A 72,089-nucleotide genomic window follows, 5' to 3' on the forward strand; every position below is an offset into this window, starting at 1 on the left:
CATCTGGTATAGGGAAAAACCATGGAGGAATAGGAGGGACTGAAACCGTTGAGCAGTACTGTAACTTATGTAACCCTATATTCTCAGCTTTCGCATCTCCAATCCACCCAAAAATTCTGTAATTGGACTTACTATGTTCCCAGCAGTCTTTTAAAATAGCTTAGCTGGGTGGCTATCAACTTGTCCCTTCACATTAACCCAGTACGCTAACATCAGTTGTACCCTTCTGATCCTCAAAGGCATCTCTCCCATTTCCACTTGCATAGAAGACACTGGAGATGTTTTAAAAGAACCACTACATATCCTTAGAGCTTGAGCTTGCATGACATCCAATGCTTTGATATTAGACTCTGCTGATGACATATATGCTATACTTCCATAATCAAAAACAGCTCTCATTAGTGCCCAATATATATTTTGCAAAGATGACCTGCTTGCACCCCATGCTTGTCCTGATAGACAGCGTAGGATATTAACCATCTTTTTACATTTATTAACCATTTTTTCCAGATGAGTCTTCCATGTCAATTTTTCATCAAACCACATCCCAAGAAACCTTATAATCCTCATTTGCTCAAGAGGCTGACTGTACAATTTAAAGATACAGGAGTAATCTTATGCTTTTTTGAAAAACATATGACGTGTGTTTTAGACACAGATAATTTAAATCCCCATTTATTTCATTTTTCCACTTCATTAATTGCATCTTGCATTTTTGATTTAACATACGATTCATTACGGCCTCTAAACCATAATGCTCCGTCATCAGCATACAGGGATTTCCCAATTTTCTGGTCAATATTTGAGAATATGTCATTAATCATAATATTGAATAACAATGGGCTACATACACTACCCTGTGGAGTTCCATTCTCAACGGTGTATACCTCAGAGAATTCTGCTCGTACCTGTATTTTCCTATTAAACAAACTAGACGGGTCAGATGGGTTTTTCCCTGGCTTTAAAATAGGTACTATAATTGCATGTTTTCACACTGATGGAAGCTGACCAATTTCCCAAATTTTATTTAAAAATTTTAGTACTATTTCAAGTGTCTCATCTGTCATATTTGCTACCATTTTGTAACATACTGTCACGACTCCACGAAACCCCTTGCTCACCTCATCACAGCAACCACAACAGCAATCATCAATCAGATCCAATTCCCCTGTTTTCTAATTGGTTCCATGATCCACTTACCCTCATCTGCGTTCCAATTATCCTCCACACCTGAAGGCCACTCCCCAGCTGAACTGAATCCTCGTTAGCCAAGCTATTTAAGTTGGACCCAAACTTGCATTCTTTGTCTGGTCTCGTTGGAAGACGCCTTGTTTCTCTGTTGCTCCAGAGCTATCTTTGTTTGTATGCGTTTTTGTTTGCTGAAATCTCCTTGGTTTTGAATGTCCAAGTTTGCGGAGAGAATTAAAGACCTTCAACTTCACGATACTTAGGGACTGTACGATATTTACCTGGGGGGGAGGGCCGGTCGTGGGAGGGAGGGCCTAAGATAATTTTTTAAGCCTTAGGGGAAGGCCCAGAAGAATTTTTTTGGCCTGGGGAGGGCCGAGGAAAATCATTTTTTCCTGATCCATGATATTTTTTTCCCCTGATCAATGATCCGTTTTCGATATTTTAAAAGGTTTGTAGGCCAAAACATGATTCACGTCTCTTTGACAGAGTGGGCGAGTCCAAAAAGTCGCAACCCTACCTGAATCTCCCACAACTCCCCTCGTAAGCTTGCAGGTCACCCGCGGTTATGAGTCATAAACAAAATATTTTAATGATATTCGGGTCATTTGCGGGCGGGTCAGTTAAAATTAATTAAATATATATTTTCTACAAATAGGCCTACTTAAAATATCACGAGAAGGCTAGCATCAATACAGTAAAGCATCAATACAGTAAGTCAACAGTAAAGAAGCTGAAGACGCGAGTTAAAATAATAAAGACACCCCTTCAGGAAAAGCGATATAGGCTATGGGAAATATTGGGAAAAGTTCTTAAAGAAGATGACAGTAGTACAAGTTATGGTCTATGTAGGCCTACTTCTTGCGAAGCCATTTAAAGTATGACAGCCGAAACGGGCAGCCTGCAGGAATAAATCTTATGGCACAGACTACACGGCCATATCTACCGGTATGTATAGGTTCGCGCATGCATAAAAGTTACCTTAGTTCGTTGTGTTTGTGACTTTAAACAGTGGATGTGCTTTAGTAAAGCTTTGTGCTTCATTCAGCATTTTAAACCAGTTCTTACGCTAACGTTTTGACCAGCAATGTATCTCTCTTGCCTACCTTGCCTCCCCATTTCTATTTTCGAAAGAAGTATGTCCATGGCCAAATCTTATCCTAGTGTTCTAATCCTTGGTGGTTGCGTGAGTGCTTGCACTCTTATTCTCATTCTCTCTCCTGCGCAAACATATCCTGCATGTCTGCGTGTAGTTCTACTGCATAAAGTTTCGCAAATAAATTAGTTTGTTTTACAGAAATGGACCACTGCATGCAGGCTATAACCAAAAGCACACATTTTGTAAATAAGTGGGTCGGATCGCGGGTCGGGTATAATTTTGTCCTAATTAATATTCACGGTCCGAGTTGCGGTCGGGTTGATTAAAATATCGGGCGACCGCGGGCCGCTTGTGACCAAACCCGCGCAACACTGGTTTGTACCGTGTATGTGTATGTGTGCTTATGACATTTGCTTGCCTTTTTAACCTTGTAAACGTCATTTTTTTACCAGTTTTATTTGATTCACGTAGGGGGGAGGGCCTAGGAGAATTTTTTTAACCCGATCGTCTGGCGACCGGCCCTCCCCCCCCGCTAAATATCATACAGTCCCTTACCTGCCTTTGATCTCCTCCTGTGTCTAACGTAACACATACCATGTCTTTTCCTGGAGTAGTTTGTTTTGCATTAAGGACTGCTTTTTTCAACTCAAACATATTTAAAGGTACGTCTAATGGATTTCCTGAATGTCCTTTCTTTTCTAAAACAACTGGGAAATGTTCCTTTCCTTCTGTTCACTTGTGCTTCCTTAGTGAGGTTCTCAGAACTATGTACTTTCCTAAATGTCTAAAGGCTAAAACTTCAGCCTTTTCTAAATTAGTAACTGCCCCTTTATCACCATTTTTAAATACTTCCTTTTAACTCCTCCCATCCTCCTTATCATTCCCCATATATCCGATAACTTCACATCCCTTCCTGTATTACAGAATTCCCTCCAAAAGTTGCGCTTTTGTGTCTTAATTGTCTTTCTAACTACTGCCTGCTTTCTTTTATACTCTACCCAGATAGCAAACATACACTGGGACGGAACTGGGCCACACCTACCACAACGTCCGGCACGGATCTGAATAATGGACCTGATCCGGCGTCCAAACGCACATCGGTCCAAAATTGGTTTGGATCCGTTTGACGGATCTGCGGCAGATATGGACTTGTACTGGTCCAGGTCCGTGTGATCTTCCGAGTTACGGATGTGGTATCGATCCGCGGTACATATCTGTTTCGGATATGGACCAGCACTTGTCCTCTGTCTGATCATCCGCTACAGATGTGGCACGGACCTGCTTATCAGATCCCTGTCTACGGATGCGATACGGATCTGCTTACCAGACCACTGCCAGCTTCTATTTTGCCTTATCCTTGGCATTCATTTTTTAATATCTAGGCATTAAGTTATAGCATTAACTTGCTTTACAAAGTTACACGGTTGCCTGGATGTAGGCTACAATGGGATCAGGAAATGAAACAAAAGAAGCCAAGATAAATGTTTGAATTTATTAGGCCTACATGAACAACTTCATGAAACATGACAAAAGCAATTGATTAATTCCAATATATTTTATTGCCTACATAAACATAAAAAAACAGCTCCACATGCTGTACACCGAAAAAAAAAAAACGTGCGTGTCTTTGGAGGGCAGGGGGGGGGTAAATTGGGCCGTTGTTACTAGGCTACTGGAAGTGTTGCAGTTGCTGTTGGACTGCGGCTTCCGCCGTCAAACAGGCAGTGGAGTTTGGTCGCTGCCGCGGCGTCAAACAGGCAGTGGAGTTTGGTCGCTGCCGCGGCGCCGGCCGGTGTCTTTCCTGTTCCCGCCGCTGTCTCTCCATCCTCTCCTGTTCCCGCCGCTGTCTCTCCATCCTCTCCTGGCGGCCTCCAAACCTATCATGGGCCAGGGAGAACCATCGGATGGCATGATGGCATATTTCATCATCTGTAGCCTGTGCCGTTGTAGCACAATTGCGCACTGCTCCTGGAAAACAGACACAGACAATGTTGTTGTAGGGCCACATATAAAGATGAGTTTGATATGACAAATGCGAGATCTGGACCAGACCAGAGCTGCAGCACTCAATGAGGACATAGTTCAGGAGTGCCATTGCATCAGTGGCAACCTGTTAATCTAAATTAAGAAATATATTTAATTCCTTGCCATAAACAGTATTCATGTTTACTGCTAATTTACTGATGTCAAGTAATTTAGTGTGGGGCAGACAATAGTTCAACAGTAGGTATGGAGTAGAAAATAAAGAGATCTAGGCTAAATCTGTCAAGATTTGCCACCATGGCAAACAGTCTTGCAGCGATCTCATAGTTGAACACTAACCGCTTGATTGCATACTGTCTTTTAGCTACCCATATGGGCCGTTCTGACACTGTGATATGGCAATCTGGTGAAGAGAACATTTCAGATTTTTTTCGTGTGTGCTAATAACTGCTTGTGTAGCCTATATTAAGGAACTTTGCTAGTATGTTTGCTTTGTCAAAATGCTTGGTGACTATATTCATTTTGTCGTTAATAACAATTACGCTACATAAATAAATAAATAAACGTCTAGTCATGAAATGTTACTTAAACATTAGGTTACGTTAACAAATAAATCTAGGATAGCATTCGCCTATGCATTAATGTAGCCTAACACCTTTATTTATTTTTCTTCTCATGAACACAATTAATATCATTAAGTAATGACATTGTCCTTTTGCAATTTTTAACAAACTGACCTAGCTCCGTGGCCTAGACGATATCAAACACGAAAATCAAGTATTGCACTGAATCTTTCGGAATATCAGTTAGAATAAAATAAGGTCTACTGAGTGGAAACTATTGCTTTTGATGGCAGTGAAGTGACAGATCTCATTCCGACAGTGAACCACAGCATGCGCGATGTGATAAAATATAGGCATCCCAATAATTAGCAACATGGCCCATTACAGTGTTTAAGTGAGAACTTGAAGCTCTCAAAATAACCACACAAGGCCTACACAAGAGACACCTGGCCTGATAATGTTTCAACTTCTCAACAAATTCAAGCCTCTAAAAACTCGCCACCGGTTCTGCTCCCACCTACTCGAATGTCCTCATACAGGCATATGCTACAACCCTTGCCCTCCTCAGACGAATGACGTCTAGCTCTGCCATCAGTACGCTCAGGCCAAAACTTTTGTCATCTGTTGTTCCTCGTTAGTGGAACGCGCTACCAGTTCCTACTAGAGCAGGGACATCCCTCTATATCTTCAAAAAACTCCTGAAGACCCAGTTATTCAGAGAATATATCCTCTTGTAGTACTCACATTAGCCTTCCTATAGCACTTGACTAGAACTGACAATTGACTGTATAAAAAACAGCACTCACTGATGCACTTTTTCTTACTGTAGGCTACTCTACATCTTTCAATTGTTTTACATTGTTCTGGAATTGTTGAGAGACCTGTTTTAAACTCTTTAAACCGTTTGCCATGTTGTACGTCGCTTTGGCTAAAAATGCATCAGCCTAATGTAATAAACAAGTTGACCCATTTGCAATTGCAAGAAGGATTTATAATGTTCCATTGGTCTGCAATGTTGTTTGGCTTTGCCCTTTGCCCCTAACTGTTTTCACGGCTGCCGCTGATAACCAGTGTAAAACATAAACACTAGGCCTACTTGCTAAATAAGTGAAGTTAAGGATGAGAAGGGAGATTTGTGAAATAAAGTACATACAATATATATAACTGATGTAGTTACAGGGAGTCAACAGATGCTTCTACTCTAATCTGTTTGGATAAGTGTCCAATGAGTTGGACATTACGTGAACACATGTCAATTCACCATGGCCAGTGATTGTGATGGAAAACATCGGAGTAATACTTACTGGTTAAGATGACTTTGGATGCCATCTTCTTAAAGGCCATTTTCTCATTCACACCCTTCCAGTTAATCCTGCGAGCCACAGAGCAGGAAAATATTGATGCCAAGATGTTCCATGTCACCCTCTTCACATCAACCCCTCCAACAGAGGAGAAGGAGGTCACCTATGTGGACATGAGGGTGAAAAAATTATAGAATAAACATGACAATTGTGTTGCTCCCCCCCCCCCTGAAATTAGCAGTCAGTACCTAAGTTCTCTTCCATCTATGTTGTGACATAGTAAGTGTGCTGTTTTGAAGTTGCAACCTAGAATAAGTTAGAATAACAAGTTCTAACTTCACTCTGGCTACATTGAGAATTGATCTGGAGCCCATCAGTTGTTTTTAAAACATCCAAAAATAAATGGCAACAGACAGTGAAGAGGCAACACCTATCTCCATGATTGGTGCAAGTTGGTTTCAATGGCTGTGTCCTGAAGGTCCGTCATGGCAAATTCAATGACTGATAATGACAATGTCAGATTTGTTACGTTCTTGATTGACCTGCTGCTTGATATTTTCCAGCAGCAACAGGCCATGCAGCTGTGCCTCTGAAAGATTGGTGAGAGAGAAGAAATTCACAATTCAAATACTGCTTCTCTGCATATTTATTTGCAAATTTTACAGTCTGATCATGTCCTATTAACTTTATATTTCCAATAACAAGTAGGCCCATAAAAATTGACCATCTACTTATTACATGTTGCAGCCTGTGTGTGTCTATTTTGAAACAGGAATTCCAACAGAAGTGGATGTGAAGGCTGTTATGTGTCAGGTGTACAGTAGTGTTCACCATTTTAATTTTGTCTTACCTGTGCAGGTTATCGGGCCAGTGTCGTGTCCCACCCTAAAAGTTCACCTGAAGAGGAAGGTGCTCCCTTGTTCTCTAGCATAATTTGCTAATTGAGAAATTGTGAATAAATAGTGATTTGCCAGTTAAAATCAAATAAGATTACACTATTCAACAATGTTCACCCTAGGTTTGTCCAGCATTCACTTGAAAGATTCATCAGCAATTTTGTCGTGTTATCAATTTAATTAATTTTCCATTAAGTTTCCATGTGCTTGTACTGTATACTGGAATACACAACACGTTGTGTGTGTGTCAAGCATTGTGTATTGTGCATTGTTGTTTGTAGTACACTTATTTTGCACATTGAGAACTTACCATTACATGTTGGTAGAAATTGGGGTGTCAGATCTGGTTCACTGAACAACAGTGGGCTCACAGATGGTCTTCCCGGGGGAGTTGCATTCAACGAGCCATTTCCTAACAGCTGGTGGACTTTGAGGGAAAGTGTGAAGAGGACAGGTAGTGATGACAGGAGACAGGAACAAGACTTACAAAAGGACATCACCACAGTACTTATGCATGTATGCTTTTTATTATTTGCACTAGAATTGCTTTATAAATTTCCTACCGGTGAATGGCCTGGAAGCTGACCCCTTACGAACATTCCAGCTGATGTCCGTGTAAGTTGGTTCAGACCTGTTCTGACAAGGGGCTGCTTATGGAAGGTATGGCATTATATTAACACATGGCAATGAATCTACATATGGATATGACAAATAGACACTGTATAGTGACTTGGTTGGTTATGTGAAATGTACTTACAGGGGATGGGGGGTGGTCGTACAGAGGGTAAAGGCATATCCACATTTGTGGGATTTACGGCATTAGTGATGGCGGGGTTCATAGGCCCTGTTGTTGGCATTTCTGCATGTTGTGTGTCTGTCTGTGTCTAGGTATCTAGTGAAGACAGGGGAAATGTGAGATAGCACAACTACTCCATGGGCTGGCTTGTATTTATAGTAATAAATGGCTTGTAGTATGCATGTGAAAACCATGACCCGCAATGCGCATACCTTCCGTCTCCTCTTCCTTGACATGTCTTCATCCTCCGACTGGAGGCCTGCTGTTCCACTTTGCAGATAATTCTTAAGATGACGCGTGGCTTCAGTGAAGTCATCTAGTTTGATGACAGAATACAGCAATTACACATTGACAGGTACCAAAATATTCATGCAGTCACCCAAAACCTTGCTTGTCAGAGATGAGTATGGTGACCATAACCACATTATTTCTCCCTTTGGGTAGGGAGCAGAGGATAGTGCAGTGGAATAGCTTTGGAATGTTCCTCACCTCTTTCAAATATGATGCGGGCATTGAACAATTCCCACCCGGGACCCGGCACTTCACATCTCCTGATGGCTTTCTGTGTTTTTTGGTCTGAGCCGTAGCTTGGCCACACACACTTTCCGTCTTTGTACCAATGACATGGCACTATGTTTGTTGTGCCTTCATCTGTGAAGACGACTCCACAATATTTCTAACATAACATGTAGTAAAAAAAAGACTTGATATCAATAACTGGAAACAAAAACTGAAAACGATTAAAAGCTCTGTCCATGGGCCTAATCTTTTGTGTGGAACAAGGGGATGATCACTTGTTTCCCCTTGTAAGGCAAAGCCAGACATTTTTGCCTCACATTAGCCATTGTTGTAAATTTCGTTTCACATTCCAGCTCAGATGTGGTCATTATGTGAAGGAACTTAGAATCAAAAGGATATTTTAAAAATGAACAGCTGTTCTGGTGTTGTCTGTAGGCAACGTAAACCTCATTGTGGCTCTTGATGATGTTGCTGATTTTACAGACATTCCCACTGATTAAAAACGTGCAGTCATTGGACTTTGTACTGACAGTGAAGTTCTCCACTGTCATCTCGTCATATTGACGGCAAACCCCACTGCCAGTAGGCACAGGGCCTCGACTGTGCTCTCTTTTCAGCTGTGAGCTGGCTTTTGGCTCATGGGAAGACTGAGACTGTTCCGATAGTCGTCTTATGATTTGAGCCAGTGGACAGGAGGGTTTGCGCACCATGCTTTTCAGTTGTGATAGATAGTTTTCATATGGGAAAGAGGAGATCTTGTCCAAACTGCCAAAGACTTTTGCATCCTGTGCTAAATGCGTCAAGCCATGGACGTTGTAAACAATCTGATCTTTCCCATATATGGCACTGAAGTGAGTGACAAACGCATGTAGGAGGCTGTTGGCGTAGTCACTGTATGTGACACAGAGACGAGGAGAGATCAGGATACACATAGCTGTCGACAACAGGAGGAAGTTGGAGTAGGCCACAGGGTTCAGCACATCCCGCAACACCACTGGTCCAGTGTATAAAAGAAATTGCCGATACTCTGTAGCCTTCCACCTATCCACTTCCTTCAGAGACCTTGGCTTTCGTGCAAATTCCCTTGGAATGTGCTGTTTCAAATGCACAAGGTTCTCTGAGATCGATCCTGATCACATCTCTGGAGGGAAGACGGACTGCTAATGGGCCTTTGAGCCACAGATGGAGGAGACGCCTGACCACACCCAAGCACACCAGGTGCATATAGTCAAGTGGGACCTGTGAAACCAGTCCAACATTTAAACCTACAAAGGCATGAGGACCCATGTGGTGGTCCTCATCCTCCTGCCTTGCAAAAGCCTCATCAGTTCTCGGAATACTATACAGAAGGGGGTATGTCATGCGATTATTTATATACACCCCAGTCTGTATACATTTGTCACATCCATGGTAACCATTGAATGCTTTTGTGTTTTTGACAAATGAACGGGCAGGTGTGTCACATATGATTGAATGAAGTCGCATGGTGAACCACTTCCCCTCAATGCTGAACCCTTCCTGGAGTATAGACAGCTCACACGCAAAATCTGTTAAAAAGTCTTTAGAGGGGGCAGGTTTATGTGTGCCAGAAAACAGCCCTATTACTACTGGCTCCTTCATCGGAACACTAACTAGCATACCCAGAATCGGCCATAACTGTATGCTAGAGCTCTTGAATAGTGGAAGGCCATCAATGCTGATCTGAAGTGGTAAACAGCAACCATCAACCAGCTTGTCCTTCCACTGACACAGTGTGTTTCTAAAGGCTTCAACAATGCCAAAGTAATGATATAGACCATTACAGAGCCCTTTGACAGAATATACTGTTCTAGTATGTAAAAGCGTTCTGGCATCCTTAGGCAGATCTGAATGGTACACAGTTAAGATGGCCAAGAGGGCAGTGAGGGCAATATGCCAAATGCCATAAGTCAATGCCCAGTTGGAAAGGCAACTTGTGAGGTTTTCAGATTCCTCACAGTCAGACATTTCGCCCAGATTGTCACCCTCATCGTCATCATGATCATTATCATAATAACCCCTTTCCCCTGACACAGACCCTACAGCTGCTTCGGGATCCAATAAAACAGTTTCTCCCATGTTTATATCTGCAGGTGCAACAACATCCTCAAGGTGTTTGGGAGGAGGTGTCACCTCACATATACCCTCACCAATGTCCCTTAACATTTTGTTCAGATCCACCCTGGCTCTCCTCCTCAATGCTGAATTGGAAACAGGTTTCTTGCATCTATTCATGTTTAAACTATTACTAGATTGAGTGTATATATAGAAGATTTTGAAATTGAAATTGAGGAGTGGAAATAATGTCACCCATCTGTGTTATACCTTCATCTGACAAGTACCAGGCATCATGTTTGCAGTATCTGCAAAAGAAATGGAACATGTGTTAGTGTACGATTCATAAAGCAACATTGGGAATATGGCTGGCAATCAAATTGAGTTTTCAGTGGTGTTTACTAATTGTATTTATTTATTGCCATTTACAACACTGAAGTCTTTGGTCTGAAAAGTCGTATTATTTATGTATGTCTACAATGTTTACGTATTTTGGGTAGTTATGTCAGCTGAATAATTCAGTTTTAAGGTTTTGTGATTGAAACACTATGAGCCCCAAATTGCCTAATTTGTCAACGCCATGTTTGTCTGGTTAGAAAATGGAGTTTTGAATGTCAAATGTAAGACACAGTTTCAAAATGAATTTGTATGTATATTTTGGGCATTTCAATAAGTTATGCTCATTATTTGACATGAATCTTTCAGCTCTCTGAGTCCACGTAGTGCACTTACAGTGCCTGACAAAAGTCTTGTCACCCCTTTACAAATGTTGGTGTTTAAGCAAAATACACACACTTCTGTAGTTTATTTGAAAAAACAAACAAACCAGGACAGTTTCAATAGCATAACACAACTGAAAAAACAATTGATGTCCCCACATTCATCCCAAAATATCACTAAAATGCTGCGAGAAGTGTAATACTGTCAAACTGACACGGGCAAAAGTCTCGTCACCCTTCACAAAAAGTGTATTTTGCACTCATAACAGCAGACTTTTCATTGTTAAAATCCAGTGCTAAGGTTATGGGTAGTCAGACATGAGCCGTGGAAGCATTCTGAGAAATATCAGTCCATTTCTAATGGACATATAGACTCAAGTTTACTCACTTTACATGTCTATTGGTGTCTATGGACAGTATGATGTTTTATCAAAGGATGTCCAAATATTTGATTGACTTTTATATGCAGCTGATTATCGGTGCCAGAGGAAATAAAATAGGCCTAGAGCATCACTTGGCCATAGATGTTCACTTTAAACATGGTGCATCTTCATCCACCAGACATAACCACTGGTAAGGAGGCCCAAAAAGTTCTAGATTTGCTCCGTTGCTCCATAGAATTAACTGCCAAACCTATTGCCACTCATTTATATGGTTTTGATTTGGTATTCTTCTTTGGTTTTGTTCATGCTTGAGGAAGAATGAGGAATATTCTGCACCATGTTTAAAGTGAAGCATGACCATGGCCAGGTGATGCTCTAGGGCTATTTTGCTTCCTCTGGCACTGATAATAATAATGATAATTATAAACTTGAGTCTATGGTCCATTAGAAATGGACTGATATTTCTCAGGAATGCTTTCACAGCTAACCTCTGACTGGCTATAACTTTAGCACTGGATTATAACAATGAAAAGTGTGCTTTTATCAGTGCAAAATACAGTTTTTGTGAAGGGTGACAAAACTTTTGACCGACAGTATAACACTACCTGCAGCATTTTGGTGAGCGGTGACAAGACTTTTGTCAGGCATGGTTCAATTTATTTAATGACATTCAGTCTGTTGTTCATGGACTTGATTGGTAGAGCTATAATTTGTACCAATTTTGTGTCATCTACATCATGGCCATGGTTTGCCATATCCGTGTGTATAATGATGTAGGTTTTCTCCATATGTCCCACAAAATAGCGTTTAGTTAGACATAAATAATTTGACTGGAAACGTGTTTAGCTGTTTTGATATCAAAAGTTACAGTTGAGTAAGGCCTGCTTGGAATTGGGACATGTGTTGTTAAACAGGTGTAAAAGTGAAGGTAGAGGTCTGAGCAGACAGATTTCTCAGTCCCGCGGCCACCCGCTCTATATTCTGTCCCGCTCCCGCCCGCATCTGTAACATTAGGTCCGCTCCTGCCCACATAGAGCTTTCAAAACTTGTCCTGCGCCGCATTCTTTTGTGTCGTGACCCTGCAGACCACTACGTGCAGGAGAGTTTTCATTGTTAACGTGTCTACTAGCCCGCGCAGTGTCGACATGCAGCGAACTATTTGGATGTGTCAATGACGTTGCTGAATGGAATGCCTTTACAGAGAACATCAAATGGTACGTCATAGGTTTCTTTTAGTTCTGAAGTCCAGTCAGGGATGGTAAGTGTGACCTCTTAGGCTACCTGCTGGAAACTATGCTACAAACAGCAGTAGGCCATATTGGCACTGTTGTGTTTAATGTAGCCTATTGTGCGGTCATAGGCTAGGCCTACATTGTAGTCTAAGGCCTATGCAGTTGTGCTTAGGTTAATGTGTAGATATTTTCCTATATGATTATGGTAGGCCTATTATGCTATAACCGTTCTATAACCGTTCTGTTTATTGGTGTCAGTGGTTAGCAGGTCGAAAGCCTAGGCTACTAGTGGTTGGTAGCTGTCCGTGGTTCTATTCAAAGGCCGGTGCATGTGGTGAGACTGTACAGTGCGCGCGCGCGGTTCTGTGTGTGTGTGTGTGGGGGGGGGGGGGGGGGGGGTGTTTGGACTATTAAACTTATGTCAGAGTAGCCTACTTTCTGGTGAATCAGCTGGTGTAGCCATATTAAGTAGCTTCAGGGATAAAGTCCCCAAAGCTGTCCTATAGGCCTACGGAATTTATGGACGAGGGGGATGCGAAAAACTCCCGACGCGCAGCGGAGGGTATTCCCCTGCCAGAGTCCATTCATTCCTATTTATAACGGGACACCTTGAAGGCCATTGTCCCGCTTATCACCTGGTTGCCACTATGTCATACGCATGCCTTTTTAGTACACAAAAGAACCAGCAAATCATAAAAGAGCAGTTCTTCTCTCCGGAGATAAGCTGCAGTAGGCTATAATTCTGATGTGTTAGTTGAATGGGACAATGGGCTAAAATGTCATAGGGGCCTACTTTAACAGGTGACTTTAATGGTTTGTTTGCTTATTGAATTTAGGCTACAACAGTGACAGACGTTTCAGACTCATTAAATGTAATGCTGTGTAGGCTGGATATATGAAGAGAAATAACATCGGCTTGCAATCAATGAAAGTCGGCTAATAGCCTAAGCCATTAATTGTTAGCAGCTGTAATAAATGACCTTCTCCCACATTACCCACGCATAGGCCAGCTTAAGTAGCATAGTCTAATTCGGTGTTTAGTGCATAGTTTCTCCATTTATTAGGCTACAAAAAACACATACAAATAATATTCTTAAGAAGCAGCACGACCTTCTGGAATGTAGACACGTTAGAGAACAGGTGTCATAGGTTTATGGTAGGGCTGTTTAATTGCCTATAAGTACTGGTAGGCCTAACCACTCCTTTAGTGCTACAATAGGCTACGCCACCTTTCAATTACTTTGTTGAAACTGATTAAAAAACGTTTAATTTAATAAACGGCCGAAGAGGAAGAAAGTGTTTGCCTTGTGCTAGGCCTTGGCCTACATGCGGTTAAACAGCCTTTTACGCTTTTGGCGACGGCGAGCTTTGTACAATTATCTACACACGCTGCAACCTAGTTGCCAACTTGCCACCTTTCTATTTATATTGCTTTCTGTTGAAGTTGGTCACAACAACTTTGTGATTAAAGTTGACATGTCTTATTTAATTAACTGCTTAAGAGGAAGACAGTGTTTGCCGTTTAGGCTTACCAATTAGGCTAAATGAATAAACATTTTACAAATGAATGATTCTAAGAAAAACATTACGCTAGGCCATTATAAACCTTCACACAAATAGGCCTACCTTTTCTCACTCACTGACTTACACTTATTACACACACTGTCTAAGAGAATACTTTTATTAAATGCCTACAGTTTTCTAGCTAAATTGCCTATTATTAAAAAGTCGCTCCAACTATGCCTAAACTGAAGTTGGCGTTGCAACCACAGTAGCCTTACCTTAGTAGCTCAAATAACTTAAACAAAATTTCAGCATAATTTCATCAAAAGCAAATGTGTAATGTACTTACGTGGGTTGGTCATGTCCACAGAGTGAATAATTCTCCGCCGGTGATGTTCGATGAGACAGCTTGGAGTAGTGCACTTGATGTGTGTAGGTATAAGCATACCGATACAATTGTGAAGTTTTTTTTTCCATTGGTTTATTTAATTAAACACACAACACGACTGATGTATAAATGCATTGGACATAATGTGCGCATGCAGCCTATGTGTCTCAATGTAATATTTGCCATAACAATTCAATGAATAGGTATAGGCTGGTAAATGACACCCCTATGAAATGTTTCATTTTGTTTCATTCTAAGCGCGCGTGCGGCTGACATCCGCATTACGGACCTAAGAGGCCTAGGCCTACAGCTGCTATATATTTCTGACTGATTGTGTGCTTGCTGTTTCCCGAACATGCTCATAACGTGAACTTGCCTGCACTGTTCTATAGTTCCTAAGGGGAACTGTCCACGTTAACAGTTCTGAAGTACAACGATGTGAGCCAAACACAATCTCTGATAGCAAATGAGATCACGCATGTCTATTCGTTGTCTGTTGCTGAGCAACACGACAAGGCATATGCCTAAAGCTTAAGGTATATGTTTAGCCCATTGAATAACTTGATACAGAAGACAGCCCCTTGTGCTGAATGATGCATGACATATGACTCAACAGTCACCGGTAGCCTATCAGTGAAATCAAGGTCTCTCTGCCACTCCTTGTCTGTAGGCTATAGGCCTACTGGTCGGGCTTTCACTAGGTGGCATTCTGAAACGTCCTTTCAGTCGGGGAGTATTATCGGTCGTTTCAGTTTGGGATCTTGCAACTGGAAGTATCGCTTGTTTACTGAAAGTCTACAGACAGTGTAATGTAGCCTGGACTATTGAAGGGATCAGTTTATTGGACATTTTTTGTAGGCCTATACTTCGTTTTGAATAGCCACTGCTCCCATGTTTGTTGGTGTGTTGCAGCGGAATCATTAATGACGAAAGTAGAGGCATTCTTTATTGAGGTTAGACATGATAATCATCCAAACAACTTGCATCTCGACTTTCTACCGTCCTGTGCACTGATTTAAAGCTCCGTTTCCTCTGTCGCTGGTCCTGCGCTGAGAGGGGGAGTGGCCAGCGGAGAGCGGCAAAGTGTGCTTTACCGAGATTTACCGATGTCTGCATTTCTTTTTCAAACAATGTCAACATTGACACTGCACTTACTCGTGCTTGTAGCAAGACACCTGCCAAGTGTGAAATTAATCTGACAAACGGCTAGACATAGCCTACACAGCTCAGACAGACTTTCCTGTCATTCATGGATAGATTTAACAATTACTTTTGCATGTTTTATGTAAGGGATAGGGCCTAATGTAGACCTATAGAACGCCTATAGAAGACTTTCCTGACATTCGTGGATAGATTTAACAATTACTTTTGCATATTTTATGTAAGGGATAGGGCCTAATGTAGACCTATAGAACGCCGGTCATTATTGGCAAAATAAATCCCGACAGGGTGAACCGGACCTGACGCGCCAGCGGAGGTCTTGCTTTGCCCTGAAGAGACGTAGGCTATTTAACTTAATGACCGGCGTTCAACACATTATCCCGCTAACTATCACCGGCAAAGTCGCGCGTCGGGGTTCTGTTCTCCCTGTCGGGACCTATTTTTTAGTCTATGGTCGGGACTTACTTCACATTAAGCTACACTCTTGCCCATAAGACCTATATAGGGCTATGAAAGCAGTCGGACAAACAGTGTGGGAGACATGCAAATAACAGATTAACACACAGCGCAGGCGTTCCAAAAATCAATTGGCACTATCGGCTGAGATCCGTGTAACTGGTGTGGGCCAAACCAGCACACCAAGCCTGGTTGAGTGGTGGTAAACGGAACTGGGCCTTATCCGAAAGTCGGCACAAAAACTCCTTACATGTTAAGCTGAAACACATCTCTGGTGTGGAGCAGGCCCACAGTCAGAAACCGGATGTAAGCTACAGACGGATCTAAAGGCTTTTGTGCGGATCCGGCCCAAAGGAAATTGCTATCTGGGTATCAAAGCATCCTGAGAATGATATTTCTTAACATATTTAAAAGCTTTATTTCTTGCTTTAACTGCTTTACTGCACTCATCATTCCACCATGGTACATTCTTACATTTCCTATTTCCTTTACTTTTAGGTATTGTTTCCTCAGCTGACAATATCATTTCATTTACTAATGCATTATTAAACTCATTTATTTCTATTTCTTTAATCTTATTAAGTTTAAGACATTTTACTGCACATATAATCTGAAAATATTCCCAATTCGCATTCTCTATTTTCCACCTTGGAATATTTTTAATCCTGTCTTGACACATCCCTGATCCCACTTTAACTAGAATAGGGAAGTGATCACTACCTATTGTTGTTTCCTTATCTACATTCCATGTACTAATACCTGCTATTGCACTAGACACAAAAGTTAAATCAAGTACTGATTCAGTATTATTTGTACTGTTAAACCGTGTTCCCTCACCATTGTTAAGACATACCAAACATTTGTCATCAATATATTCTTCTAACTAAACCATTTGCATCTGTACTGTTGCTTCCCCATAACGTATTGTGAGCATTAAAATCCCCACACCATATTACCTCACTAATTGGTGATCCCACAATATTTTCCAAGATACTACCCTCTATTTTTCCACAAGGATTATAATAATTTATTACATCTATAGAACCTTTACTAGTCCATATCCTTATCGTAATTGATTCATTCTTATAATTTACAGTTATAATTTCATAGCTTAAACCATTGTGTATGAATGTTACTAATCCTCCCCCTCTACCATTCCCTCTATCTCTTCTAACTGCTGAGTATCCCTTAATAATAAAATCTAACTCTGGTTTCAACCATGTTTCTTGTACACATATTATATTACGCTTCTCTTTTAGCTCATCTAAATATTTCTTAAATTCTTGGCCATTTGCTATCAAACTTCTAGCATTCCATTGTAGTATGCCTACATTTACCACCATTTAATCTACACCAGCATTGTGCTGGGTAGACTGATTGTCTGTACTTAAGTTATCCCTAACTGATTCCCAAACCATTTACCTTTTAACCTGTTATCCCCAAGTATTTTTCAGCTGCTTTCACAATAATTTTGATCCTTTCGGTACGACTCGTGGTCTGTGCGGAATAATTGATCATTTCAACCATAAAAATCACAAAGTCATGTTTGCTGACAACTAAATTGTCCTTCCCAGTCTTTCCATCCTCTTCATTTATTGTGTAATTTCCAATACCCTCATTTTGTTTTTGTATTACATCCACTCTGGGGACCAGCTTTACTGCTTCAGAGTAACTAATGCCTTCGGTTACTGTGGTGGATTTCTATGACTTAACGGATGCATGTATGGTTTTTATAAACTTTGATATTACTGCAATTATTATGAGACTTCAAGGCCTGTACACATCTTAAACAGACCAGACCAGCAGTCAAGGAGTGGGGTGAAGGAGTTCACAGTGACACCTGGCTAGATGGTCGAGGTGAAGGAGTTCACAGTGAACTAGATGGCCGAGAGCGAGAGGATGATGTAATTGGATGATGTAATGGTGGTAACAGCAAGGCCAAGTAACAGGTGGCAAGATAAGAAGCCCTGTTACAACTGGACTTTATGCATGATGAGACAATGGGTTCCACCAATAGTCGTAACCTTGGTGGATGCTGATAGGCCAACAGGTGTCTTTCGAGGGAGGCGAGAAGGCCCAACTTCAAGGTTAAGGAGTATAAAAGATAGGCCGCAGCCATATTGATTTCAGATCTCATCGGGGGCGCCAGCTGATGACATCTCACATCACCCTATTGCTTGACACCTGGTCTGGACATCGTTTAGGCTGGACTATCACTGCAATACGGTGAATAAAGATCAACAGTCTTCAGAGATCTCCTGTCTGCATTGTCTCCTTCGGACGCTTTGTTCCAGAGTGCTAATTAGTAAGTAGTTAAGTGATAAATTGTTCATTGGATTCGGAAGTGGACCGGTTTTTCCATGACATTACCTTAATTCGTTGTACCTCTTTGGCTCTTTTACTAAATTCACAGCCCTGATATGCTGCACTGTGCTCCCCTCCACAGTTACAGCATTGATTGCGAACTTTGTCACATTTATCATAATCATGATCTCCTCCACACTTACTACACCTCTTCTTACCTTTGCACACAGCCGCGATATGCCCAAACCGTTGACACTTATAACATCGAAGTGGTGGAGGGATGTACAATTTAACCACATAACTCATAAATCCAAACCTTATCTGGCAATGTTTCCCCCTCAAACGTTAGCATGACTGATAGGCTGCCGCAAATATCTCCAAATCTCTTCGTTTTGAGTCTTTTAGCTTCACATACTTTAACGTGCTTAATGTTTGTTATTATAGCATCTGTCTGTACATTTACCGGAATGCCAGTAATGACTCCTCTGACTAACTTTCTGTCATTAGCCTTTGAACATTGCACTAGTTTACCATGAATTTTATTCATCTTAACTGCTTTTTTGAGTTGTTCTTCGCTTTTACAAAACACCAGTAATTGTCCATTTCTTAATATTTTTGCACTCCTTACCTCTCCAATTTCTTTACTTAGACCTTTTGTAAGTTGTATCGGATTCCATTCTCTGAACGTAGTACCTTCTTGTCCCAATACCTTATATTGTTCCCCACCATCCTTTAAACAAGCACTTTCACCACAATCAGATGTATTATTCTTTTTCTTTTTACTTTGATTAGTATTCCACTCTTCGTTAACCTCGCTGTCTTCCAACTCTCCAGTGCTCCCCAACTCTCCTGTCTCACTTCCTACTCCGTCACTTCCTTCCTCCATCTCCTGACCATTCACAGCCCAGCTGTTGCCATCCACCCGACACAGAGTCAGTTTCCGTTTGCGCTGACGTCCACCTGCCATCCTGACCAGGAGTCCTGTGCTTACAACTAACTGTAAGTTCCTGCAAGGAACCTCGCGAAGACGAGTCTGTAGGAGAAAAGGCACTGTGCATCACCCTAATAATACCATACCAACAGTGAAGTTGGAGGTGGAGGTATCATGGTGTGGGGCTGTTTTTCATCTCATGGTACTGGCAGACTTCATACAGTCAAAGGAATGAAGAATGGAGCCATTTATTTCCGGGAGAATCTTGCCATCCACCAGGTTGATTAAGTTGAGATGTGGGTAGACCTTTCAGCAGGACTATGATTCAAGGCATACAGCAAAGGAAATTCTCAATTGGTTTTAGAGAAAGGAAATCAAGGTCCTGACTTAAATCCAATCGAAGATTTCTGGAAGGTACTAAAAATCAGGATTCACAAGCTTTCTTCATCTGCTTAGAACAATGGGCCAAAATCACACCTGAATACTGCGACTGAGCAGTTTCATCATACAGTAATTGTCTTGAAGCTGTCGTGACAAATAAAGGCTTTTCCACAGTATTCAAGAAATGTCAGTAGTCGTGTTCAATACTTTTTTCCTGTGTCATCCCACTTTATTACACATAACTTTATTTATGGACTTTAATGTAATTGGACTTTAAAGTTATTGGATTACTTTAAAGGAAAATTCTGGTATTTAGCACTTTGAGTCCCTTTTCTGGTTTGTTTTGGATGAACTAGAGTGGTGGACACCGAAATTTTGACGATTGGTCCTGTCTCGACTTTTCTGACTCATTTTGAATCGCTTTGACTAGTCAGAGTGGCTGTCTACAGGCATGCTCAAACATATCCTAAAACAACCCTTAATGTTCGTTTTCAAAACTGCAACTCACCGAGTGGTTAGTGGTGTTTGTTGACGTTCCAAAACAAGTAGCGTAGCGAAATACAGTTTCTGTCATGTTTTATTTGGCATTTTGTAAAATCCCATTGATTTCTGTTGGAAGACTCATTGCACGTTGATATTACTGCGCCACAGTCTATGCTTCAGGCTCAAATATTAAGCGGAAGTTTATACGCGGTTGTGAGGTGTTCCACATAGTTCCACAATAGCAAATAAGATGGCTGGAAATCATACATTGCGCCGATATATTTTATTTTAATAATCAACGAATCTGTGTGGATCCAAAGTTAATACTAATGTCCAGAGGTGGGACAAAGTAACTGTTTGGCAAGTCAGAAGGAAGTCTCCAGTCTTAACACTGAAGTCCGAGTCAAGTCAAGACAGAGATGTCCCAAGCAAGGCCAAGTCCAGGTCGAGTCCAAGCCGAGTCCAAGTCCAAGTCCTTATTTTCTTCGAGTCTTAAACAAGTCACTGTTGTATTATGCATATTAATATGTCATCAATCACGCTTTATATAAACGCTTTCAATATATCATTCTTATCAATATATCATACTTTACATATTGAGCAGTTTTAAAACAGGGTCATTCCGTGTCAAATCACCCAGTGGCTGGCAGGTCACCCTCTCCCAAAAAATCTGTTTGTAGACCAAACCTATGCATAAATCTTAAATAGTATATCTGTATCACTAATAGGGCTGTCACTTTTGTGAAAAAATCCTGTTCGATTTTTGAGACATAAGTGTTCATTGAATCGATTGTAAAATCGATTTTTCATGTCTAAAGACGTTTCCATTGTCAACGCCAAATATAGGCCAATCCACAAACAACTAACAGGCATTAGGACAAACGTAAAGAGGGCGCTTGTAGACGCAAGCCAGCAATATTTCTGATGATTTATTGCCGTGAAGTTTCGTGCACAATGACAAACAGGAGTGCTACATTCTCGAAAAACAATAAGCCCAGGATACTGCCATTACATCAGTGACAAACATTACTGCAGGCTTCAACGTAGCTGTGTTTACGATTAGAAATGTCAAACAAATTTCGCCTACATAGAACTCGATTGCACAGTTTGCATAGCCTACTGCTTTGTTCTTCTCCATATAGTTTGATATACCAAAAATCCGAAGTACTTCCACATCGAACTCCTCAAGTTATTTAGCCTCGTGAGACCATCCTGATCTCGCGAGCTTCGGGGTTTCACTCGCAGATCAGTCTGGATACTTTCCGTTAAAGAAAATTTGGAGCAGTTCACCAAACGAACGTCCAATCAGCGTTGGCTTTGAGGCGGGTTGAGGTGTGACGCAACCAACAACATGACGGCATCCACAGAGAAGTTTTATTCAAATTAGAATGTCTTCCTGGGTAAACTGTGAAGCTATGAGTCTCAGCCATGCAGCCGGGAGGAATGAACGACACAGACATCCTCCACGGCTGATTCCAGGAATATACTTTCTTCAGAAGTGTAGGGCCTACCGTGAAAACTTGATGGGAATTGTCGTTGATTAGGTTCATAAATGGTAAGTTAAAACATCTTAACGTTTGTCACTTTACCTAACTTAATTGTATGTTAAACGGCATTAGAAGAATACTTTGTTCATCTAATTGGTTGATTTGGCCCGTCGATAACCAACAAAGGTGGTGATAGACAGATGGTTTATCCAATCAGCTAACCAGTATGTCCGCCCCTTCCCAAAAGTTCTTCAATGAAAAGTTCCCAGATGGATATGCGGAGCAAATCCATCTGGCGGAGTCAGGTTACAAGTTATTAGGGCCTATCACTAGTCTCTCTACATGTCGCACAGGTTGATCGCGTTGTCCTCCATTTTTGGCAAAACACGAGCAGCACATCAGCTGATTGAAACAGCTGTTTCCGGTGCGTAAAATTGGTGGGATTTTTCTTTTTAGCTTTCGCAATGCTTACTGCACTTCGGAATTATTTTATATTCTTATATTCTTGTTTGTGAATTTTGTTTAATTCGTTTAAAATTAATAGTGTACATATTTGGTTAAAATCGATTCCCTATTGTAGTTTTCGAAACTTGTGTTGTTTGGTCCAATCGATTGTGCAATCGATTTTTTCGAACGTAAAGTGACAGCCCTAATCACTAATGGTTCCAAAACTACAGCCCTTTGAAGTTTCAAGTCATTTTAAGCATCATGGTGAACAATCCTTTTTGTTCAACTTCCAACATTATTGGCTCTTTTGGTATTTCACACACATTAGTGAAACTATGTGAATAGAAGTACATTTTCCTGTTGAATTAAACAATCCAATCAAATCAGGTGTATCTTGTGTAATTCCCCCTCTGCAAAGCTCTGAAAATGGCTATAAATTCATTATGTGAAAAAACATCACCACCTTTGAGGGCTTGTCATTCAAAAAGTATGTGACACAAATTCATCAGATTTTTTTCCCACTCATGTATGGATTATAAGGTCATGTCCATGCATTAACTTTGGTTGTTAACATTATCATATTGTCAGAGCATTTTTATTAAATTGGGCTTGATTTTCAAAAAGCCCGTTTTCATCTTCTCATTTCACCACGTGGACAGTTAACAGGATTTTTTTTAATTTTTCCATATATCGTTCTGTATGTGAGGATCATCTGCCCAAAATTTGGGCTTGTTGCTGAGTTTCTTCATTGAGATAAGATTTTTTTTACATATTGTCTATAAATCCACTGAATTTGTACTGGATCTGCAGTACCACTTTGTACCACATGTGGTGCTCTTTTAATACAATGGAAGTCAATGGAAGAGTAAGAGAGTCACTTGTTTGCTGCACATATCCAATCTAAACACACAACACACACTAGAATACAGTAGGCCTACACACAACACACACTAGAATACAGTAAGCCTACACACAACACACACTAGAATACAGTAAGCCTACACAACAAAAATTGTGGCCAAGGCTATTTGTTCCAGGGGTAGACACTCCGATTCATTAATTAAACAAGAAAACTGCATGTGTCTTTCTTTCCTCCGATTGGCCATCATCTCTGGTTCCAGCTTGATAAAAAAGTAGGCTCTGATTTAGCCTAGTCTACACTATGACTTCAACGATGATCTTTAGTATCGTTCTGTAGCTTACAGTATCAATCACACTGCCGCTTGCAACGCCTTTGAATGCAGCCTGCTGCCCTGTTTACCGGCAATGCTACAGCGGACTTAAGCTGCCACCTCGTGGCCACTTGAAAATGGGACCCACTGTACGCTCATCTCATTTGTGGATGCCGTCATGTTGTTTGTTGCGTCACCCCTAAACCCGCCTCATAACCAACGCTGATTGGCCGTTCGTTTGGCGAACTGCTCCAAATTTTCTCTATCGTAAAGATGCCAGACTGATCTGCGAGTGGAAATCTGAAGCTCGCAAGATCAGGATGGTCTCACGAGGCTAGCGAATAACTTCCTCCAGTTAAGGCGAGACACTACAGGTGAATAGGGTAAATTTTTTAACAAGCAGATATCACTATGAAACTTACCCAGTTGATTACTTACATTAATATGAGAAAAAAATGTATTACAAGTTTTCTGTAATTTAATGTTTACATATGCAAATTAGGCATTATCTAATTAAATATGCGCTAATTTGCATACATTTTAAGGCAAGAAACCTGAGCATTGGATACAGCCAGGTTCAAAATTATGTTTTCATTGTGTTCAGATAATAGATGGGGAAAAATTTACAGAGGGATTTATGAATATCTACTTTTGTTATACTGTAAATCAGAATATGATGTCAACAGCCCTAAAAAAATTTTGCCATGTTTTTAGGCATAAAATGTCATGTAAGTCAGGCTAGGAATAATATATCAACAAACCCCTCTGTAAAAGTCTTCGAAATATAGTTAGGCATAAGGGACCGTTCGTTATTTATAAACGGGGGTCACCGGAGGAAAATAGGGGAGGGTCATGTCTTTTTATTCTTTGTTGAGGGGAGGGTCACCTAACTTTTTTTGTCTAGGAGGGGGGGGGGTCACCCATCTTTTGTATTAATGAAAACAGCAAAAAATCAAAGTGGCTTGTTTGATTGTTGATTTCTGTCGCCATATAACGTTCTCTTTCGTTCCATAGCTCTGTCAATATTGAACAATGAAAATAAGGGAGATTTCCCGGGTTTCTCACGCAAAATACGGAAAATGTCAACATCCGTCCCCATTAACGTTGGAAGGGTTGGAGCAACAAAGTAGCCTACTTTATTCACGCCTAACAGCCTATATCCATTTGGTCAACTTTATCCAGCCCTAAAAAAGCTAACTTTGGTTTACTTGTAGTTTACCGTGTAGCCTAGCCTAAATTTAAACAGTGTGCATGCTTATAAAGAATACTTGTGCTTCATTCATCCACACATCCAGCTCCTAACGTTTTGACAAGCATTTCTACCAATTGACCTTGTTCCTGCCCATCTCTAGCTTTGCTGTCTCCATCCTTTCTGTTTTTGTTGTTTGCAAAAAAATATATAGTATTTATTGGTAACCAGCAACAAGTGCAATTTGTTAATCGCTGTCATTCTCTCTCCTGCCAACAAAAATGTGTTACGTTCCAAGTAGCAGTGCGTAATTCTGCTTCATAAAGCAGAATACAGAATACAAATACATTGGTCATATAAATAGCCAGGTTATGGTCTACAGTGTAGGCTAGAGTTGGTAAGTTATGGTAGGCCAACTTGGAGTGAATATACAGGGGGATTTCTTTGGCTCTTAGCCTGGCAGGTGCGCACGTAGACATAGCCTACGGCCGAACACTGCAAGCGCCAATGAATCGTGCTCTCACAACAACCACGTCGTTAACTTAAATAGGCCTACTGTAGGTTAACATCCCTCTGAGTTCGCATTCAAGCAAGCAAAACGATGATTTGAATACATCTGTTTCACTGGAAGGGCAAGGGGTAACAACAGGACAACACAGAGACAGGCCAGAATGCAGGACTAATGTTATGAGAGTAGGCTATTACAGTAATATGGGATATTCTATGGGAAAATATTAAAACGGCAAGACAGCGGGGAAAAGTTAAAATGATAGGCCTAAACCCGGAAAAAGTTGGCATGTTAGGTATTTTTCGGTCCCTGTGATTATTTGTGAAATTGTGCAAACGGTCTTTTCAAGTCATTTGAGAAGAAAGGAGTGTATAGCAAGCTCCCAAATTGACGCTCGTCTGAGAAATTGAGTTTTGGATAATGTTCAGCTTCGGCAGCTTTACAATGACTGAGGAAGCCTAGAGACGAGTCCATAGCAACAAGTTCATGTGTTGAATTTGTTATTACCCAGTGTGCTTTGTTGAATGGTCTCAATGTTTTATTGTTTTATTTCATGTGAATACTTACTAGAGGAGTAAATTATTTCAAGTAGGCTAATGCAGTTGCAGGAAGTGTGCATTTAGTTTCCATGCTTATTGTGTTTCCACAACAATGTTAGTGAGTAAATCTACTGAAATGGCCACCATCTTGGTGAAGTGTGATGTGTAAGATCAGAAAGCAGAGGGTGAGTTTAGAACCATTGCTTAAGTCGATGTGTTTTCATAGTGCTCCATATAGCGCTAGGTAGGCCTATCGACGATTGGCCGGGGAGGGTCATGTCTTTTTTGAAAAGACTGCTGGAGGGTCATTGAAAATTTTCTTGCAGGCAGGGGAGGGTCATGCAACTTTTGATTGAAGCACTCAAAATCCCTCCGGTAACCCCGTTTATAAATAACGAACGGTCCCTAAGTCTAGAAAGTTTGGTGTATGTAAGTACTTCTGAAGTGGAGTTTTCTTGCTCAGATTGGGAGAGGAAACTCATTTTGTGAAAACAGCCTTGAAAGTCAGCCAATGAGATTACGTTCTCAGCCTAGACTCGTCTTTGAACTTTCGCGATTGGTTGCTGATACAAAGGAAGTATCTATATATGGATCACATAGCGTCATACAGGAAAAACAGAGCTTTCCAACGGTACTACACACGATGGTCACGGTCGCGGGAGTGCATGCAAGGTCAGAATCAGTGCTCGAATTACGTGGGAGCCAGAGGGAGCCGAGCTCCCATAGAGTGACGACTGGCTCCCATGAAAGCAACAAAGTCAAAAATCTGAGGGGGTGTCTCATATCTGAAGGTGTCTGGCATTTAATCTTAAACAACCGCTCATTATCTATCCCTGTGCGATCTCTTACCATTAAAGACGTTAAATTAAAATATAGGCTACTACAGGACATCGACCTACCCTACGCTCTTGAACGCAGCATGACACTTCACCACCACACCATATATGAGCAAACCGCGATCGTTTTGACAGCACTCGCAAATCTGAAGAAGTCACCCTGCTTTGATGCGAGTGTTTTGTCTATTTACATAGGCGTTCATTGGGCTAGCCTACATGGTTTGATATGTGCTGAAAAGTCCTGTTTGCTGTTGAACTTGCGCTTCACCTCTATGTTGATTGACAAAGCCATAAATTATGGCCCATAATGCAGCCTACAATGATTGTGTTGTCTGATCTGTAGCTATCTGCCATTCAGAGCTCCGGAAAGTTCCCAGATTTTTTGAAACACCTGTTAGCAATCTCTGATGTCGGAATATTTAATGGCTACCCGACAACATCTCAGTTCAAACTCCAAAATTGTTCGTCTATTAATTTTCCACGGTTCAACACATTAGCCTAATACTAGAACATAGCTTGGCTGCAATGGTTCATAATTTCTGCCAGTTAGTGCTTTTTCCCTGTGTACCTATAAGTTATACTACATGCATTATTGTGTTTGACACTGAGGATAGCCTATCTGAGATGGTGGTCTGGTTCAAATGAGTTACGTTGTGAAATTGAGAATGGCACAGATTAAATCGTTTAGTCTATTTCTTTGTATTGTGAAATGAAATATGGACTAATACAATCAATAATATGTTGAAATTAATTAAAAGCAATCAATTTCTATGAAAAATCTATGTCTGTTGTGTGCGTGTGTCAACGTAAAGCCTAGGCCTACCATGCGCATATATTGTACGCCTAGGCTATTTCATCGCCTTGTTAGGCTATGCACGGGGTGTGCCAACTTTTTATGAGATAGAGAGACCCCCTTAAAGACAAAAAGATAATTCGAGCCCTGGATAGAATGCTAACTTTCGCTGAATTTAGGATAAATATACAGGCGTGAGTAGACACAATATAATGAAATAAACACCTAAATGTGTAAATCTGATTTTTTTGTTGTAGTAGTGTGATAGAATACATGCTAAGGTAACAGACTAGCTCAAAATCTCGAAATTGACCAGTGCATGAAAAAACAATGTTTTCACCTGCCGTGTCTCGCCTTAAGCAGCGACAAAACAGAAGTTATGATTTTTGGCCCTCCCAAATCAAGACACACACTTGTCAGTAAACTAGATCACCTTGCCCCATTTGTCAAATCCCATGCTAGAGACCTGGGTGTTATTCTTGATTCTGACCTTAGTTTTGATGAGCAAATCTGTGCTGTTGTCAAAAACAGCTTTTATCAGCTACGAGTAATCGCCAAAATTAAGCCTTTTCTGTCATTTAATGATCTTGAAAAGGTCATCCACGCCTTTATTACATCACGGCTGGACTATTGCAACTCTTTATACCTAGGCCTCCCCCCGTCCCTACTAAATCGACTTCATGCAGCTGCTAGACTGCTGACCGGTACTAAGAAACATGACCACATTACTCCAGTCCTGGCTTCCTTGCATTGGCTCCCTGTTCATTTTAGGGTCCAGTTCAAGGTGCTTTTGATTGTTTTTAAAACTCTTAATGGGCAGGCCCCTAGTCACATCACTGACCTCCTCCATCTGCATCAAGCCCCCAGGTCTCTCAGATCAAATGACAAAGCTCTCCTCCATGTGCCCCGGTCAAGGCTCAAACAAAAAGGTGACCGAGCCTTTGCAGTTGCAGCGCCACGGCTGTGGAACCAATTGCCCCTGGACATTAAAAATGCTCCCTCCATCTATGCTTTTAAGTCTAGGCTCTGTAAAGTTATGTTGTAACAATAATCCACGAAGAGTTATCCACACTTGACTTTATTTGCAGAACTGTTCAGTTAGACCTTAGGAACACATCACTTCACTAATCAACCTGTCCGCTACTCGTGTATTGATACTCTGGCTATAGATCTCATCCCCAGACTCTAACACACCTACGATGTAACAATCCGCTCAACAAACTAGTACTATTACAATACAGGCTCAAAACCCACCTTTTTACCTTCTCCTTCCCAGCTCTGTGTCTGTCTGCTCTTTCTGCTTTATTTCTGCTTTATTTCTTTATTCTATTCTGTACAGCACTTTGGTCAGTGAAAGTGTTTAAATGTGCTCTATAAATACATTTGACTTACTTTTACTTGCACAGCCATGTTTTCAGTGAGCATGCTGTGACTTGGCAGTAGGCTACAATGTGCCCGGGTCAGCCAGGCTATTTCATAGTATTATAATCTGTAGGATAATTGGGTTGACCGTGCTGCACAAACGCATTACTGTGTCAGAAGTTATCGCTCCCCCTCCAACGTAGGTGCTTGTTTGCATGTCAACAGACACTGTTTCTAGCGGGCTATCATCACATTCTTTTATGAGTAACAACATAAAACACCACATGCATCAACCTAAATGCTTAATTTGTATTTGTGAAAGCCTGTATTTTGATGTGTCCTAAAGCCGTTCTGTTATGTGTCTTTAAAGGTGTGTTGGTGGTGTGCTCTGCTCCCTAGGCTGATATTAGCTTTAAAAATATCCTTCGCATCCTTTTTATTCGCATCCTAATTATTGTACACTCCAACATTTGGTACAATAAAAACAACTTGTTCATTGGTAAACCTCTGCCTCCCCCTTTAATGTGTTGCACTCTTTTAGATTTTGACAGCCAGTATAACACAAAATTGCCCAAATTAAAAAGTCTTCCCTACTGAAAAAACCAGCCTGACCAGCTAAAGGTGGTTTGCTGGTTGACCAGCTTGTTGACCAGCTTGTTTGACCACCATATGATGGTTGACCAGCTAGACCAGCAAATCTCTTGCGAAAACATACCTTCAGCTGGTTTACCCACCTAACGATGGTAATTCAGCTGGTTTTGCTTGTCGTACCACCTCAAGCTGGTCATTTTAGCTGGTGTTGCTGGTCTACACTGCTGGTTTAACTGGCTGTGCCAGCTTATGTTGGTCAAACCAGCATGACCATCTTACACCAACAATGTCAAGCTTGACAGGCTGGTCACCAGCATGACCATCTTGCACCAGCTGTATCCCACACGACAGGCTGGTCAAACCAGCATGACCAGCTTCCTCAGATGGTCACGCCAGCATATCCAGCTGGTGGTCCAACCAGCTACACCAGCAAAGACCAGCAAGAGCTGGAAGAAAACCAGCAAAGACCAGCTTAAACCAGCTAAAACCAGCTACCAGCATAAGCTGGTTTCTAGCTGTTTTTTTCAGCAGGGTTTATTTAGATCAGACAGTGAACCTAATCAAATGAAACAAGACCAAGATATTTAATTAGATCAGACAGTGAACCTAATCAAATTAAACAAGAAGATATTTATTTAGATCAGACAGTGAACCTAATCAAACTAAACTAGACCAAGATATTTATTTAGATCAGACAGTGAACCTAATCAAATTAAACAAGAAGATATTTATTTAGATCAGACAGTGAACCTAATCAATCTAAACCAGATCTTGTTGTTTTATGATGAAAGAGTAAAAAAGTAACTAAAAGTTAAATGTAATGACTGAAACATCTAACCAGCACAAACACCCAGAAAGGTAATATATTGGAGAATAATCAAACACAAAGTGGAAAAAAAAGGAAAAGCAAAATGATCATCTCATATAATGACAGAAGCCATAGATTTAAAATATCTTCATGACCACTCCACACATACTGTACATAGTGCTTCATAGTTTAGCTTATCCAATAGATACAGAACTTGCTTGAATGATCAAAACATGTAATGTAGACAATATAGGGAAGAGGCTAGAACATATCTGCCTCCTGATGTTGCAGGACACAAGGTCATGTGATCTAGACCAGGGATGCTGTTCCAGAATTAAGAAGAAATCCAGCATAGAGGGGCTCATCAGAGAAGCTGTCGGTGATTGTGCAAAAGTGTGTGGGAGTGTCACCGGAGACCCTGTAGAAGGACAGAGTGCGGGCCTCACGGTCCAGATACACTCCTATCTTCACGTAGTGTGAGTATGGAATATATTTATAACAATAACAACTACCACGGCGTATGACATACATGTGTGTCCGAGTACGCTCCACAATCCAGGAGTAAGAATTCCTTCCAAGTCTAGCATTACTCCCTGTTCCTTTCCTTGTCATTTTTCCATAAGCCACTGCAGGACCACCATACCCACGCAACTCACTCTCCCAGTAGCAGGGTGTAGGTAGAGGCTCTTTGCTTAAAACCTGCCTCAACTTATCAAATCTTTCTTGATAATTATAATACGACCGCGCCCCACAGGTTGACATCTTCCTGTTCCCGGGATACAGATAAAGGTATCTATTCACTGTCATTGGGTCCAATGTCAGATTACAGGCAACTGTAAACACAACAAGACAACACACATCACAGTCAAATGGCAACACTTAACAACAAACAATATAACAATAAGCATGTATTCACTAGCCTAGAAATCTAGACGCACCCTAGCGGCAGCAAATGTAATTTCCTGCCAGGGTAGTCTAGCAACTCTCCGTAATTATAGGCATAAAAAGCCCAAAAAATATACTTAAAAAAAAAAAAGCATAATTATGTTGGCAGCTCCACTTTTAAGCTTGTCCATGTTGTCATTTTTGGGTCAAATGGCCTTTTGAATGGGAATCGTAGGGGCACTATTTTGATACATGATCTCGTCAAAATCGCTATTTTTAAAACACTAAGAAGGCTCGACACAACATGAAACTTTGGGTAACGCTTTAGAATAACATGTGCTTATTAGGTATTAACAGTGCATAATAAGCAGTTAACAATTCATTACTAACAGTTAACTGTTGTTATCCTTTAATAACATTAACTAACTGTTAACATGCAGCTTGTAAGTGTTAATAAGCAGCCTTTTAAGTTACTTACAAGCATATTTGTTAACAGTTGTAAGTGTTAACAAGCAGCTTGTTAATGCTTGTTAATGGTGTATAAGACAAAGAGGTGGATAACTAATACGCTTATAAGACCTTTCTTACCTATTTGTAGTACATTTTGCAGCCCCCCAATCTAAAGGGAGGACCATGTAGCCTATAGCTCCACAAGCCCAACCTCCTATCTCTCTATATACTGTATCTATCTATCTAGCTTGGTTTAGCTGTGAGAAATGCACCTTCAAAATTGTTGCAGTGAGCAGGAATCAAACCCCGGTCTCCCTCGTCAAAGAGTGCATCGATACTTGTTGAGCTACACTATTGTTCCTAATTTGCTGATGAAAATGTTCATTTTGATTCTATATTCCGATGTTCTATATCATACTAGCTATGCTTTTTACAAATATGTTTCTGATGGAAAAGTGGTGTTTAATTTCCTTAATCTTTGTTCAGTGAACGCATAAAACAGTTTGTCAGTTTGTCAGCAGTCTAAAGATATGCCAGCTTTGTATATAGTTTGGTTACCTAGCAACCGAGGCTTAAAGACGATAAGTGGGTGCATTCAAAGCTCTGGTTCAAAGTTGCAAACATAGGCGAACGTTCGTAATCGATTTGAAACATGTTTCAGTTTGCCTTGAACAGAGGCGAACATTCGTGGTCTGTTTCTGCATTAATTAAACACCACTTTTCCATCAGAAACATATTTGTAAAAAGCATAGCTAGTGTGATATAGCACTTCGGAATATAGAATCAACATAAACAATTTCATCAGATGTATAAGAAAAGTAGTGTAGCTCAAGAAGTAGTGATGCACTCTCTGATGCAGGAGACCGGGGTTTGATTCCTGCTCACAGCAACAATTTTGAAGGTGCATTTCTCACAGCTAAACCAAGCTAGATAGATAGATACAGTATATAGAGAGATAGAAGGTTGGGCTTGTGGAACTATAGGCTACATGGTCCTCGCTTTAGATTGGGGGGCTGCAAAATGTACTACAAATAGGTAAGAAAGGTCTTATCAGCGTATTAGTTATCCACCTCTTTGTCTTATACACCATTAACAAGCATTAACAAGCTGCTTGTTAACACTTACAACTGTTAACAAATATGCTTGTAAGTAACTTAAAAGGCTGCTTATTAACACTTACAAGCTGCATGTTAACAGTTAGTTAATGTTATTAAAGGATAACAACAGTTAACTAACTGTTAGTAATGAATTGTTAACTGCTTATTATGCACTGTTAATACATAATAAGCACATGTTATTCTAAAGCGTTACCAAACTTTGATCGAAGTATCATCAGTGTCTACATGAACTCAAGCATTGAGAACATTCCCTGCTGAAAAAACAGCTAGAAACCAGCTTATGCTGGTAGCTGGTTTAGCTGGTCTTTGCTGGTGTTCTTCCAGCTCTTGCTGGTGTAGCTGGTTGGGCCACCAGCTGGATATGCTGGCGTGACCATCTGAGGAAGCTGGTCATGCTAGTGTGACCAGCCTGCCTTGTGGGATACAGCAAGATGGTCATGCTGGTTTGCTAGAATGACCAACATAAGCTGGCATGGCTAGTTAAACCAGCACTATAGACCAGCAACACCAGCTAAAATGACCAGCTTGAGGTGGTACGACAAGCAAAACCAGCTGAATCACCATCATAAGCTGGGAAAACCAGCTGAAGGTATGTTTTCGCAAGAGTTTTGCTGGTCTAGCAGGTCAACCATCATAGGGTGGTCAAACAAGCTGGTTAACAAGCTGGTCAACCAGCAAACCAGGCTGTTTTTTTCAGCAGGGTTGTGACAAAGTCTACTGGTTCAATTGTTTCCAGTGATGTCCCCACACTGCCAGGCACACACTTACTTTATGGACTCTGCTTTAAAGGTTGTATCAGCGATAGCGGGGATACGTCACTTCTGTTGATGTTCAAACAAAACAGAGCGCTAGCTCGCTAGTCCCTCCCCCTCCCTCCTGTGCAATTAAAACTCTCCTAAACTGTCAGCCAGAGACAACAATGAACTCTGCCCAATGCCTCCTTGCCTGTGCCTGTTAAGGTGTCCACGACCATGACAACCTTGACAGGGACAACAACGAGGCGGACATCCCCAACCACCCCCCCTCCCCGGACAATTGCACTTCCCTATCCCACCCATATCTATTTATTTACAAATGTACTGTTATTACACTTATACATTATGCCTTATTCTACTGCTCTTCATGCTATCCATCCTGCACATACACTTATTCTTAATACTATTATAATGTTACTGTATCTGCACTACAATGGTACTGTTACCACACTGCACATAGCTGTACATACTGTACATATCTGCCTATATGGTTCATACTGAATATCCATATTTATTCTGTTTTTCTTATATTCTGTTAATAAACTGCATATATCTATATTCTTACTACTATTATATTGTTACTGCTACTACATTGCACATATCTGTACATGTTGCTCATGCATTGTTTAAATTACCGGTACATAGCCATATTTATTCTGCTTTTATGAGGTAACTGCTAATACACTGCACATATTTATATTTCATTTATATTACTCTAAACCACTTTCTGTAAACCAACTGCATACTACTGTCTACACTGCACTATGTTTCTTGTCCTGCCTATGCACCACCTGTCTATGTTTTTTTGTATCATATTGCACTTTTTCACTGTTTTGCACTTCTGGTTAGACACAAGCTGCATTCCGTTGTCTTTGTCCTTGTACTCTGCACAAGAGAGTACCGAAGCCATGACATAGCGTTGCCAAGGCAGCAATTTCACTGGATCTAAACAAATCAATCTAACCATTGAAATCACCATAGCGGTGGCTTTCTTATTCTATTTCAATAATTTTCCAACGTTTCTAAGATGTTAGTATATTTTTTTACACTGTAGGAATCACATACTACAACATATATTCATACCAACACGATCAGATTTGTGACTACAGAGTTTTATTTTAGCATGGGTTTCCTCTGTAAAAGAGAGATCTGCATGTATCTTCACAGCATGTGGTTAAAATCCTTAAATTCACGGACGTATTTTGACTTTCTTTTTCAAGCAAAAAACGTCACTCTTAACAGCCGCCAGTCTTTGAGAAGGCGTGAAATATCCACTGGAATTTTGTTTCTTTATATTACACCTGACAGGGAATCTGTGTTATGTGGGTAAGCTGCTGCCTAGCAGGTAAAACACGTTTAAATAGCTGTAGCCTACATTTAAAACAGTTTATTAGCTAGAAATGATGCCACATGTCTACATTCAATGCTATTTAAGCCACTTCGAAAGTTTGTTTAGATCCAGTGATTCTGCCGTCATGGAAACGCTACGTCACACTTCAGGACTCTATGACAGTGGTTCTCAACCTTTTTTCAGTGATATACCCCCTGTGAAATATTTTTTCAGCCAAGTACCCCCTAACCAGCGCACAAGAATTACCGCTATACGCTTCAACCACGACTCCATCGTTTGAGTTTTGACAGTGATTGACAAGTGATGGCGGGTGGCATGTGACAGGTTGGGTCGAACCATCCTGGTATGGGGGTGACTCTGGGTTTTTAGGATAATGAAATTGAATAGCCTACTGAAATATAAAATTCATTTTATGAACCTACATTTTCCTGAAATATTTATTAAATAATTGTTTTTAAAAGTATTTTTGCACGGATTCTACTTTTTAAATATATGTATATTTTAATTTTTTCATGTATTAGTACTAGCATTGATTTTATTTTGATTTTTAAAGAATTAAAATATAAAAAGCGTATTATAACAATTCTTATATTTTGACATGTATCTCCCCCAGAGCAAGCTCATAGCTCTACATGCATTTCATGTGTGTGTAGGGCAGACTGTCCTGAATCTGGCAATATAATTGCCATGGTGGAGGGATTCTCTGGGGCTGAGCAATTTACAGACATATGTGGTGTGCTTACAGAAATAAATGCCATTTTTTTATTTAGTGATTAAATGACCTTTCTGCGCTCCATATCTGTGACAGAACTGATCTGACTTGACTTGACCCGAGTTTGCGTGTTAGCCAGTGTGTGCACTTATGATTCTCTATAACTTTTTACTGCATTGCCATGAACAAAGTAAAGGCAAAAAAGGTGTTTCTTTGTCGAACAAATTGGGATGCAATGTGAGCCTTGAATTGGATGCCATGCAGGAATTTGCTAGGATCTCAAAACCGGATTATGAACATTATTTGCCATAGAGAAACACACAATAGCGTTGGATTATAAACATGCTTTGCCACAAAAACAAACAAAAATGTGAGGTAAGTCGAGCTATATGAAGTTATTATTTTGTTGTCACTTTGTCTGTTTTATAACCCAGAAGGATGTACTTGGTATCAAATGATAGCTCTGTGTCTCCTCTTTCATCTGACATGCGTGGCATATCTATGCGATCACAGGTCCGCGAGTAATTCAAACGAGAGTTATGGGTGTGCAGCGTTGGTTTTTGTACATGACGTTATTATTTTGCAGTCACTTCGTCTGTTTTCATAAGCCAGAAAGATCGACATACTTGAACAGTTGCGGAGCAACAGAGAAGAAAGGGTGTGTTTTTTGACGGACTTTGCGTCAATCGGGTTCTAAGGGTTAAAATCTCACGTACCCCCTGGAGTGCCTTCACGTGCCCCCCGGGGTACGCGTACCCCCATTTGAGAACCACTGCTCTATGACAATAAAGTTGAATCCAATCCAATCTAATGTAATAAAGAAAAGGAGAGAGACTTACATATAGACAGTGGCCTTGTTACATGCGGATTCTTCAGGACTGCATTGTGATACCACTGGACTGACGCTCCTGGGTACTTTGAGTCTGAAATGAAACTGATTGCTTTCTTCGTAGGTGTAATTTTAAAGACATCAATTGTGGAAAGCAAGATCTTCTTGATATCCGGTCTCATGTACCACGGAGCGTCTTCTGTTGTGTTCTGTATGGGTGAGCTACCGTTGGAACCGCTCCTGAAGTTCTCCGCTGCCTGTGAGGTTTTTTGCAGATACAGTTCCTTGTAATTCAGAGAGGTGAAGCTGAATATGAAAACATCCTTGACCTTTGGGTCCATCAGGAAAGTGTTGAGCTCCGGGCCAGGAGTTTTAGTCAATCCTGGTAATAGCTTTCGGTACATAGTGACAATGTTGATCTCAGTCTCCTTTCCATCCAGCCACTGCTCCATTTCCTTCCCACTGAAGCCAGATGCATCTTGGGACATCAGGAGGTCTCTCAGGGCTGTTTCCTCTGCATTGCCTGCTCTGATGGCTGGGATCAGAACTGCCATTTTCCTCAGGAACTCAACGGTGAAAACACTCAGACTTCTTTGGAACTGCTCCAGTTTGGTGATGATGTCTTCAGCCTTGATCTCTCTGCTCCCCTTCAGCAGATCGTTGGTTCTTATCTTAGCCTGTTGGAAATCATCAATCGCCTTCTCTGCTATTGCCACTAGTGTCTCTGAGATGGCTCTTTTGAGCTTGAGCTTAGTGTTAATAAGCTTGCTGAGTGGATACAGCCAGACCTTCACAGGTACAACCTTCTCTCCTGCCTCCCCCAGCAGGCTGGGCAGCTCTTTGTACACCTCCACAGCCTCCTCAAATGTAGAGGGAAGTTTTTTCAGTTGAGTGTCACCATAAAACCTGCATTTGAAGTTTTTGACCCTCTGCTTGTCTGCACTATTCAGCCGTAGACTTGCTTCCCCAGAGATGGCCAAGGTCGGGATCTTGTTGATCATCGCATTCAGATTTCCCTCAACTTCTTGCCTCTCTGAATAATCACGGGCTGTTTGTTGGAACTCCATGAAGGCATCAGCCCCGTAGAGCACACCACTGACCACATGGGTGGCGTCTGTCCCATCAAACACCTCTGTATTGGGAGTCTCCAGTTCAGTTATCATAAGTTCCTTAAACACGGTGGTCACATGGTACTTCAGTGTGATGCTGCACTGCTGAGCGGAGGTTCTCTTCTCATTGAGGTAACTGGCAGATCCACTGACCTTCACCAGTCCCCCGAGGAAGCTGGCCTTCACTGAGGCGCTCACGTCCAGCAGACTCATCTTGTCACTGAGGGTCTCAGAGGCGGCCACTTTGAATGTTGTGTAAGGCTGAGGGCTGACCTGTGTTTTACTCTGGATGTCATCAGCCTTCCAAAGGCTGATTCCTGAAATGAGACAAGGACACCAGCTGCATGACCAACACTTGCAGTAACTAGCTCTAATACAGTAACTGGCAATGGCACTTCTACAGTAATGAGCATTATTACGCGGCTCTTCACAATGCAAGTAGAACGCTCCATTGACTTGAATGGGATTTCCCAAAGTTCTAGCGCTCATTATTTTCGACTAGAGGACCTCTGAAAAAAATAATGACCGCTGTCAATGGCAACAGAGTGTGTGCTTCGAATTCAGGTCTTTCATATCACTCCGCAACTACTGGAACTTCATTCAAAAGTGAAAAGCAGACGGTTGATCAGCTGTGTTCTAAAGAATGTTTGATTGAAGTTCAGCGTGTGTTGTTGCAAACTATTTGTTTCTAGCAAAAGACACGATGAACGATAACAAATAGGCTATAGCCTAGGCTATGTAGGCTAAATAGTCATATCGTGGGGAGTTTATTGTTTCGTTTTGGCAAGTAGCCGTGTAATAAGTGAGATAATGTATAGAACTAATACAGTAACAAGCATGGCAATGGCACTACTACAGTAATGGGCATTGCAGAGCAATGAATTGTCTAGTCTAGTTTGTTTTTAACTTCATCACCTGGGGCCTGTACTACGAAGGGAGCTTAACCTACCCAGATGTAACCCAGGGTTACTTTGTTAAACCGGGGTTGACAAAACCTGGTTATCTTTAGTGGTGTTAATCGGTACTACGACGCTGATTATGAAGTTGATTTGTTGAGCCGGGGTTAACCTCATTGGAGTTTGTGCACGTTCACATAAAAGGGGTGGGTTGCAGCGCAAATCACCACTTTCAGTGATGACGCGTTCACCTTATTTTATGGATGAGGAATGCACAATTATTATGACAAGTTATGAGGAATTAAAACCCAATCTAAGACAAAAATCAAATACGTCGGCAGTGAACAAAGCAAGGCAAGGCTGTTGGCAATGTCTGAAATGAGTTGAAATAATTAAATAGCCTAATTTAAGTTCATAGAAAGGCCTACAGATGCAACCCAATTCAGAAGTGGGCATATAGATTACAGTAATAAGGATAATTGAATGTTTAAGTACTGACTGATTTAGTGTATGCCTAATCCTGTGAACATTTCAGATGCAACACCATTGCCAAACGCACATGGCAGCAGGTGAAAATGAAACACAAAAACATTATTCAGAATAGTAGGTTTATATAGTTATAGCTTGCATTAATATTTCTTAATTATGAAAACATTTAGGCCTAGCTTATAGCCTTCACTTGGTCTCTGTTTTACAGCTAACAAGAAACAGGTGTCTTCGAACACTACTGTAGGAGGAAAGGCACCAGAGTGTTTTACAGTAGCCGAGGAGTTGGCCATCGCAAATAATAGTGGAAGGCCGATTATGGAGGGGGTTGAAGGAGGCATTCGGTCGGATTCTGGTGCTGTGGAAATGTGTAGCCTTTATGTGCAGGCTACAGTAATATGACATTCAATTCAACAAGTTTGTTAAAATGGTGATTTTTATTTATTAGGCCTACTGTAGGCTATGTCCGATTTATTTTAGGCTATTCTTGCTCAGATGTTCAGCATACTGTAGGCCTATGTCCGATTTATTACGTACAGTATTCTTCCATCACCGATTGAATACATGAATGTCCACGTACGGGCATTGCTATGAGACGTCTTCCTAGATCATCTGACAAAGATAACGAATTCCCTCAGCTGACAATCTACATCTTCATAGAATATCGTCCGGGTAGGCTATATATATTTTCTGGCGGTCTCTAAAACCCCTCGCCCTGCGAAGAGAGTCCCTCACGATTTGCGCTCCAATGTCGTATGGATCATCCAGGTACGCCGACATGTCTCGGGAGAAATTGTTAGTGGAGGGGTGGTACTTATAAAGGGTGTGGTTAACGGAAACCTCGGGTTAACCAAGAACATAACCTGGTCGGAGCAGGTTTGAGATGCAGCGTAAATTGCCATGGCAGCATACCTCGCTTAAAACCTATCCACCTTTCGTAGTACGGGTTAATCGGGAAGTTACGCCACACGTGATCAAGTTACTCTCGAAGTTACCCAGATAAGCCAGAAACCCCGCTTCGTAGTACAGGCCCCAGGCCCCTGTGCTGTATTCCATCCACATTGCTGATTGAAAGCAGCGCTTCATTAAAGGTTGGAATGAACAACAACTTTCACTTGAGGCACAAGTCCTAGGATGAAGATTACCTATGACTTTCACTTCAGGCCTAGGTTGAAGATTACTTGAGTCCTAGGTTGAAGATTACTTGAGGCCTAGGTTGAAGATTACTTCAGGCCTAGGTTGAAGATTACTTGAGGCCTAGGTTGAAGATTACTTGAGTCCTAGGTTGAAGATTACTTGAGTCCTAGGTTGAAGATTACTTGAGGCCTAGTTTGAAGATTACTTGAGTCCTAGGTTGAAGATTACTTGAGGCCTAGGTTGAAGATTACTTGAGGCCTAGGTTAAAGATTACTTGAGGCCTAGGTTGAAGATTACTTGAGTCCTAGGTTGAAGATTACTTGAGGCCTAGGTTGAAGATTACTTCAGTCCTAGGTGAAGGCCTAGGTTGAAGATTACTTGAGGCCTAGGTTGAAGATTACTTGAGGCCTAGGTTGAAGATTACTTGAAGATTACTTGAGGCCTAGGTTGAAGATTACTTGAGGCCTAGGTTGAAGATTACTTGAGGCCTAGGTTGAAGATTACTTGAGTCCTAGGTTACTTGAGGCCTAGGTTGAAGATTACCTATGAATGGTACTGGTACGAGTTGGTCACTCATATATTAAAGCAGGATGATAAGGCCTGTACCTGGTACGAGTCGATCACTCCAGGCATTGTAGAGCATGCCTACTTCCAGCGGTCTGCTGAGGGCACTGATCACCAAGTCTGAGTCTAAACAACAAGGGTTATAACGTTAGAGAGTTATGAAAGCATCACAACGTTAAACAACAAGGATTATAACATTAGAGAGTCATGAAAGCATCACAACGTTAAACAACAAGGGTTATAACGTTAGAGAGTCATGAAAGCATCACAACGTTAAACAACAAGGGGTTATAACATTAGAGAGTTATGAAAGCATCACAACGTTAAACAACAAGGGTTATAATGTTAGAGAGTTATGAAAGCATCACAACGTTAAACAGCAAGAGTTATAACGTTAGAGAGTTATAACAACAAAGGTTATATATATTATATATTATATATATATTATAATATATTTGGTCTCTGCATTTATCCCAATCCGTGAATTAGTGAAACACACTCAGCACACAGTGAGCACACAGTGAGGTGAAGCACACACTAATCCCGGCGCAGTGAGCTGCCTGCAACAACAGCGGCGCTCGGGGAGCAGTGAGGGGTTAGGTGCCTTGCTCAAGGCTTCACTTCAGCCGTGCCTACTGGTCGGGGGTTCAAACCGGCAACCCTCCGGTTACAAGTCCGAAGCGCTAACCAGTAAGCCACGGCTGCCCCAGTAAAGGCATCATGATGTCTGGTCTAAACACATTCATTAAGGATTATAAAAGCATCATGATGTCTATTCTAAACAATGTCATTAAAAGTCATAAGGCATCATGATGTCTGGTCTAAACACATACTGCAAAAACTGCTTTTCTAATAAAATCTAACCAAGTATTATTAGTCTTATATTAAGATCAAGATTAAGATCTAGTGTGGTGTTGCTTTCTCATAAAATAATTTGACTTAATTTAACCCTCTATTGCATGGTGTTGCCATTTGGCAACAGTTGATTTATCTTAGTGTTTGTAATTGGGAGTAGCACAAAACCCCTCCGTTTCTACTCACACCTGTTCCCCGTTATTGTCTTGTTAGTCTAGTCCAGTCCTCTGTCATCTGTTAATAATCTGTGTATTTCTACCCCCCTGTTTCTCTGTTCTTTGTCGGATCGTCTCTCTGTTCATCCTGAGTTCTGTCTAGTAAGTTTGTCAATTTTGTAATTCATTAAAGTGTGTTTTCTGTCTGAATGAGTCTTACGCGTGGATCCTATCTTCAGTATCTCGTTGACACCGTCTGCGTTTATACTATCGGACAGCTTACCGTAAAGGCTTACCATTAGGGATGGGCAAATCAAGGCTTGAAACACTGAAACGTTCGAAGCAATTGTGCTAAATTGTTCCGAAGCTTTGAAACAATTCCGACACCTCAGAGCTGTTAAGGGTGAAACAAATCTGTCAAATTCTTCGTATTGGAGATGTAGTCTTTAAAGTTTGTGGCTCGCTGTGTTACCTGTGTTCAGTCTTTGTCAAAAGCTAAGCAGTGATTCCCTTGGTCAATTATTGGATGGGAGACGACATGAAGTGACAATAAAGAGAATCTTATTGCTGCCACTAGTGTTCTCTAAATCACTTTCTTATAAAAACTCTCGATGTCGCAATGTGTTTGCTTTTTGACCATTCTGAGAGTTTAGTTGAAACTGTATGGTTAATGATGAAGTAAGAAAACATAAACAGATACGATCTGAAACAATACCTTACAAATCAAACGGGGATCGAACCACATGAGCAGCCTGGGCTACCGTGCAAAAAAACACCCTCACTAACCACTACACCATCATGGTTATTACTTAAGATAAGTCTACACATGTCATGTGACCAAAGTTAAGTGAACCTTCGGTGCATTTCACCGGTGTCGGCAGGCGTGCCCGCGCGTTCAATTAACAGGGGATTTTAAACAGGGCTTTGAACCGGTTCAAGGAACGAAAACGAAAACCGGGAACTTTTTGTATTTTACAGGGAACAGGAACGAAACCGGAAACGTTATTATTTGTTATGTTCTGGAACAGGAACACTTATTTAAAAATAATGGTAACCGGTTAATACCGGTTTTATTTCGTTCCTCAAAGTTTTCGTTGCCTAATTAACTAAAAAAAAAAGTAATTATTTTCCTGCACATGTTACCATGACGGCTGAGGTTCAATTCCTGTGTGACATCACATCAGACATTCGCTGACTGAATGGAGAGAGAGCGGTGGATTACAAAGTCTCCACTCCACATCTTAAATAAGAGGTAAATTACGATCCATCGTTAATTAAAATGCTCATTCCAAACACAATAGCTATATTTGTCGACTCCACGTTAATGATGGACTAGCGAACATTTGGCTAAATGGCGCCAACACCTCTGTTTGCCTAATGCACAGATGGCTTGTTACGGTATGAGTAGGCCTAGCTTCTACTGGATGGCCTTTTCCCCCGACAGTTGGAATTTGTTGTTGCCCGAGTGCAGGGGCGCCTGCAGGAATTAATGCTATCCCCACTAACACAAAACGTTAAGGGAACGTTCGGGAACGTTAGTGTATGGTTCCCTAAAGGGTAGTTCGAACCAAACCAAAAACTAACGGTTAGGGAACGTTACCTAAGGGTTCCTTAACGTTCCTAAACGTTAAGGGAACCAACCAACCAAAACGTTCTCCTGTGGTTGCACAGTACCTTCACACAACGTTCCCGTTTGGTTGTTATTGGTTGTTTTTGGTTGTTCTGAGTGCTGTTTTGACATGTTTATTTTAACCAGCTCCGTTTAAGTTTTTGAAGTAGGCCTAGCATATACAAGGTTTGCAGTCACTTGATATTCACTAAAAACTAGATGTACCGCAGAGCGGTACAAAATATGACCGCCGCCCAGTCCAGCACATTTTTTCCACAAAAATAAATCACGCTGAAAGGCCTATATGATTCTAACTGTCTCACTAAATTGCATTATCCACACTCAATTCTCACTGATATCTGTTAGACAACAAGTACCAAAACATGATTAGTTCATAGATTTCACATGTAAAATTAATTTTATACAACCCCACCTCCATCTTGCCTGTTCATAATTCTGAGAAATTCTTGAATTGTGTGCATGTACATGTTTATGTTATGCGTGTGTGTGTGTGTGTGTGTGTGTGTGTGTGTGTGCGTGCTTGTGTGTGTGCCTGCGTATGTGCCTGTGCATGCAAGCGTACATATGTCTACTGTGTGAGTATGTGTCATACGTATGATTACTGTGAATGTATGTGTGTGTGTGTGTGTGTGTATCTGTTTGTGCACATGTGTGCACATGAAATGGGTTAACATGACCCCTGGAGGCAAACATACAGAAAAAAATGGTCATCCTAGGCCCTACAGTTCTCAAGATATTCACAGAGAACTGTGTCTGCCCTACCCTTCTTTCGGGGGGTCCAGTCCAGCGGGGGGGCTACAGATCAAAACGAAAAATTACGGTTCCATGCTATCCATGTGGGGGTACATGCCCACCAAGTTTTGTGTACCCCGGTCTTTCAGTGTCCCGGGAATCCTTGTTGGTGTACGTCACTAAATGTACACATAAATTATTTTATTGTAAGGCCCCCCATGAACGAAAGTACACAAAACTTGGCATGCATTCGGAGGGTGTCATAATGATCCTACACTTTTAATTTCGTGCAGTTTCGACCTTGTCAGCCAGAGATATTGTGATGAAAACACCTAATTTTTTGCTTTTTCATTTTTAACTAGGTGGCGCTATACATAAAATAAGTGGTAATGGGATGGGTTGACATGCCCCCTTAAGACCAACATACATAAAAAAGGTGGACCTCCTAGGCCCTACGGTTATCGAGATATTCACAGAAAACTGTCTCCGGCCACCTACAGGCCAGTTGGTGTATAGTAACATAAATGAATTTATTGTGTGGCCCCCCATGAACGGAATTCCACGAAACTTGGCGTGCATACAGAGGGTGTCATAATGATCCTACACTTCCAATTTTGTACAGTTTTGACTTTGTTAGGTCACAGATACCTTCAATTACAACACCTCATTTTTACTTTTTTGTGTTTAACTAGGTGGCGCTATACATGAAATGAGTGGATATGGAATGGGTTGACATGGCCCCTTGAGATCGATCAACATACAAAAAAAAAATGGTCCTCCTAAACCCTACGGTTTTCGAGATATTCACAGAAAACTGTGTCTGGCCTACCCTCCTTTCGGGGGGTCCAGTCCAGCGGGGGGGCTACAGATCAAAACGAAAAACGATGGTTCCATGCTATCCATGTGGGGTTACATGCCCACCAAGTTTCGTGTACCCCGGTCTTTCAGTGTCCCGGGAATCATTGACAGAAATTTGGGCATGCGAAAAAGAAAAAAAAAAAAAAAAAAAAAATCTGACTAAACCTATATGACCGCCGCTTCGCTGCGCGGCGGTCATAATAATTGGCCTTATGTAATCAAATTAAGATAAGGAGTAAGAGAATATATTTATTTTTAGGCTGATATCAATTTTGCTATAAACAATACTTTTGTGCTTGATTTCAGTTTTGTAACCGTATGAAGTGAAAATGCTTAAAACACGAATCTATCAATAAAACAATTTTCACTTCTACATTTCACATTTCACTTGGCTCAATATAAAAGTCCAACCGTTACACCCCCACGCCAGTAGGGGGAAGACAACGCCTGGTCTGCATTCAGAACCGATTGCAGTTTCACATTGGATTAAACAAACAATAATACTTCGGTAAATAAAATATAAAATATTTTTATAATAGTTTTCTGCTATCACTAGAATACATTCAAAACATGTTTCATTTGTTCCTGTAGCCTACCATTACCATTTTACATTCACACATTTTACATTATTTGCATTCGAGGCTTCTGATTAGGTGGCGTAATGCGTCTCTATTCATTCCAATTCCATGCCGTGTTAAATGTGTGTGATTGATTCGCCTCCATCAGCTTTAGAAACTGGAGACAATAACAGCTATAGTCGACACTAACACAAGCTCCATTTCAGTTTTTGAAGTAACATACAAAATGTTTGCAGTCACTTGATTTAGATCCACTCAAATGATTGGTCTTATAAAATCTAAGTAAGGTAAACATCATATCAAGATAATATTTATTTGAGGCTAATATCAATTTTACTAAATAAAAAATATATACTTTTGTGCTTTTTTTTTTACCGTATTAGGTGAATGAACTTTAAACAAAAATCTATCAATAGAACACTTTTCACAACTAAGAAAATTCACTTCTTTCATTTCACAATTCACTTCAGTTCAATCAGACAGGCTCTCCCTTACACGTACTGTAGGCCTACCCCCACGCCAGTAGGGGGAAGACAGCGCCTCTGGTTTCAGGTGATCGATTGAAGTCTTGTCCTGACTTCCGTAAACGGGCTCTGTTTGAATCCCGTGATTCTTGAACACCGCTGGAAGAAGTCTTGGAATGGATTACACTCGTCTTGAATTCGATCTCACGAAAGTAAGTGAAATATGTTACAGTTTCATGATGTAGGCCTAGTGGTTGTAATGCAAGGGTTTGAGGTTTAACCTTAAGTATTTTCACTTGTAGGGCTTTGTTATATTCTGATTCTGCCAAGTTTGTAATTTACCAGAGCACATTGCTTGTTCGTCTTTGTTTGAGCTGTTCTCAACGTGTTATGTTTTGCAGCATTGTATGTTTTGTGTCATCGTGTTAACCTGCTCGCGTTGATGTTACAAATAATAGCACAAGGCTAACGTTTATTTTAATTAGTTTTAGTGTACAGTCAGTCCTTTTAGGCAAGTCACTCGGCAGCAGTGGTGTAGGCTAGGCTAATAGGCCTACTGTATGTAGCTGGATCTAGGCTACTGTGATGTAGGCTAGTTAGCTGTAGTGGGTAGGCTGATCAACCCCAAATGTATCCTAGTCTATTTTAAGTGGGTATACTGAGATGGTGATGCTTTTTAAGTGGGTATAACCTACTGAACAGTCCTGCATATGTAGGCTACACTAGAGCCATAGAGATGGCTATAGATAATGTATACACTGTCGGCGGCCATCTTGTAACACAGTTGATCGGATAGACGATTCAAGTGAATAGACCTCTGAATTTTGCCTTCAAAAAGCTGAGATCCGGTAGCCTATCTTGCAATTTTTGCTATGGGAAAATAACATGGGGAGAGAATTATTGCACTCTCCCGTGGACGAAGAAGTCTGAAATGCAGACATTTTGCTCAACACACGTTTGTCCTCTGCCTTCGAGTGGTAGGCTAACTGTGATCTTCAACAGGCCTACGTTAAGACAGCAACTTAGATTTTTGCTACCCCAGACCTAACTTGCAATGTAACTTGTCATAGGTAGTTAGGTTAAATTAACACCCTGATCTCCTTATAGGCAAAGATGGCAGTTTTGGTTCCTTTTTGTAGGCGAACTTCAGAGGTCTGTTGGGAAGCATACAGGAAGGGGCGGAATGTGTGTAGTAGGCTATACACAGCTGCCATACTGGCTTTACAAACTAAGCCCATGCATTTCTATGGATGCTGTGTCTCCCCATTAGAAATTCTCTGGGCTACAATACAAAAATCAAGTCAAAAGCTGGGCCAAATATCCAGTCAAGAAAATCTGGTTGTGTACAGATGACTGATTGCTGCAATACTATCAATAATAGTTTTCTCTGTATGGAAATACTGCTTTGCTCTACTACTGGCTCACAAAAACTTTGTTCTCTTAACGTAGATTCATACACCAAAGCTATGGAAAAATGTCAGCGGCTGATGGACACTTCTAGCATTGAGGCGGAAGAAGATGCGAGCGTCCACAAAAGGCATTGCATGGTCACGTGATGGTAAGACCTCTTAAATACAGACTACATTATTTGCACAATTCAAATATTCTTTTTGCAATCAGTGCAGATTGTATGGTCTTTTATTTCAGATGAATCCGTTCCGCAAGCAAGAAAGCATTCCAGGATGGTGCGTGTGCCTGGAAGCCCTGTCTGTAAGTTAACATTTATACATGTATTATTTAAGAAAACCAGTTGAGTCATATTTCCTACCATGGAACTACTGACATTCATGTTTATTAACCTGGTGCATATCATGTGACTGTTCTGATGTATTTGTCTCTTCCTGCCTTTCTTAGGTCAGCAGATGTCACTGCCTCCACCACCTGCATGTGAGTTTTTCTTTTTAGCGATTGTTAATGTAACAGCATAGGTTTATCTTTTGCAAATGTCATGTGCAAGAAACCTACCATAAATGAACTGACCAATATTCATATTTAATTTCTTTTTAGATGAGTCAACACCACACAGGCAACCAGCTCATTGCCCAGAGCTGGATGGGTCTATTATAACGCCTGCCACTTCATCTTGGGACCCAGTTGAAGGTACAGTGTCTTTGAATTTTCCATTTCCAAGTAAATACAATTTCATGACAAGGAACTTGAGAGTAACTAACTTTTTTTTTTTGTAAACAGCACAAGTGACTCATCACACAGAGGGAGGTGGCTTGGCCATGGAGACGGAAATAAGAGGTAAGAACACTCACTTAATTTGTTCACATATGCAGGTATATAATGTATTTAACAACTAAAACTAACACCATCCATTTTCCATAGCAATAAGGACAACCATTACCGCATGGCACAGCGAATGGACGCATTTGAGGAGAAGATGGATGAGCTGCTCATGCTCTTAAGGAGCTCCCAGTCACCTCCCTCTGCTCCAGTCGATGACATATTGCTGTCGTCCTGCTCGACAGTCACTGAGCTGCAGGAGAGGAGGAACAAAATGCCCTCCCTCCAGGACCTAAGCGGGCAGAGACCATCACCAAAGACTCCACATATCCTGCACACACACTCTTTAACTTCCTCCCCTCTGGCAGGCGCTACAGATCCCTGCACACAAAAACAACCAGACACAAGAACAACTCTTTTCCCACTGCCGTCACTCTCCTGAACTGCAGATAAGTGGGGTCATCCCCACTTTGACCGTTTACCTGCCCATTACATACTTTATCATTCCAATATGTGTCTTGCACACTACATTTGCACTATTACTTTGCACTCTACATCACACTCCATGTGTACTTATATTGGTATTATGTCTTATTTGTATAGTTGTTTTGTATATTGTGTTGGTATCTGCCACAATGTATATTGTTGTCTCTATTGTACAGTATATCTGTCTATTTGTTGAATGTATAGAGCACCTACCAAAGTCAAATGCCTTATGTTAATATACTTAGCTAACACTAAGTCTAATTTATATATATATATATTGTTAGGCCTTTTATATTGTTTTTTTTGTCTTTTGATAATTTTATATTAAAGTTATAAGTTCCATCGATTTTGCCTGTTCATTCTTTCCTGCTAATATATAATAATGCATTCCTGCTCATGCTGTTTAAAGTAATAATACAATTGGTATGCAAAGGTTGCAATGTTAGGGCAAGGTTCCCTAAATGTTGCAATATTACAACGTTTAGGGAACGTTATGGGAACAGTTAGGGAACGTTAGGGGAAGGTTTCTAAAGTTTGCAACGGTTAGGGAACGTTAGGGGAAGGTTTTTTAAAGTGTGCAACGTTAGGGGAACGTTCAGGGAACGTTTTATATAACCAAGAACTAACGTTTCCGGAACATTCAGCAAACTTTCCATGGGAACCAAAACTTACTCAAAAACTAACCTTCGGGGAACTTTTGGGAACCAAAAACTAACGTTTCCGAAACCAAAAACTATGGTTCCCAGAACGTTTTGGAAACCATAAATTGTTAGCTGGGATGGTACGCACACCCATCCCCCCGAAAAAAAAAAACGTTCACGCGTGGACAGTATTTTTCCTTTAGGTTCGTGCATACATAGCATAACAACATCCACATGCAATAATGCAACAACAACGTCTACAATTACCTATTCATTTGGGCAACTTTATACATCCCTATACAGGCTAAAGCTACCTTTAGTTGTGTTATAGCTACTGTAATGTCTGGCTTTAAACAGCTGTAATGCAGTCGTTCTGACAAGCACACCAATTGCTTAGCCAACCTTGTTCTTGCCCATCTTGAATAGCTGCTCTAGCTTTGCTGCCTCCATCATTTCTGTTTTCGTTGTTTAAACTTGTGATATCCATGATGAGTAGGCTATTGAGTTAGTGAATTAGCTCAACATTGTGTGCTGATAACCATATAGAAAGCCGAGTAAAAGAAAAACAAGTAGCCTATGCGTGCCTGCGTGCGTATTCTCTCCTGCTCAAACATGCGTTAATTTTGATAAGTGTTCACTAACTTTACTTAATAGAAAATTGTAAATAGCCTGATGGCATGCAACTAATGGGATACTGTGCATAGTAGGAAAGGTATGGTAGGCCAATATGGTGTGAATATACACACACACAAGGTAAATTTTCTCTCGTTGTTGAGTGATGGTACGCACAGTGCGTAGGCCTACCGGACATACACCTGCAGGCGCGCCTGCCCGAGTGGCATAAGTGTCTTAATAATGTCGTTACGTTTGTGTGGAAATTTTCTCTTTTAACAATAAACTACACATTTGAAATAATTGTAGGCCTATTTAATTATTATTATTAATAATAATATAATTATTATTATTTAATAATGGTTGTAATATTATTACATTTGGTTTAAGCTGGATGAGAAAGATGTGACATAATTCTATAGCATTAAAAAGCTGACAGGAACGAAATTAACCGTTCCTGGAACAGTATTTTTTTGTTCTAACCGGTTCGGGAACGTCAATTTATTGGTGGAACTCATAACCGGAAACGTTATAATTCCGTTTCTGTTCGGAACGAACCGATTGGGGGGAAAAATCGGTTCAAAGCCCTGATTTTAAACGATATTTCGAAGCAGTGGTCACATGACATGGCTGTTTTGAACCACGTTTCGAAGCAGTGTTTCAAAACACTTGTGCTTCGAAGCCCCGACACTGATTCGAGACGTCGGTTTCGAAAGTCACACCCCTACCATAACCAGGAAGTGTAACATACAACTACTTTTTAAGCGGTAAAGTCAAAACTAAACTGCAAATAATAGCCGAGTCCCTAAGAGACGCCTGTCTCTTTTAAACGCCTGGCGTGGCTACAGATCTAGGCCTGGTCTGTTTTTTAGTTTCGGGTTGTATTTAATCTTCTAAAACCCGTCAGATCGTCTGTTTAAAACCCATTGCAGAAAGGAGTTGCAGCGGTGTGAATTTGATGTTGCACATCGTTGCAAGCCGTTGCAATTCACCATGTCTAGTTACAGTTGCAAGGTTTTAGAATGTTGCATCAAGTTGCTGGTTTATAGAATGTTGCAGCTCATCTTGTCGCAAATTTTAAGCCAGTATGGTGCAGACTGTGCACGCTAACGTTATGATTAGATGGCATTAAAAGACTGCGGTAGGGAAAAGCTAGAATTCCACATTGTGGAATTTTTTTCAATATGAACTATGCCTATATTCGCTTTGAACAAAGGCGTCTGCTAAATCCATAACCATAACCATATGTCCGACTCAGTCATCGTTCAGTTCATCCCTTTTGTTTCAAATTTGCGGATAGGCCGATGGGGAGCTTGTTCTTATGCTGGCAACGAAACAATAGGGTTCACGAATGTTATTCTTTATTCTAAATGCATATCGCCATGGCGAAAAAGAGAAAGAAGTAGGCTATGATTTGAAACCATAACAATAACCATAACCATATTAGGGCCTAGATAGCATATAGTTTTCACTAGGCGCGCCTAACAAATGGCAGTTGGACCCCAGCAGACATAGCAGTTAGGTTAGGAGTCTCATCCTGAAAACAAGCAAATTTGTATGCCAGTGCGTTATGCAAATTTGTCCTAAAAACAAGCAAATTTGTCTGCCAGAGTGTTGAGTAAATTTGTCTTGAAAAGACTCCTTTAAAATAAGTCAAAAGGATCTTTCGAGAGAGTACTAGCAGGGTTGCCAACTCTCACGCATCTGGCGTGACACTCACGCTTTCAGCACCAATCTCACGCTCTCACGCACACTCAAGAAATGTCACGCCAAATCCATTCTTTTTTTTTGCAATCCGTTCATTTTTTGTTGATGACTAGACTAGATCACAGCATTGTTTCTAAATGACAGGATACGAGTTTAAGGCATACATATGTCTAGACCGACAGCAGGTAGTTCTAATATCAGCCTACAACGTTCTCAGCGCAGTTTTCTCTGATTGTTGATTTGCTGACTGTTTAATCCGGTCCGCGACACCTTCACGGAACACGCTGCTATTTAGACATGAGGCAGACCGACATAAGTGTGGCCGCCCATTCTTCTCTAGGAACTACTCGCGAAGTAGCCTCACAGACATCACATGAAATAACTTTTTCTCATCTTTTATAAGGTGCTATAGCCGATATTTGCTGCGATAAACGGTTCGTGAGAAAATTAACTTAAATAAAATAACTTAACTTAATTAAAATAATCATATTAGGCTACTATAGCTCTTCGCTCATTTCAATTCATATAGGAGGAATATTTCACAAACTTTTCGTTCCACACATGACAAACCGTAAACCAGAATAAACAGCAGACCTTACCAAACACAAAGGTGTAATGCAATCCCCTGTACAATAAGCCGTTCCAGAGTAATCCGGTTTTGAAATGGTAGCAAATTTCTAGATATGGTCTCCAATTTTGGGCTTTAAGTGTCTTAAAACTGAGCTGTGCTTAAATACCTACATATGTGTAAATATTAAAATCAGAGGATATACAGCTCACGGCTAAGAGTTTGTCGATGTAGCCATAATGATTTGTTTTCACAAAATGCTAAGCATGCATGTATTTAAGTGTCTTAAAAAAGTGTGCTTATATTGGTCAATGCATAATTTCATAACAGGCCAAATAGAAAATAAATGTTAAATGTTAAATATAGCCTAGACATAATATTAAAATCAGATGATGTAGGATAGTATAGAGTTAGATAAAGTTGGATGGCTCCAGAACTCACACCAGTGGATTGGGTCTTAAAGGAGCCACACCACATTTATGACACTATAGCTGTTCTGTTGACCTTTAGATTGGTTGCTACTGGGCATGAAGGGCAGGCCAATTATGAGTTCTGTCCAACATTGATGGTAGGTTTAGAAAAAAAGTCAGCACATTTTAATCATTATTGCAATAATACCAATAACCGTGATCATTTTGGTCATGATTTTTCATCAAATGTTCATACTGTATCTCTAGTGGCTGGTAGACTTTGGAATCCACCAGCCACAATGGTAGGTGGAAAAAAATATTTTAGGCTTTTTCCATCCCTGATACATATGTACACTCATACACACATTCATATGTCTCAATCTGTCCATTTCTTTCCACAAAACTCGCCAGAAGTCATAAATTAAGGGGTTATTTTTCAATTTTTTCTACTGAGCTACTACCTTTTTCAGGTGGGCAGGGGGGCCCTTTTCATGTCTGTGCCCAGGGGCCCAGTGGCTCATAATCCTTCCATGCCACGGGGTTAAAACACTGATCTTGTTTTCAAGTGCAATCAATACTTTAATTGTACATTTTGAAGAAACTTTTCCATTCTATTAGGTTTTTTAAAAAAAAAAACATAAATCAGGGATTATACTGTACATAGCAAAAAAGTCAGGGGACAGCCATTTTTAAAATTAGGTTTAGGGAAAAATTTAACGCACACACACTATGACTTCACAAAATCTCACTCCAGCCAAACACTCAAAGTTGGCAACCCTGCGCTAGTCCATAAGATGTTGAGAGCTACACAACAATACCTTGTCTGTAAGATCTTCCAACATTGAGAGATAAACAACAGTACCTTGTCCGTAAGATGCTCCGACATTGAGAGCTAAACAACAGTACCTTGTCCGTAAGATGCTCCGACATTGAGAGCTAAACTTCAGTACCTTGTCCGTAAGATGTTCCAACATTGAGAGATAAACTTCAGTACCTTGTCCGTAAGATGTTCCAACATTGAGAGATAAACAACAGTACCTTTTCCGTAAGATGTTCCAACATTGAGAGCTAAACAACAGTACCTTGTCCGTAAGATGTTCCGACATTGAGAGCTGAGCAGTACCTTGTCCGTAAGATGTTCCAACATTGAGAGCTAAACTTCAGTACCTTGTCCGTAAGATGTTCCAACATTGAGAGATAAACAACAGTACCTTGTCCGTAAGATGTTCCAACATTGAGAGCTAAACAGTACCTTGTCCGTAAGATGTTCCGACATTGAGAGCTAAACAGTACCTTGTCCGTAAGATGTTCCGACATTGAGAGCTACACAACAGAGGAGCAGGCTGAAGCGCAGAGAGAGGACGATGCATTGCAGGCGTCGGCCACTAGGGGCGCTGAAGACCACACTGGCCCAGGAGGGTCCCATGGCAGATGCTGAAGAATGATCAAGGATTAAACATCAGGAGAGAGTTGTGCAAAATAACAAGTTTACAAGCATTACCTCCTTCTTAGATATGTTTTGGGTATTATTACACTGCAAAAACCAAAATCTAACAAAGTGTTAATAATCTCATATTAAGATCAACAAATCTATTTGGTATTGTTTTTAGTATGAAGAGACTGACCTAGTGCTCTCTAGAAAGATCATTTTGACTTAATTTAAGAAGGCGATGACTTATTTTAAGGAGTATTATCAAGACAAATTTGCTCAACATACTGGCGGACAAATGTGCTTGTTGTTTAAGGATGAGATGTCTTAAAATAAGTCAAACTGTTCTTAAATTAAGTCAAATGATTTCATGAGAAAGCGCTAGGTAAGTCTCTTTACTGAAAACAATACCAACGAGATATGAAGAGTTTGGTTCCAAAACGTTATATCTCCGTTTTTTAAAAACATTCAAACATAATGTCATGCTATTTAATTGTGTATTTCAGGTAATATAAATCACGTTGCAGTTGTGTTGTTTTGATTGAGTAAAGGTAAATCAAATAACAATACCCAATTATTAGCCTGGGTGCCAGTCAGAACTTAGTCCCGCCCACAACATTTGAGGTCGGGAAGTTCGGTCTGGCATTGCTCCATCAAAGATGGTTGATTACGAAGATACTTCCTGAGGCCATCCTTAAAAATATTTTTGTTTGCAGTAACAGCCAAAAAAAATTAAAAATGGGTCGGTAGGTAGGTCAATATGGTTTTTTTTTCAAGATTCAAAGTAAAAAAAAAAGTACAATTTTGATCATGGTGATTACGTAGGAATGAATTTACACAAATGTGCATATTGTGACGTAACTGACTGGGTCTTCAACCTGTGCCTTCAGGCGCACCATTGCAAACCTCATTCTGATGCAGGTTATATAGACCAGTCTTTCTCAAACTTCTTTGACCGGAGGCCCGGTCATGGCAGACTTTGGGGTCATAGGGCTCATCTACATGTACCCAGAAAGAAGGCTACAATAACTCTTGGCCACGTTATATTGAAATTTGACTATACAATACTCAATGCTATACAGTGTATTATACAGATCTGCTCTGTTTCTAAGGAAGTTCCAAAAAACGTCGTTCTATTAAGTTTCGTTAAATAAATAAATAGCCTTCCAACAGGTTGAAGCGGAGCTTTGATACCAACGTTATCGATTAGTTTCAGTTTCTCTCGCGCAGACGCGCATTGAATCAATGTTCATACCACCACTTAATTGTAGGGCTCCATGTTTAATGACATCGATAGCAGAAACGTTTGTTTTATTTTTTCGTCGATCCGCGGTTTCTTGATCAACTGCGCAGCAAATTATCAAATGAAGCACCGGGCCAAATTTCACTCCACGACTCCGCGGAACAGCAGTCTCCATGTTGCGGACCCATATTTTGAGAAATGCTAAATAGACCACAACCAATTTCAATACTCCGACACGGTCACCGTTAGACTAGGGGGGGGGAGAAGGGATGAGAAAAGTTCTGGCCACAGTTCTTCCAGAACTTCGTGCCAAGTAAAAGCGTTATCAGTTTGTGTGAATGAAACGAAGCGTAGGCCATAGTGTGACATGCGTAAAACCAATGGTGTAGAGATGACGCCACAGGGTTTTATTTAAGTGAGCCACGTTTGCATGTAGGCAATTTATATTCACAATACTTGGGCCTACTAAAATAAATATTATTTTATTGCATTTGTATTGGTTGTTTAGAGTAAAAAAAACAATCGGTCGGTATTAACGCAAGTTTACAACCGGCAAGTCGGTCGGACTAAAAGGGGAAAAAAATAAATATTTGGGTCGGTTCTAAATTGACAGGGTCGGTCGGGTTACGGCAAACGAAAATATTTTTAAGGATGGCCTGAGAGGCTATTTCCTGTCCCTGGAAATGTATGCAAATACGGTAGCAGTAGTACACGCCCCGCACGAGGGGGGGCCACTATCCCCCATTTATGCAGTGATCAGGCTCCCTTTTTAACATTGAGGTCTATGGCAGAATCCAAGAATTTCCCAGAATTTGTCAAAGCCTTATTTTTCTGAGCAATGGATGCACATTTCGGACACGGTATCATGATCTCCAAACCCTCCTCCCCATTTCAGGAGATGAGAATGTCGTGCCAGTATGACCCTCCAGTCGGGAGAAAATCAACATTAATGAAGGTGTACACCAAGTTTGTTTTGTACTCCGGCTTCTGTCTGGCGTGGAACCGAGGCGTTCAAACGTCAGTCATACGTCAGTGACACGCCCCTGTGCAGGCGGGGACTGAACCAGAGCCCGTCTCTGACTGAACTCCACTTTGCCCTCATAGACATGAACTAGGACGACCCATCTTGCTACGCATTAATTATCTTTGGCTCCATTGTGTAGCAAGTATGCTCACCCTAGATCGGGCGGACCAATCAAATCGATGCCTGAGGGGTTTTCACAAAGGCAGAATTAAGACATCCAAGATAACTGATAAAGCGAGGTTTGACATAGCGTTGTCTGGTCATCCTAGCTGAACTCGTTTCATTAATGCCAATCCAGGATGAGTAGGAGCGACTATGTCAAGCCAGGTGTAAGTAATTCAGGATGTGTGCGCGTTCTCATTTCTGCTCCAAAAGTGCCCACGGTTGTAATAAAAAAGACGCGGGAAATAGAGTCATTCACACAAAGTGAACAACCGCTTTTGATATAGACTAACAATGAAGTAAAGTTGTCCTTTTGGAATGGGGAATCATGGCTATTTCTGTAAAACAGCAGCGACCAACTGAATGCAAATTTACGTATGAACCCACGTGTGAGTGCTTCCTTGTCTTGGCACGCAACGTCATTAAGAAAGCGCTTGCCACTGCAAAGATGCACATAGTATGATATACCTTAATATTATAGTTAAAAATACCTTCGAAAACGTGCCCCTCCACTTCCAATCAACTACAGTAGGCTATTCATCAAACGTCTAACAACAAAAGAAGCAAACAACGCGTACCTAGGCCTATGTTAATAATTATAAGGCTATCACAATTAAAATAATAACCATATGGTAGTAGGCAGACAATCTGTTTTGTTTTGCGCGCAAATACATTTAGCAAATAGTATATAAATGGAATAAAGCTCCTTAAAAATTAGCACGGAGGTCTGATTTGAATGACAGCTAGCTGAACCAATAAGGCAACATAATTACCATTAGAATTAACTTAGCTTGGCCAAAGTCCTTTTAGGCAAGTCCCTCCACTCGGCGGCCATATACCAACGTTTTATGGGCACTCATCGGGCACAGTCTTTGGGTCGAACTGCGCGTGCGCAAGGCTTCACGACACCAATCTTGCTCCAGCGGCGAGATCACAACACATTATTGGCACAATATCTTCACAACACACCATATGATTGGCTCAATGTATTCACATGTTGACGTTTTGCCGAGGAAGGGGTGGGATATGTGTAGACAACAGCCATATTGGCGTTACAAACTAGCCCCATGCATTTCTATGGAGGATTTTTTGAGTGCTGTGTCCCCTCATTAGAAAGTCTCTGGCTTGGCTGTTAGCCCCAGCTTAATCTCTTATCTAGGTTTTGTGAAATACCACTCTGGTCTATCACGTCATCTGAGCACGCTTACATTAGGCTTATGTTTGAAACAAAACCGCTGTGGCTAGAAGGATACATGGCTTTTAAGACCCCATATGGAAAATGCATATTATTTAAAGGGACACCAGGCAACGTTTTCGTGTTAATTAATCATCTTCGTAAGTCGGTATATGGTTAAATGACTCATTACGGGGCGAATGAAGGCTCTCTCGCCCGCCCCTACTGCCTGTAGGAAGAATATCCCACTTGCAAGTTCAGTGTATCCTACCCGCCGACCGAAGCAGGATCAGTTTACAGCACAGAGGCAGGCTAACAAAACGCTAGAGATTGTTGCAAACATGTGTATAATGGCAGAGCCGGCGAAGAAGCAGCGAAAACCCTTGACGGAAGACGCAAAGAAAAGAAAAAGAGCTTCAGACCGAGCGAGGGGGAGTTTCGTAGAGAAAAAGCATCAGGCTTGCCTGGTGTCCCTTTAATGAGGTTTTATCACTGAAAACGATTATTTCTGAAAACTTTGGCCAAAGTTGAGATGTGGGAAAACTCGTGGTTTCACTTTCATCAAGCGAAAACAGCGCTGTTGCATTGTGACATGTTCCCTCGTTCGTTTGAAATCTCTGATTGACCACCTGTTCGAGGGATTTGCGACAGCCTTTCCCAGCTGTTTAACATGTTTGTAGCATATCAGTGTTCAACAAAATTATTTTTAAAAACGGAGGGGATATAGGCTATCAGTGTTTTCCTAATAGCCTACCCTACGTATCTCTTAGATTTCGCTAATGAGTGTTGTAGGCTAGGAGTTATTGACGGCACTAACATTTACAAAAGACCAGAAAACAATGTTAAGGCATTTGTGGAGAAGAAGGATGGTTTGTGTGTTTTCTTCCTACATAACACCTCACATAAGCTATTTCGTTGCTCTGATTGGTTAGGTCTATCCAATTGAGTGCAGAGGCATTCCCCCCCTGTATCGGTTGAAACACGCCCCATAATTACGTCCCAATGGAGCAGTATCAGACTCATATTCTGACTAGAATTGAGTATGACTACGTCAGGCTACCCAATTACAGTTCTACTGAAATCACTTGTAAAACAAAATGTAAAAAAATGATTTATGAAAATTCATTAAAATGGTGGATATAGCTTGATATGAAATTAATAACACTTGGTCAGATTGTATTAGATAAGCAGTTTCTGCAGTGCATTATTGTTGTTAGTGGTAGTAGTAGTGGTGGTAGTAGTATTAGTGCATTATTGTTGTTATCAGTGGTAGTAGTAGTGGTGGTAGTAGTATTAGTAGTTGAAGTAGTAAGAACAATTACTACAACTCCTGGCAAAAATTATGGAATCACCACTCTTGGAAGATGCTCATTCAGCTGATTTTTGTTTTGTATGTTCCATTGAACAACACCAAACAAAAGTTCCAGCATCATCTTCTTGCAGAATTGTGATTCATCTCAAAATTTGTTCTGTTTTGGTCAATATTCAGATCTGTCTCTCTGTAGCGTTAGTTGTCAGTTCCGATGTCAGTCTCTAATTTCAAGTGCACTGCAAAAAATTAAAATCTAACCAAGTGTTATTAATCTTATATCAACTTATATATCTTATATCTACTGGTTAGCGCTTCGGACTTGTATCTGGAGGGTTGCCGGTTCGAACCCCGACCAGTAGGCACGGCTGAAGTGCCCTTGAGCAAGGCACCAAACCCCTCACTGCTCCCCGAGTGCCGCTGTTGTTGCAGGCAGCTCACTGCGCCGGGATTAGTGTGCTTCACCTCACTGTGTGTTCACTGTGTGCTGAGTGTGTTTCACTAATTCACGGATTGGGATAAATGCAGAGAACAAATTTCAAAAGAGTATACTTATACTTACTTACTATCAAAAAATCTATTTGGTATTGTTTTTAGTATGAAGAGACTTACCTAGTGCTCTCTCAAAAGATCATTTTGACTTAATTTAAGAAGACTTATTTTTAGGATTTTTATTTTAAGGAGTCTTATCAAGACAAATTTACTTAACGCACTGGCAGACGAGAAAGTGCTATGTAAGTCTCTTTATACTAAAAACAGTTTTTTTGATCTTGATATAAGATTAATAACACTTGGTTAGATGTTATTAGATAAGCAGTTTTTGCAGTGTGGCAGTTGCTTATTATGGTTTAATTATTTGACACTTGTCTTGTGCGCCCTCTAGGGGCTACCAGAGAATTATCAGTGCATCCCAATGGAGTTGAAAATAATAACTCGATTTTTTGATCTTGATATAATTTTGGTAACACTTGGTTAGATTGTATTAGATACGCCGTTTTTTCAGTGTACACTGAAAACAATGTCAACTAGATTGTTTGATGTTGATATAAGATTGATAACACTTGGTTAAATTGTATTAAATAAGCAGTTTTTGCAGTGTACACTGAAAACAATGTCAACTAGATTGTTTGATGTTGATATAAGATTGATAACACTTGGTTAGATTGTATTAAATAGTTTTTGCAGTGTTGGCTTGTTCTGCAGAAGTAAGTGCCCACACTCTTAGAACTATACAAACCTGCACACAACTGCTGTAGAATATCATTACTTATAATTCCATTTATGATACAATAAACAACTTGAAGTTCAAATACTCACCAGATATGTTGGGTCTGATAGTCAGTGTGTGTGTAGCTGTCCTCTTGCTGAAGTCCCTTAGAGACAGGAGATAGACAGTTATATACACACACAAAAGGGTTGGTCTGAATACCACTCATTCCAAAGCCCTTTGTTTGAGTCTGTCTATGGGCCCGTCCCATTCCACTTGGTTTTGATTGCCCTCGACAGTAAAGTCCCCATCGATGAGGAAGTGGGGGTGAAGATCTTTTCCTATGAATTGGGACACCACTGTATGCAAATTACTGTATCAAAAGTGCTCGCCTACATCACGCGCAGCGTCGACGTGTCCACCGGTAGTAGCCTCAGGGGTAATAGTAGAAAAAATCCTGAGCCTGAACTTTTTTCCCTGGGAGGTAAGCAGGCCCCTAAACCAAGATATATGCCCTGATCAACATAATTGTCAAGCGGGATCCAGGGGCGTGCTCCCTTGGGAGAAGATTTTGATAAATAGTCCCTTAGATGATAGATTCTGGTGACTTTTGTGCACTGCAAAAAATGAATTCTAACCAAGTGTTATTGATCTTATATTAAGATTAAAAAATCTATTTGGTATTGTTTTTAGTATGAAAAGACTTACCTAGCGCCCTCTCAAAAGCTCATTTTGACTTAATTTAAGAAGACTTCAACTTATTTTAAGGAGTCTTATCAAGACAACTTTGCTCAACGCACTGGCAGACAAATTTGCTTGTTTTTAGGACAAATTTGCTTAACGCACTGGCAGATAAATTTGCTTGTTTTCAAGATGAGATGTCTTAAAATAAGTCACATTTTTTTTAAATTAAGTCAAATGATTTCACAAGAAAGCGCTAGGTAAGTCTCTTTATACTGAAAACAATACCAACTAGTTTTTTTTTATCTTGATATAAGATTAATAACACTTGGTTAGATTTTGTTAGATAAGGCTCTGGGGCTCGTTTCTAGAAAGCGTTGTTTGCTAACTTGTGTCGCAACCTTGGTAGTTCGCTCCGTCGTTCTTGGATTTGGTGTTTCTAGAAAAAGGAGTTCGAACTCTCAATCGCAAACTGGGCAGTCGCACTTGTGTCGTTCCTTGGTAGTTCCACTTGGTGTCCTGAGCACCTAACCAAAAATCACAACTGCCTAACCAAAAATTGCGAAGTGGATGTTTATCTTCTGACTGAATGATTGATCTATCCTGTAGCTTTATTTTGATTAAGAGACTGACTCCCCTTCTTGGCTCATTCTTGCTATTTATGTTAATTTGAGTATTGCCTTGCTTTGTGATAAGCTAGTATCATAATCTTCACAGACTCTTAAAATCAGCACAGCAATAAATGGAGTAATGGCTAAAGCAGGTGACTTGTTATCCCAGCGTTGTAGGTTCGATTTTCTTATGATGTGAGATTGTCCTCTTGCTTCTCGCTACCTGCAGGTGAACTAGTGTGACACGTAGATCCAATTGTTTTTGAATGATGTCTTGTACCTATTGGTCTCTCGATGTAGAGTAACATAACCATAAATATGTATGGTCAAAACCTATTGTTGTGTCTCGTAGGCCTACTCTTACTCAGAGGTGAAAAGAAGAGACAGGATGCGCACTCCGGCCGAGCGCGTAGTGCGTTAACGCGCTGTTTATAACACTTGTGATACCCAGACATTTGTCCAGGCTATATATTTTTTCCAACATAGATATTTAACACAAATAATGGCACATATTGGTCGGCTTCAATAAATGTTTTTTATACTTGCAATAGGTTTAGATTTTTGCAGATGACAATGACAATGCCAGCATTAATCACTCGGTTTAAAGTAGAAAAATGTCAAGATTTCTAGGGAATGGGGTATTACACGTTGCCACTGTTTCCACCAATGATATGTATTGCTGCATCATCAACATCGTTGTTGGAACTACGTTGTTCGAACGTCGGAGGTTAGCGAATTGCGACACAGGTACGATGCTTTCTGGAAACAGGTGTAACAATGTCGTTGTTTGGTCGCAAGTTGCATCGTACCATGGTGGTTGAGCAACGTCGTTGTTAACTTTTCTAGAAACGACCCCTCTGGTTCTTCACTGGCTAACTTGATGTGATTGGCTGGATGACCGTTCAATCAAATCAACAGACCTATTTGTGTGTCTCTGTGTGTGCGTTATGGTAGATACGGTTCCAACTCTTTACGGGAGCGTTTATTTCCATATTTTACTTTCATTTTAATCTGACAAAAAGTGTGGGGGATAAAATCGTGTTCCAGCAAAAGTGTGTACGTTATAACACCCACATCCCCCACGCTTGCGTAGCCTGATGCCAGCATTAATCACTCGGTTTAAATTAGAAAAACTGTCGACATAGGCCCTGGCAAAGAATTTCTAGGGGGTGGGGTATTACACGTTGCCACTGTTTCCACCAATGATATGTATCGCTGCATCATCAATAACGTTGTTGGAACTACGGTGTTCAAACGCCGGAGGTAGCGAATTGCAACACAGGTACAATGCTTTCTGGAAACAGGTGTAACAATATCGTTGTTTGGTTGCAAGACTCCCTGTTCCGCTCCAATTTCGCTCCGATACCACTCACACCACGAGTCTGAGGCATGCCCAAATCCACCCAGAATTCATGTCTTCCTAATAAAACCAAAACCGTTCAATTTCAAAGATATTGGTCTGTAAGTTCATTGATGGGGATGGAGTTCGCTAAATATTTTAGAAAGGCAACTGATAAGTCCTACAGGTGTATTATTCCTACAAAACAACTACATACAATGTAGACCATGTGGTGACACTGTTTCAGTGGACACTTTTGGGGCGCAGCCGTGGCCTACTAGTTAGCGCTTCGGACTTGTAACCGGAGAGTTGCCGGTTCGAACTCCTAGACTCCTGCGCCGGGATTAGTGTGTGCTTCACCTCACTGTGTGTTCACTGTGTGCTGAGTGTGTTTCACTAATTCACGGATTGGGATAAATGCAGAGACCAAATTTCCCTCACGGGATGAAAAGAGTATATTTACTTATACATTTCGAGGAAACATGAGAGTGTGCTACGGAGAGCAAATAAAAACGTGAGCAATTTGCATATGCTTCATATGAAGTAGAAGGCTGAAAAGTAAAACTTGGATGCTAAGCCTGTATTCTTTAGGCAATTAATCCCACTGATCCCTTTAGTTTTAGGCCAAGCTTGTTAGTTGATGCACTATCGGTGCTGCATTTTTAAAACAAATTTCTATGAGTGAAATTGCCGATGCTTTTAGTTCTTTGGGATTTAAGTTTTCTTTTTAAGGTGACAATTGTATTTATTTCTCCCTCTTTTAAACTGGAGCAAGCGTGGAGCGATTTCACTGGAGCGGGATGATTTTTAAGTGAAGCGGGGAGCGAAATTGAGCGGAACGACCTGATGTGAATTTGAGCGGAGGATCGGCTGAGTGAACAGCCACCTGAGCGAGGAGCGGGATATTCACACCGCCCAGCTCCGCTCACTAGCTCTGCTCCTAACCTACTACAGTAATTATCCTGCATTAAAAGAAAAGACGGAGAACTTGGACTAACACATGAAAATAACAATTTTGACAGCTTAACAAACATAAACACACCCCAAAAACAAAACAACCCCAAAGCCACAACAGACAACTAAGCGGCACATCCTAAGTCCTGATAGGATACTGCCGGGTAACAGAGCCAACTGAAAAGCCAACTAAAGGCCAAACTAAACCGACAGCTCTGCACTCTCCTCTATTGTAATATACATTGTGTACTGCAGCAAAGAGAAAACAAACAAAACAAAACAAAAAGTGAAGTGGACTCAATAGTTTGATAGGTGGATTTAAATTCACACTGGGCAACACAGATAATAACTATCTATTGCAATCGAAAATAATGTACAATATGAATATGTAATAGAGAATCAAAAACATCGCTTCAGTGCAAACAGGCATAATACCTTTCTATCCTAACACAAATATCGGTCACATACCACAAGTGCAATAGCATGGATAATGAAAAATACGCAGACAGCTAATCTGCCTCTTTGTCAGTTATAATAGAGTTGGCAAAGCGTTCTGCAGTTGCTGGTGAGTTAACACTTTGAATGCCGCGCTGTTTTCGGAAGCTTTGGCCCAGTGCCAGCAATCTAGATCATTGTTGACCATTTCTGTAGAGCCACAGCGTATTCTATGTTATAGCTGTGGACACACTTTAAGCTCTCAGTGGGTACAAACCGTTATTTCTACATGCCTCTGTTCCTGAGAAATCTCAAGCTAAACAGTGGCTAGTTTTCATCAAAATCCATGTTTTTTTTCTTCTAGAAATGGAGATATAGCGTCTCCGGGAGTCTTGCCTGTAAAGATTCCGGGAAGTGACCTAGCGAGACCTGGCGAGACTGCCACCTAGTGATAGACCCACGAAAATAAATGGCCTGGTTTTGACCTGACCATTGACAATACCTCACTGTTTCGACCCAAAGTGGCAACCATCAAAAGCCGAGTTATGATAAAATGTCCAGATTGTGCATTTTTATGAGTTTTCGATCGTCATCTATTTCAGTTCTATTCATCATAGTTCCAAAAATCCCACATACGGTGTGTTAGAGTGTCTATTTTCATAATTTAAAAAAAGACCTAAAAACGCAATATTGCGTTTTTGCCACTCCACGCATGGGAACAAAAAACGCAATTGACCATTCGCAAAAGTCACGCCCCCTAGTTATTGTAACTACGCCCGTCAAACTCAGACCGGAGTTGTCTAGAAATTCAATGGTAGCTGTTAAGACTGTCTGTAAAAGTTACAGCACAAGAGGCTCTTTTAGCCACCTGATTTCATTTACAATCCGTCGAAAGACTCCAGTATAGCATGGAGACACGTGTATAAAAAATCATATCTAGCTTTGTTGGGTGACAAACTTAAACGGGAGGCAAGTGTGATTCACTGATATTAATATTAGCTGTGCTAGATAAACTTGCATGTATGTTACAAGCAGGGTGCGATTTGTAGGGGGGGGATGGTGAGGATTTCCTCACCTCTGGTTTTCCTATCCCTACCTCTGCTAAATTATTTTTTATCGTCGGGGGGGACACCATTTATCCCCCTCTGCCCCTCATATTGATTAATGCCACTTTATATAAGTAAAGCGCTGCAACGTGAAAACAGTCTAGTAGGCTAGCCTACATAATAATCTGACATCAGAAACGCACCGTCACCGTCAGCACTGATGCTGCTGACACAGTGGCTGCGTGATAACTTAATTTGGCCTTGATCGTGCAGGACATTTCAGAATGTCGAGTGTGTAATCCATCATAAATGGCTATGTTCAATGGAAAAGTTAGCTGGACAAATGAAAGAAAACGAGAAGGATTCAGTGAAGCATAGTAATGTTTTAGAACCTTCAAAATTAGAAAACTGATGCAACTGAGATGGAGGACAACTGCACATAGAGTAGAACGTAGGCCTATTGTCCGAAGGAACTTACATTAAATGAGGAGATATTTGCTGAATGTCACAAAAGTGTTACAGAAATTGCTTGGCATCGCTTATTCAATGTCTCCCTACCGAAACACCTGTAGTTTGCGGAGGACAAACGAGAAAGCACTCGTTTGATAAATCAGCCATTAGTAGACAAATAACTTTTAGAAATAATCTGTACTGCAAAAAACGAATGTTGGTGGGTATTTAAACTATCTAGCGGGTGTTTTAACAGCTGCAAGAAATAGAAGCTTCATGGTCTTTATGTTCTGGTTCGTAAATTATTTTCATAAAACTTCAAGTTGCCCTATAACTTTACTCTCCAAACTCTTCACTGCACTGTAGGCAATTAACTGACAGTATGATAGGCTATTTATTTTCTGTAGGCTATAATAAACACATTTATTTTTTCAACTTTTGCAATATTACGCACTTGGCTACTGAACGCAAATCAGCAGGAGAGAGAATGCATGTAGCCTACGCAGCGTGTAGCGCAATGTGTAGGCTATTTGGTTACCAACTAACACTGTTAGACAATTCACAAACTTAAGACTTCAGTGCCATCATATACAACGTTTTTTTACACAACAAATACAGAAAGGATGGAGGCAGCAAAAGTAGAGAAGTCATTTCAGATGGGGCAAGAACAAGGTGAATTTGTATGCTTGTCAAAACGTAGTCCTACCCTGCATTAGAGGAGCTGATCATCATACCAAGCACACTCGCTGTTTAAAGTCATACACCACGGTAAACTAAAATTAAAATGTTACAAAGGTAGCAAAAATAATATAGGGTATTATTAGCCATGACATTACTAGGCTATGAATCGTTCGTTCATTTTTTTTTTTTTTTTTTTGGGGGGGGTGGGGGTTACAAACTTATTCAAAATCATCCCCCCCTCTGGTTTTTACACAAATCGCACCCTGGTTACAAGGACACTGAGCCATGTCATGTAAGGAACATGGTGCTGCCAAAAAATGGAAACATAGCCAACATTGCAGAGCCACTTCAATTTTATTAATTTATGGTGAATACATTTTACATTACTGTGCACAGCCTCATGCTTCTCTGACGTAACGAAGCAAGCACGTTAGCAGCGGTTAGCTAACTATACTAACGTTAGTTATCTACAAGTCTTCTCCAAGTGACAATCATATTATACACAATGCTGAGAACAATTAACATCCTTATTTATCTTACATTGAGTTGGCTTAATCCACAGATGTGTTTTTCGTTATGGTATAGCGGAGAGCTGGGAAGAGAGAATTTAATCTAATTTTTAAAATGTAAAAAAAATAAAGAAAGAAAACTTAATCAAGATTGAAAGGCATTATTCTGTGTATCAGTGTTGCATTAATCCCACATATGTTATTTGACTGTCCTTTTCAACTCATATCACTATAAAATCCCATAAAACCGGACAAAAATCAAGGCTCCCAATACATTTATATGGAGCCGTAAGGGAGCGTTCGTTATTTATAAACGGGGTCACCGGAGGAAAATAGGGGAGGGTCATGTCTTTTTATTCTTTGTTGAGGGGAGGGTCACCTAACTTTTTTTTGTCTAGGAGGGAGGGTCACCCATCTTTTGTATTAATGAAAACAGCAAAAAATCAAAGTGGCTTGTTTGATTGTTGATTTCTGTCGCCATATAACGTTCTCTTTCGTTCCATAGCTCTGTCAACATTGAACAATGAAAATAAGGGAGATTTCCCGGGTTTCTCACGCAAAATACGGAAAATGTCAACATTCGTCCCCATTAACGTTGGAAGGGTTGGACACACAAAGTAGCCTACTTTATTCACGCCTAACAGCCTATATCCATTTGGTCAACTTTATCCAGCCCTAAAAAAGCTACATTTAACTTTGGTTTACTTGTAGTTTACCGTGTAGCCTAACTTTAAACAGTGTGTGCATGCTTAACACAAAGCATACTTGTGCTTCATTCATCCACACATCCAGCTCCTAACGTTTTGACAAGCATTTCTACCAATTGACCTTGTTCCTGCCCATCTCTAGCTTTGCTGTCTCTATCCTTTCTGTTTTTGTTGTTTGCAAAAAAATATATAGTATTTATTGGTAACCAGCAACAAGTGCAATTTCTTAATCGCTATCATTCTCTCTCCTGCCAACAAAAATGTGTTAGGCCTACGTTCCAAGTAGCAGTGCGTAATTCTGCTTCATAAAGTTGAACAAATACATTTGGTCATATAAATAGCCAGTTTATGGTCTACAGTGTAGTTGGTAAGTTATGGTTGGCCAACTTGGAGTGAATATACAAGGGGAATTCTTTGTCTAGCTGAGTAGCCTGGCAGGTGCGCACGTCGGCATAGTCTATGGCCGAACACCGCAAGCGCTAATGAATCTTGCTCTCACGACAACCACGTCGTTAACTTAAATAGGCCTAGGTTAACATCACTCTGAGTTCGCATTCAAGCAAGCAAAACGATGATTTGAATACATCTGTTTCACTGGAAGGGCAAGGGGTAACAACAGGACAACACAGACAGGCCAGAATGCAGGACTAATGTTATGAGTATTACAGTAATATGGGATATTCTACGGGAAAATATTAAAACGGCAAGACAGCAGGGAAACGTTAAAATGATAAACCCGGAAAAAGTTGGCATGTTAGGTATTTTTCGGTCCCTGTGATTATTTGTGAAATTGTGCAAACGGCCTTTTCAAGTCATTTGAGAAGGAAGGAGTGTAGCAAGCTCCCAAATTGACGCTCGTCTGAGAAATTGAGTTTTGGATAATGTTCAGCTTCGGCAGCTTTACAATGACTGAGGAAGCCTAGAGACGAGTCCATAGCAACAAGCTCATGTGTTGAATTTGTTATTACCCAGTGTGCTTTGTTGAATGGTCTCAATGCTTTATTGTTTTATTTCATGTGAATACTTACTAGAGGAGTAACTTTTCAAGTAGGCTAATGCAGTTGCAGGAAGTGTGCATTTAGTTTCCATGCTTATTGTGTTTCCACAACAATGTTAGGGAGTAAATCTACTGAAATGGCCACCATCTTGGTGAAGTGTGATGTGTAAGATCAGAAAGCAGAGGTTGACTTTAGGACGGTAGCACATGTCGATGTGTTATCATAGCGCGTAAGAGCGTGGGCCGGAGACATCGACAATTGACCGGGGAGGGTCATGTCATTTTTGAAAATGCTGCTGGAGGGTCGTTGAAAATTATATTGCAGGCAGGGGAGGGTCATGCAACTTTTGATCGAAGCACTCAAAATCCCTCCGGTGATCCCGTTTATAAATAACGAACGATCCCTAAGGTGAAGTTGACGGAGCATGTCTGAGTGCATGGAGCTACTGGACTGCCATTGGCTCATTTGTGTTCGATGGGCGGGGTTTTGCGAACGGTCAATATTGCGTTTTTGGCACTCAAAGTGTTAAAGATGTTCACAGTTTTGTTGTAGGTCACTTGAAGTTTAGCTGGATCAACAGCCTGTTCCGGACGCTATTGAAGGATTGACGCTGAGCTACCACATCTGCAGTGTAGTCGGGAAATATCGATACTTTCCCATCCTTGTAACTGAGCGGTGCACGTTGTCGGCTTAGTCGTAGGATATTTCTCATGTCTCTGTTGTTATGAAGTTTGGCGATGATGACCCTTGGCAGCTCTACAGTTGGCTTTGGCTGTGATGTGCTCAATCTATTTTAACTGGTTTGCTGAAGTTTTCTTGACCAAGTATCTCTGAAATCAACTAGACACAAACTTGGTTGGGCGACCATTTTCTTCTCCCTTTCACTGCATGAAAAGTGGGATTTTCATCCCTGTAAACGCCTGGAAATCTCCCTAATTTTCACCAGTTCAAGACAATTTACAACCTGCGAACGTCGCATTTGTCTGTGCCACATATTGTCGGAAACGAACTATGACGTATGTGGAGAGCTCGTGGAGTACTAATGGCTCTAATTAGCATATGAATGCAGTGAAACCGTGCCTGGCCAGGCCTGGCTTGAATATCCTTATTCAGTTTTTATTTTTTTTTATTTTTTTTAGTTTATTTGTCAGGGACAATGCAGCACACATTATTACATACATAGCTATCACAGTCAATGTCATGACAATGTCTGTAGATGTGTTAAATAAAAGGCTTCTAGCCAGTTGGCTAATTTGCAACCAGTCCCTGGTCAGACCTTTCTAAAACATATTATAATCTAAAAGTATTCTAAAAAGTGTAGTATACGTGTGCATACACCTCTCTATACACATAGAGACCAACAAAACATGAAGGGTAATGTTAGTGTTCATACCCTAATCAATCATGCACATAAGGACAACCACAACATACATAGGAACATCACAAACAGCAAGTCACGTAACACAACCCCCAGACACCCAACTGCCCACAGACTCTCACTTATACGGACAGCCAGTCACAACATACACAAATACAATAACACAGACAGCAAATCACATACAATACAACCCCCAGATTCCTCGCCGCCCGCAAACTCTCACCTATGGGAACAGCCAGTCACACACAACATACAATAACACAGACACAAAACATCACATCACGTACTACACAACCCCCAGATACCCAACCGCCCGCAAACTCTCACCTATGCCAACAGCCAGGCATCTACACAGACAGTACAGAAAAACATAGACAATAGAGTAGTGTATGTGTGTGCATGTGTGCAAGCGTGCGTTTCTTAGTGGTCACATCCCTGATTAATGTTTTACCTTACTGCTAAATGTTGTCAGTTCTGTTTGTGTTTTTAGTTCTATAGGTAAGTCATTCCAAAAGCAGGTTCCTATTACTGAAAAACATGACTGGCCAAAATGAGTTTTGCGCCCCTCTACTGTGCAGTTACCACCCACTGCTCCTCTTGTGGCCGCGCTCCTTGCATTTGTTTTCATGACAAATGGACAAAGTACAGAGGGCGCCAGATTATTTGCGCATTTAAAAATTATTTTAAGAAAAGAAAACTTAATGAAATCATCAAAACTTAAAAACTTCCCTGCTGAAAAAACCAGCAAGAAACCAGCTTATGCTGGTAGCTGGTTTTAGATGGTTTTAGCTGGTCTTTGCTGGTTTTCTTCCAGCTCTTGCTGGTCTTTGCTGGTGTAGCTGGTTGGACCACCAGCTGGATATGCTGGCGTGACCATCTGAGGAAGCTGGTCATGCTGGTTTGACCAGCCTGTCGTGTGGGATACAGCTTGTGTAAGATGGTCATGCTGGTGACCAGCCTGTCAAGCTGGTCATGCTGGTTTGCTAGAATGACCAACATAAGCTGGCATGGCCAGTTAAACCAGCACTATAGACCAGCAACACCAACTAAAATGACCAGCTTGAGGTGGTACGACAAGCAAAACCAGCTGAATTACCATCATAAGCTGGGTAAACCAGCTGAAGGTATGTTTTCGCAAGAGTTTTGCTGGTCTAGCAGGTCAACTATCATAGGGTGGTCAAACAAGCTGGTTAACAAGCTGGTCAACCAGCAAACCACCTTTAGCTTGGTCAGGCTGGTTTTTTCAGCAGGGTTATATTTTTGTAGAATTAAACAGTGATGTGATGTTATTGGTTTCTGGTCCATTATTTTCAGTGCCTGTTTGTATAATGATGTGACTGGTTTGACAGTTGTCTGGGAGGCTTGGCCCCATACGGTAATACAGTATGATAAGTGAGAGAGTATCATTGCATGAAAGAACAATAAAGCTGCCTTGACCGGGATGTGATGTCTTATCATTCTGAAGCAGTTCAGGTTTGTCCGGACAGTCTTGCAGAGTTTCTTAACATGTTTTTTTAAATTAAGTTGTGAGTCTAAAATAATACCTAAACATTTAAATTCATCCACTTCCTCTATAGCCTCTTGGCCTATTTTAATGGTACATTTGGCTTTACCTCTTATAGAGAAGCACATTGAAACAGTCTTTTTAATGTTAAGCGTCAGGTGATTATCTTTGAGCCATTGGGTACTCCCTCCATTTCCTTGGTCAGGACCTCTGCTGCTGCACCTGGTGTTCTAGCTCAGTGTTTCTTAACTGGTGGGTCGGGACCCAAAAGTGGGTCGCGGAACCGTTCTGGGTGGGTCGCAGAGCTTGTGGTTAAAAAAAAAAAAAAAAATCAGCAATTTAAAATGATACCTTATCAGATCTAACATTGGACCTTTATTTTTTTGGTAAACTTTATGTGTAGCCTACAGTCATTGTCATGGACATAGACAATGTTTATGTGACAGGTCATGTTAGAGATCATTTTAGTGGTAAACGGAAGTAGGCTGCTACTCTGAATATTTGAAGTAGTAGCCTACAGTAGGCTCAGATATGGATTCGCTTAAACTGAGGACAAAATAGGATAGAAACCCCATTGTGTGGTGTGCAGTAGATGGCTGGCACATGAGAGCATGAAACCATCAAAACTAAAATGCCACATAAACAAGGCACCCCTGTCAAAGTCATACCTGTAGAGTACTTTGAAAGGTGACATCAAGAGTTGAAGACTTCACAAATGTAGGCTAATGCCAAACAAGTACTGTAGGTCTACAGGCACTTCGCTTGTCTTACCATGTAGCTCACCATGGCTGACACTAAAAAATATATGGGTCGCGACTTTATGAACATGGGAAATTGTGGGTCCCAAAGTCAGACTAGTTGAGAACCACTGTTCTAGCTGGTGCATATAAGACTGTATCGTCAGCATACATTTGACAGTTTACTGACTGACAGCACGTTG

General features: G+C 40.8%; 1 protein-coding gene and 1 long non-coding RNA gene across 2 annotated transcripts; one reads left to right on the forward strand and one right to left on the reverse strand.

Moving 5' to 3' along the window:
* Nucleotides 1-3,956: 3,956 nt before the first annotated feature.
* LOC143117390 (verrucotoxin subunit beta-like) lies at nucleotides 3,957-41,692 on the reverse strand. The gene is made up of 5 exons (XM_076279094.1): nucleotides 41,614-41,692; nucleotides 40,426-40,509; nucleotides 36,224-37,617; nucleotides 6,138-6,297; nucleotides 3,957-4,255 (listed from the first exon to the last, which is right to left on the reverse strand). The coding sequence occupies exons 1-5, from the start codon at nucleotides 41,690-41,692 to the stop codon at nucleotides 3,957-3,959; spliced, it is 2,016 nt and encodes a 671-aa protein (XP_076135209.1).
* Nucleotides 41,693-45,796: 4,104 nt separating this feature from the next.
* On the forward strand, nucleotides 45,797-48,542 carry LOC143127513 (uncharacterized). The gene is made up of 6 exons (XR_012987648.1): nucleotides 45,797-45,867; nucleotides 47,105-47,213; nucleotides 47,303-47,365; nucleotides 47,510-47,542; nucleotides 47,663-47,902; nucleotides 47,987-48,542. It is a non-coding gene; the product is annotated as an uncharacterized LOC143127513 (long non-coding RNA).
* The last annotated feature ends 23,547 nt before the right edge of the window (nucleotides 48,543-72,089 follow it).

The sequence above is a fragment of the Alosa pseudoharengus genome, unplaced genomic scaffold (assembly GCF_046254945.1).
Source record: "Alosa pseudoharengus isolate Yale_2024_CS ecotype anadromous, Long Island Sound unplaced genomic scaffold, YU_APseudo_1.1 YU_APseudo_1.1_scf_1, whole genome shotgun sequence".
NCBI classification, from domain to species: Eukaryota; Metazoa; Chordata; class Actinopteri; order Clupeiformes; family Clupeidae; genus Alosa; species Alosa pseudoharengus.

Excerpts from the sequence above, each read along its gene's own strand:
- LOC143117390 (XM_076279094.1), bottom strand. The coding sequence starts at position 41,692 with ATGGTAAGCCTTTACGGTAAGCTGTCCGATAGTATAAACGCAGACGGT. Across the intron at positions 37,618-40,425 it reads GAGTGATCGACTCGTACCAG|GAATCAGCCTTTGGAAGGCT; the intron begins GTACAGGCCTTA and ends GTCTCATTTCAG. Across the intron at positions 6,298-36,223 it reads CAGTCCTGAAGAATCCGCAT|GTGACCTCCTTCTCCTCTGT; the intron begins GTAACAAGGCCA and ends ATGTCCACATAG.